General features: G+C 52.4%; 1 protein-coding gene, 1 non-coding gene and 1 pseudogene across 13 annotated transcripts; 2 read left to right on the forward strand and 1 right to left on the reverse strand.

Annotated features, from left to right (window-relative positions):
* The first annotated feature begins 20513 nt into the window (after window positions 1-20513).
* LOC132244262 (U2 spliceosomal RNA) lies at window positions 20514-20716 on the forward strand (annotated as a pseudogene).
* Window positions 20717-23300: 2584 nt separating this feature from the next.
* On the forward strand, window positions 23301-23494 carry LOC132244260 (U2 spliceosomal RNA). Its single transcript, XR_009455850.1, has one exon. It is a non-coding gene; the product is annotated as a U2 spliceosomal RNA (small nuclear RNA).
* Window positions 23495-25065: 1571 nt separating this feature from the next.
* On the reverse strand, window positions 25066-47334 carry LOC132243825 (uncharacterized). Of its 12 annotated transcripts, none has more exons than XM_059714286.1 (4): window positions 47095-47334; window positions 45454-45601; window positions 35022-44011; window positions 27786-33633 (listed from the first exon to the last, which is right to left on the reverse strand). In XM_059714286.1, exon 4 carries the CDS (start codon window positions 31716-31718, stop codon window positions 30774-30776), a length of 945 nt encoding a protein of 314 aa, XP_059570269.1. In that variant the 5' UTR covers window positions 31719-33633; window positions 35022-44011; window positions 45454-45601; window positions 47095-47334; the 3' UTR covers window positions 27786-30773. The 12 variants fall into 12 exon arrangements, 11 of the variants coding, with proteins under 11 accessions (XP_059570269.1, XP_059570267.1, XP_059570273.1 ...); XM_059714284.1 differs by lacking the exon at window positions 47095-47334 and adding an exon at window positions 46812-47088; XM_059714290.1 differs by lacking the exon at window positions 47095-47334 and having other exon boundaries at window positions 35022-35171; window positions 45454-46803.
* Between the last annotated feature and the right edge of the window lie 13614 nt (window positions 47335-60948).

A 60948-nucleotide genomic window follows, 5' to 3' on the forward strand; every position in this document is an offset into this window, starting at 1 on the left:
TTGGTTTTCTTCATTTCCTACTGCCATGCTCTGAGCAGCAGGCTGGGGTCCTGACGCCAGAGCCATCCAAGAGCCAACTGTCTGCTTTCACTCCAATGACTTTCACTTCCCCAAGGGATGTCTGAACACCTGGCGGCTGCCTGAACATCCCAGGGCCAGCCACGCACAAAACACCAGCTAACTCCTAATGTTATCATAATTTCAGTACAATATTAATGAATGCTGAATCAAAGGGAGGAGGAAGAAAGAGGAGCAGTAGAGTTGCAAATACATCTTGTTAAGAAGCACTCTGACCTTTTAGACATCTTGTTCATGAGAGTGCAACTGCTGAAAAAGATGACCTTTAACCAGACTGTTTAACTGATAAATATTTTATTGCATTAAATAATAGAAACAGAAATGTTTTAACTATATACAGTTGGCCATCTCAGGAATGGAGGTTGCACAGCCATTCTGCAGACCCTGTCTGGATGCACGTCCGTGCTTTTGCCACATGTAGATGAAAACCGGAACTGACACAGGCTGGGGGCTAAAAACCTGATCCTGCCAAACCTTCCCAGAGCCCAGAAATCCCCTGCAGATCCTGCATACCCATAATCCCTCCCGTGGATTGTGCTTACCCTCCACCCTCCAAGATTGTGCCTACCCATTCCCCACCCAACCCCCCATGCATTGCACCCCCCCACCCCCTTCCCCTGCAGACATCCCCTGCCCCCTGCCCCTCTGCCAATGCCCCCCTATCTAGGGTTACCAGGGGGAGCAGGGAAACGTGGGTTGGGAATGAGGAGCACCAGCAGGGCTGGGGGAGGTCAGGAGTGAGGGATGCCGGTAGGGCTGGGAGGGAGCGGGGTGCTGCACACCTGAGACACCTGAGCTGGAGCAGGCATTTCTCAGTTAAAAAGGCTCTGTGCACCCAGCCAGGGGCGTACACACACGACTTCACCAAACCATTTCTATTGCATACGGATGCCTCCAACGCGGCAGTAGGTGCGGTGCTGTCCCAGACACGGGAGGTGGGGAACATCCAGTGGCCTCCATTAGTCAATATTGCTATTGGGTCTGCTCCCCAGGGGGACACATGGGTTCATGCCTGTTGTGTCCCTGGGAGCCGAAGACCCGGGCGCCCCAGCGAAGAGCCAGGAGGTAGGAGCTCGGCCGTGAGAGGGGGCGAGTGAGCCCAGGGGTGCTTGTAAAGCGTGAGGAAGTGCGAGTGTGTGCGTCAGTGAGTGTGTGCATGTGTGTGTTTGGGGCCATGCTGGGCAGGACATGTCAGCTGAGTGGAGCCCGGGAGGGAACCCCCCCCGCAAGTCCCTACTTAGCTGAGCCCCCCCGGGAGCCCCGGGAACAGAGCGCACGAACAGGTGCAGCCCAACTGGGGAGCAGCGGTTTGCACAGGAGCTCGTGCAGAGGGGCGTGCAAAGGGCACCCAGAGGGCTGGTCCAAGCAAGCGGCCTGAGCCCACGGGCCTGAAGAGCAGCTGCTGAGACCAGGTAAGTACGAGACGTAGTTCGCAGCTGTGGCAGTGGCTCACCGTGCCTGTCAGCTTCAGCTGCCCTGCGCCCAGACCCCAGGCAGACAGAGCGTGCAGCCCTGGCCCTGGACGGCGGGGCTGCCTGGGGTGGCAGCGGTGCTGGCCCCGAGCACAGGCGCTCCCCCACTTGTGGGATGTGCTCCTTGCTGGAGTCCCTGGAGGGCCGAGTGCGGGAGCCTGAGCAGGAGGGACGCCAGCTGTGCACATCGGGGCCTATGAAGACCACATCGACAACTACCGCCGGGCCCTACTCCAGGGAAACGGCACAGAGAAGAAGGATGGGGAGGAGAAGGGGGAGGAGGTGGCCACGAAGAAGACTGGCCACAAAAACCCCCTGGAGCTACCTGGAAAACAGTCGTCTCCAGGTCCAGCACACACAGAGCTGGGCCACTCCTCCCTGGCACTGCACTACAGGTAGCTCCCCGCCCCACGCAGGAGACTCAAATCCACCAAACTCTGCAAGCCCCTGCACTAGACTCCTTGCTTCCTTCACCACTACACCCCCATGGCTCCTCCCTGTGTGACCTCCTACCACACCACCACACCCCCACCACTGCCCTCCCTGCACTCCCACTCTCGAGCCCATGTCAGTAAGGGAGAGGGTTTGGGGGAGTGGGGGAATGGGAGCGGAGCAGCACTGGCAGCATCCTCCGTTCCTCTGCCCTGTGGGGGGAGGCGGAAAGGGGGAGCAAACCACCGATTGCTGCAGCCTCGTGGAGATTTCCAAGTGCTCCAGCCAGGGGCCACTGCAGAGGCCGTGCAATGTCCTGCAGTGGTTCCTTTTTTGAAACAGCCCCAAGCCAGCTATGCCTGGAGACATTTCAAATGTCATGTCTGCCTGCACCTTAAGACTGAGGTGCATTGAGTTATGCGTGACTTGATCTGAGTGCTCTCCACTTTGTGCATGTGCTTATATTTTAGCTGTGGAATATCAAACCGATCCAGAAGATATTCCATAGTGCAGGAGCTATTCTCTTTGATAACAGGAAGGAGCATTTTAACAGCACACAAGTTTTACGCTATGTCCACTAAATTGCCCACAGCTTACCCTGTGAGAGCACGTGTCAAAGTGCACACGTTCTAGATCAAGGATTGGTAGTCGGGGTGCCCCAGGGGACCTTTCAAGGGTGCCACAGAGGATGTCTCCAGATCACAGCTGGTAGTCATCTCTAGCAGCAGTCCTCTGGGCAGCAGGCACCAAAGAAGTGTTACTTTTAATCTATGGTGTTGGTGTGCAACAAATGGCAATGAGTTGTGATGCAGAGAAGCACCCCATTTTTGTAGCTATGGAAATGAATGACAAAAGTCTCTGTGAATAAAGACAGCATCCTTTGCAACTGCCTCCTCAGCAATCATCAAACTCAGCACTTTGCATTCAAAATGGGGCCTCAACCCTCCGCCTCAGGATGTCTCCAAATACAATTGGTTTCTGATCAAACAGGACTGTCGTGGGGGACGGTCAAATTCTGACGGCTTCTCAAAGTCTGGAACAACTTCCGATCTGGATGGGTAAAGACAGCCCCGCCGGTACTAGCTCAATTTGCCATTTGGTTGCGATGTTGAAAGAGTAATTGGCTTTCTTACCAGTTAGGCTACAAATGGACATGGTTAGTTTGGAAAGGGTTCTTCAAAAGGGAGGATAACATCTAGGATTTTTAAGTGGAGGCGGTCCCGGAGTGGGCAGACAGGGGTACAACTACTCATTTTTGCCCCCGGGGCATAGAAGGGAGGGTGGGTTGTGCGTGGGGGAGACCGAGCGGTGGATGGTCTTACCCGCTCCTGGCCTGCCCGCTGCAGCCGCGGCTGCTGCCGCCACACAGCGTCCCAGGCCCTTGACTCTGCTGTGGCAAACATCTGCTGCCCTGTCTGGCTGCCTGCTTCGGGCCTCGGCTCCCGCGTGCGGCAGTGCTTGAGGCAGGATGGCAGAGGGATGCATCTCCATCCTTGTCCCTCCTCCTGAGATGCCCTGTTGAGGAGTTCAAAACCTAGTTAATTGGAAATTATTACTTCTACTGGCGTAAGGAGCCAAGGTGCTTAGGTACTAAGCACATCTACACCTTTCAAAATAAAACCAAAATAAATCAGAGAGAAAAAAAAAGAAAAGAATTCAAAATGCAATGGTGCCATTTCTTTGTACGCATAAAGCGTGGCCCGATGAGTGTCCCGATGAGCGTGCACAAACTGCGGAAAGAGGGAGCATTGCTCCCCCTTTCATGCAGTTTGTGGCACTTCAAACCCATGTCAGGCCCCGCAGACCGCACGTGGTGCACATGCACTCATTTGCCATACTGCACATTTACAGCGTGGTGCCGAAGTTTGACGTTGGGAGATCCTGGTGTCAAAAAAGAAAAGAAACAAAAGCGGCACGGTCCACGTGGCAACAGTGTGTGCTGCCAGAAACACAGGCTGGCTGGGCAGAGCTCTGCTGAATGCATGTACTACTAAAAGCAAAATGCAAAAACATTGCTATTATTTCAGTGAGTCACTATGAGGTCCTATACGCGTGCAGGGAGCCCGCTCTGACACGCTGGACATGCAGCACGCTGGAGCAGACTCAATTAATTGAGTCTGCCAGATCCTTGTGTAAAGAACAATAGGGAAGATCCTAAAGTTACAATTAAATAAATGTATATCCTTACTTTAAGTTCAAAAGCATGCCATCATGGATGTAAATCCCGCAGAGTCAATGGACAGTAACCAATGAAACTGGAAGCAGAATTTTGGGGTCGGTTCAATTACCAAAAAAGCCAACAGAAAAACTGGTATTGCTGGGTTGAGCCCTCGCCCTTTTCCTCAGTGCTCAACCAGGGCAAAGTTAGCAGCAATAGCATCTTCTCCTTCCCTAGAGTAAAGAGGGGAATGGAAGTGAAGTAAGGCGTCGTTGCGTGTCTGCGGGCCTCGGTCTTTCTGCACGGGCTCTCTCCGAATCCTGCGTGGAGTATATTGCCTTTTCTGGCCCTGCTCCAGCGCTCACTGCACCGCTATGCGCAGCGACCTGGCTGGGCCGTCTCCTTTCCAGCGCAGCTCCCTGCCCTTCCCCTCGCCATGAACACAGAATCGTTACACGGAGATGGCATTAATCACCCTGAACTTCACGTGCTGCAGTCGACAGCGACAGGGGTGTTTGGTCACACGCACTACTCATTTCCTTACCACGCATTGTGAAGATCTGCTGAGCACTGCTTTCCTCAATTCACACCTGACTCTCTCAAATTAGGCAAGGCAAAAAGAGTATGTGACAGTGAGAATTGGCATCTCTATTTGATTTACCTTCCTCTCTTTCCAAAGGATCCCATATTTTTCTCCTGGGATAAAAGACTGTCCAGTCTTCTGTAGCTGTATGAAAGAAATATTGAAGAGCAAGTTGAAACCACAACCAGTCATTCCCAGTTACTTGATGTCTGGAGCGAGGGACAGCATCATGGCCGGGGGGCAGGGTACTGCAGTTTGGGGTGAGGGGCACTGGCAGGGCTGGGGTCAGTGGGTTGGGAGTGAGGGGCAGCAGCAGGGCTGGCGCGGGCTATGGCTTGGCACTGAGAGGCAACAGCATGGGCAGGGACAGGGCACTGGCATGTCTCTGCCCCCCACTGTCATATCCCCTGTCCCCCCTCCGCCATGTGACAGGTGTACTGCATTTTGGACATGGAAATATGGAAACCCTAAAGCAACCATCCGCATCCTCACTGCCTGCTCCGCTGCACCCCTCACCTTGCCTGCCCAGCCAAATAGCATCGCTCCAAGCACTCCCCCCGCCTCCCCCATGTCAGGCCAGCACACCTCGTCTTCAACCCTTGGCTTGTACTGAAGCGGACTGAAGTCATGTTTAGGAAAGAAACGAAAGCATAAAAGTGACAATACCCCCAGCCACAAGTCACCCACCCCTACGACCCCCCAAGTGTGGGTGCAAACACCCCCTCATTTGCCCACACTTACCCTTGCGGTCAGGGTGACACCAAGGACACAGGTGTGACCTGACTCCAAGCAGTGTTGGCTCGGGAGCAGTCCAACTGCTGTGCGCGTCTCCAGGAGCCGCACGGCGACGAGCCGGTTCTAGAAGGGGCCATTGTGATGCGCGTCACCTTCTCCGGGTCTCCCCGTGTTCACGTCTCGGCCATGTCCGGCCGCACTGCTGCATCAGCCTCCAGGTGTGAGACAGGGCTGGGCTTGCACGCGGCCTGATGGTGCTCACAACGAGGGACTTCGCACAGGACTGGCCCCTGCCAGGGTTTCCCTCCGGGGCACTGTGACAGCGGATGAGGAAAGGGACTCCAACACCAGGTCCTAACGAACACCATTTCTTGTCTGTGCACAAGAACAGACGGCTCAGGTCTGTCTCACACGTGCTCCCTGCAGTGACTCTAACTTCTATTTCTGGAGGCCGGGGGCTCCCGCTGCTCCCAGCTCTGCGCTGGGGAATACACTGTATTACTTGCCGCCTACTGTCGGCGCTTTGACGGTGTGGGTCCTCCCAGTGTCTCAGCATTGCACCGCTTTCATGGGCAACTTCCCCCAGTTTCCCTTCAAGCCCTTTCGCTTCCTGGAGGGCGAACTGTTTAACCAGATCCGTGTCCTGGATCTCCCTCTTCTGCCTTTGGTCAAACAGCCCTTGCACCAGAGCTGCGGCTGAAGAGGATCTTTCATGGATATCATGTGCTTACTGCGCCTCGAGGTAGTGCTCCTTCTCTGCCATCCTCATTTTACCTTTCCTGCCTGGTTCCTTTACCATAACCACGCTCTCACTTTCGTTTTCGATGAACGGACTGGAAGACGGACAGATCTTGGGTGAACGACTGTGTCCTGAGAGTAGTCCTCAAGCTTGATGTCTTCAAATCTGGCGTTATCACCGACCGACCGCGCTGGGCATGGCTTACGGTGCTAGCAGTGCCGCGGTGCTTGCAGCGGGCATGCTGACAGCCTCTTATCCCACGGAGGGCTCCTGACAGTCGGTCCGTTCCCGCTGGGGATTTAACGAGCCCTTTGTTGGCAGCGCCTTCCAAGACGGGCAGTTTTCCTGTGCGGGGGCAGCCTCCCGCATCCGTCCCGCGCCTCCCTGGACAGAGCAGGGCCGGGCAGAAGCCACGCGCTGCGGGTCGGAGGAGAGCAGTGCCGGGGCAGGGTTCAAGTCAGGATGTCGTCATCACGCTGGGGCGTTTCTCCGCCTTCCTGCCGAGAGCGTCTCGTCTCCGCTTCCTGTGCTCCAACAGCCAGCGCGGAGGCGAGAGAGGCAGGGAGGCGGTGAGGGGACGGGAACATGAGCAAGGCAGATGCCAGTGCTGTGGGCCCCACGGGCGGGCGGGGGGCGGTGTTGCTGGAGGGGGCCGGAGGCTGCTTGTGACAGCCGAGGGAGCGGGGCGCTCGTCTGACGGTCGGGTGTGAGCACGCTGGAACGATTCAAACGAGGCAAAGCACAGGCTCCGCGCCCCAAACTGGAAAGGTGTCGCTGCATTCCAGTTGTTCTCGGTTTGTTCCTGCGCAGCGTTGAAGCGTGTTCATGCTCGGTGACAAAGCTCGTTCACCCTGCGTGATGAAGTACGTTCACACACAACAGCGAAGCACGTGGACACACAACGAAATGTGTGCACACAAACAGCGAAGCCTGTTCACGCGCAGTAGCGAGCGGTCTAAATGTTGTTAGGCGTGAGCTCCCTGAGAGCAACCGAGATGAAGCAGAGGAGAGGCCCCACACACCAAACTGGAAAGGTTTTGCTCTGGTTCAATCCTCAGCTCCTTCACAGGCAGCAGTTAAAGTGTGTTCACGTTCAATGATGAGGCGTGTTCAAATGCAATTAGGTGCGTTCACACTCAGCGATTTAAGAGCGTTGAAACTCGTTTACACGCAGCGTTTAAGCACATTCGCATAGACGAGTGACGCGCCTTCCCTTCCTCCTCAGGGATTAGAGCTTAATAGCAGCTGTCCCTTTGAACCCTGCCCCTGGGGAAGGACTCCCAGCGTGCCTGTGTGCCGCTAAGAGAGCTGTCGCTGGGAGCAGGGCCCCGCTGGACTGGAGAGGGTTGATGTGAGACGCTGCCATCGTGGGGCTGAGGCTTCCTTGCAAATCTGGCGCCTCTGTCTCCGGTTGGCAGCCAGCGAGAGACGGGGGCAATGAATCTGGGCATGCCTCTGGACTGCCTGGGTGAGCAGGGGCACCGTGGTGCCTTGCACTCGCTGGGCAGGAGACGTTGCGGGAGGGGTGTCGTGCAGGCTCACGGGGCCAGAGGATGCTGGGGATGGCTGCGGTACATGGCGTGCGCCTGGAAGGGGCCTGCGGTGGCACGCTCCAGTCCTTCCCCCGATGCCCGGTGGGTGCGGTGTGCGGGTGGTGGTTGTTGTTGTTCTCCCCCCCCCGTAAGCTGTGAGCGTGTGTTGCTGAATCCTGTTGCTGATAAAGATGAAGCTGTTTGCCGTCCCACCAGTCGCTCTGCTGAACGCTGACTCGAGGACAGAAGCCCAGGGGCGTGGAGGTCTGAGTGAGTACCCCGTCCCAGGGACCCCGAGGCCAAGGCCAACACTGTATGGTGTCAGAAGTGACCTGTCGGAGTAGGCAGACCAAAGGCTCTCTACAGAAGCAAGCTTGCAAACAGTTGAGCGGAAGGAAAGCTGCCATAGCACTTTGCAAAAGCAAAGCAAACCACCGGTGCAGTTTGCTCCACAGGAGGGCCATCAAGCTGCAAAGGGCAAAGTTTGCAAACGATGCGGAAGCACACGCAAGCCTAGATCCTGCCCAGCTTTTGGAGAAACCTGTTACAAATGCTCTGGAGCGAACCACTTTGCAGAAATGTGCAAATCAAAGGGAGAGGCTCCAAAATCTGCAAAAGGAGTCAGTACCCTCTATATGGGCTCAGTGTCTGCCAAGCAGCACTCACCGACCGTTGATAAGCAGAGTGCCTGGTATAGCGCAGGTATAGCACAGGAGTTTTGATACGTTACAGTCTGCCTGGCCACTGACTCCCCAGCCCAGCCCAGCCCAGCCCCTGGCTTCTTGACTTTTCATCCCATCCAGGAAGAGCACACACCAAGTGCTGAAACCTCCTTAGCCTGACGAAGGGTTTTTGAACCCGAAAGCTTGCTTAATAACTATTCTCCAACTATTTGGGTTGGTCTAATACAAGATATCAAATTCACCCAAGGAATGTCTGCCTGTGTCCTTAGACCAACACGGCTACAACCTACACCCCTGGTATAGCACAGTGATGACCGCTGGCTTGCCAGCTAATTTGAAGTTAGATACTGGAGCGGAGGCAAACGCTATTCCAGTAGCTGTAGCAAAGGCTTTGCAGGGAAAACTGCAAGGCTCAAACTCATGTTACATTAGTCGCATTTGGCGGTGCACCCATGAAACCAAAAGGTGCAGGCATTGCAGGCTGCAAATCTAGTGCTAATGAATCCGATGTACCTTTCTACCTAACCGACAATAGTGACCCACCAAGACCTGGTAGGGTGGCATGCACCACGTCAGACCTCATCAGACGAGTCCACGGAATGGCCCCGACAATACCCGCAACCAAGGCGGACCTTCTCAAACTATGTCCGGACGTTTTCGAAGGGGTGGGCCAATTTCCCGGTACCTACCACATCTGTGTTGACCCGGCAGTACCACCAGCGGTGCACAGGTGTAGAACAATTCCCTGTGCAACCCTAGGCACGTAGAAGACTGCCCTCGAAACGCTGGAAGCTGTGAGAGTCCTTACGAAGGTGACTAAACCCACACACCCTGGGTCAATAGCCTCGTGATTGCACAAAAGAAGGATGGTTCGCTACCGCTTGGTTTATACCCGCGAGACCTCAACGAGGCAGTATCGAGGCAGCACTTTTCTATTCCCGCTGTAGAGGATGTGCAAAAGAGCTTGTCAGGTAAAAAGCTGTTCACCGTTCTTGATGAAGAGGACGGCTACGGGCAAGTCAAACCGGACAAGGAATCAGCCGAGCTGCGTGCCACTTCAGTCGCCTTCCCTTTGGTGTCGAGTCGGCTAGCGAAGTATTCCCACAGAAGAACCGCGAGTGCTTTTGGGGACGTTCCAGGAATCCACATGGTCGCAGATGAACCCCGTTCCTACGTGGCAAAAACTCCCAGCAGTAATGTCTACAGGAGAAACAGAAGACATTTAAGGAAAGATCAGTCCTCAGTAGCAGCAGAACAAGTTGATGCGCCCCAGGAGACGGCAGCAGAACAAGCATCGGAAGTAAAACCAGATCACCAAGAGCAAGAGTTTCATTACATTTCAGAGGATCCACCAGTACCCACGCAGACACCTGATGGCACCACGGAAACAAAGAGTGAATGGGAGGTGAGGTTGCCTGTGAAGTACAAGGATTACGTAATGGGATCCAGACCCCTTTGGTGAGCCAAGTGCTAGCAACCTCTAGCTCCACGGTCCTGAAATGTTCCCAGTTAAAGTAGCCGCTGAGGGACTTTCAACTACGGAAGAGGGAGCTCCCCGAGTGAAGAAGGGGGATGCGGTCCACGGCGTGCGCCTGGAAGGGGCCTGCGGTGGCACGCTCCAGTCCTCCCCCCGATGCCCGGTGGGTGCGGTGTGCGGGTGGTGGGTTGTTGTTGTTCTCCCCGCAAGCTGTGAGTGCGTGCATTGCTGAATCCTGTTCCTAATAAAGATAAAGCTGTCTCCCATCCCACCCGTCTGTGCTGAATGCTGGCTCGAGGACAGAAGCCCAGGGGCATGGAGGTCTGGGTGAGTACCCCGTCCCAGGAACCTGGTGGCCACGGGCAAAGACTATAACGGCTGTGAGTGAAACAGACTCCTTGCAGACTAAGAAAATCAGAGGCACGTGAGCTTTTGTAAGCTAGCTCACTTCATCAGCAGGGATCCAGGTTTTCTCCAATTTAAAAAAATCCCCAATTTTTATATTTATATTTTTATATATATATATATATATATATATATATATATATATATATATAGTGGGGTTTCATTTTAATCATAATGGGAAATGTGGGGGTTCGAGGTTAGCGTTTTTTTAACTGAAAATTGGGGAATTGTTTTTCATCAGAGGCCCTGTTCATCGGCTGGTCAGACGGGAGTGCCGGAAGCAGCACTTCTGTCTCGAGCAGTGATGAGAATGGGAGGGGAGGAAAAAGCAGGTGCCGGCAGGGCCTGCGGTACCCTGCAGGTGTCAGTCAGCGGGGCTCGCGGCCCCCCTTTCTTTGTCCTTCCCCTTCCCTACCCTTTGGTATTCCAGTCCCTGCTTTCGGTTTAGCATCGTTGCTTCCTCCAGCTGCATCTCAGCATCCGACGAAGCAAGCTGCTGCTTACGAAAGCTGATGCATCCCTGGTTTAGTGAATCTAGGAAGGGCAGATCCGCACTGCAAATCTCCCCTGAATCCAGGCTAGCGCGGCCAGTTCCTCTCCCCACTCGGATCCTTAAAGGAGCAGGCTGAAGGCAGGCCCTTAGGTCTGCAGCCCAGAGTGAAACCTGATGCCACGGCATATCAGAGTACGGTGGATGCTCATACTCTGGTTACTTGACGAAGCTGCGCCTTAGAAATGGGTGCTGTTGATTACTTAATATGTGCTTTGTGTTTTTAAAAGACTTTCAGAAACGTATCGCGTTTTCCAGCAGGGCTGTCCAGTTGTTCAGAAGCACCTCTTACACCTCATCTCCGTAGACCTCATACTTTTATTTATACCATAGACTTTTTGTAGCTTTTTTGGTTTTTTCCCTATTTCTGAATTGGGCCTTGACTTTTGGGGAGACCAGATTTTTCTGTCACGATTTGTGCTCAGCAGATAAGAGGGTGGTCAGCGCTTCTCTATAGGATACAGGAAGGTGCGACTTTTTTGAACGTATAACAAGGTGTTCGCTTTGACGTCACGCAGTATTAATACCAGTCCCGCAATACTATACTGGCAACTATAGGCCAGTCAGTCTCACCTCCATCCTCGGCAAAGTCTTTGAAAAAATTATCAAGGCTCACATTTGCGAGAGCCCGGCAGGACAAATTCTGCTGAGGGGAAACCAGCACGGGTTCGTGGCAGGCAGATCGTGCCTGACTAATCTAGTCTCTTTTTATGACCAGGTTACAAAACACCTGGACGCAGGAGTAGGGGTTGTCGTCGTTTACTTAGACTTCAGGAAGGCCTTCGATACGGTATCCCACCCCATACTGGTGAACAAGTTAAGAGGCTGTGACTTGGATGACTGCACGGTCCGGTGGGTGGCGAGTTGGCTAGAGGGTCGCACCCAGAGAGTCGTGGTGGATGGGTCGGTTTCGACCTGGAAGGTTGTGGGCAGTGGGGTCCCGCAGGGCTCGGTCCTAGGACCGATACTCTTTAACCTCTTCACCAGCGACTTGGACGAGGGAGTGAAGTGTACTCTGTCCAAGTTTGTGGACGACGCAAAGCTGTGGGGAGAAGTGGACACGCCGGAGGGCAGGGAACAGCTACAAGCAGACCTGGACAGGTTGGACAAGCGGGCAGAAAACAACAGAATGCAATTCAACAAGGAGAAATGCAAAGTGCTGCACCTAGGGAGGAAAAATGTCCAGCACACCTACAGCCTAGGAAATGACCTGCTGGGTGGCACGGAAGCAGAAAGGGATCTCGGAGTCCTAGTGGACTCCAAGATGATCGTGAGCCGGCAGTGTGACGAAGCCATCAGAAAAGCTAACGGCACTTTATCGTGCATCAGCAGATGCATGACGAACAGATCCAAGGAGGTGATACTTCCCCTCTATCGGGCGCTGGTCAGACCGCAGTTGGAGTACCGCGTGCAGTTTTGGGCGCCGCACTTCAAGAGGGATGCGGATAACTTGGAGAGGGTCCAGAGAAGGGCCACTCGTATGGTTAAGGGCTTGCAGGCCAAGCCCTACGAGGAAAGACTAGAGAACCTGGACCTTTTCAGCCTCCGCAAGAGAAGGTTGAGAGGCGACCTTGCGGCTGCCTATAAGGTCATCACTGGGGCACAGAAGGGAATTGGTGAGGCTTTACTCACCAAGGCGCCCCCGGGGGTTACAAGAAATAATGGCCACCAGCTAGCAGAGAGCAGATTTAGACTGGACATTAGGAAGAACTTCTTCACAGTTCGAGTGGCCAAGGTCTGGAACGGGCTCCCAAGGGAGGTGGTGCTCTCCCCTACCCTGGGGGTCTTCAAGAAGAGGTTGGATAGGCATCTAGCTGGGGTCATCTAGACCCAGCACTCTTTCCTGCCTAGGCAGGGGGTCGGACTTGATGATCTATTGAGGTCCCTTGCGACCCTAACATCTATGAATCTGTGAATTGTTGTTATTTTTGTTGCTGTGGTTGTGACGTTTGCTGGCAGGTCCTGAACTGACGAGTTCCGCGAACCTTCGAGGCCCCCAAAAGTCAGTTTCTGAACTGGTGTTATCGCTGACAGCGCTGGGCATTTCACGGGCCCCGCTTACTGTGCTGGCAGTGCCGCGGTATTTGCAGCGTACAGGGAGACTGACAGCCTCCCGTCCCGTTGAAGACTTCTGACTGTCAGTTCCAGCTGTGTATTTAACGCGCACTGTGTTGACACCGCCTTCCAGTAAGCGCAGGGTCCCTGTGTGGGGTCGGTCCCCTGCTCGTGTCGCGCGTGCTCCTGGAGGAAGTAGGGCCGGGCAGAGGAGAGGGCGGGCGGCCAGACGCACGTCCCCTTGCCAGGGGAGGGTTCAAGTCAGGATGTCGTCATCACGTTGGGGCGTTTCACTGCCTTCATGCAGATCCTGCGTGTCTCGGTCTCTGTCTCGTCTCCTCTCCTCACGCAGCCAGCCAGGAGGCGAGAGGCAGGGAAGCGTTGAGGGGGCAGGAATCTTTGGGATACACGAGCGAGGGAGACGCCAGTGCCGAGGGCGGTGTTGCGAGAGGGATTTCTCCCCAGGTTGCTGGGCCCAGAGGCTGCTCGTGACAGCCGAGAGGAAAGGGGCCTTTTCCAAAGGGGAGCAACAGCTCCGTTGGGATGGCGGGGTGCGAGCACGCTGAGAACGCCTCAAACGAGGCAAAGCAGAGGCTCCTCGCCCCAAGCTGGAAAGGAGCTGCTACCTTCAAGTCGTTCTCGGCTCGTGCCTGCACAGCCGTTAAGCGTGTTCGCTCAGCGTTCGCTCTGTGCGATTAAGTGCATTTTCATGCAACAGGGATGTCCACTGACACACAATTAAGTGTGTGCACAGAAACAGTGAAGTGCAATCACGTGCAAGCCTGTTCTAGTTGTTAGCTGTGAGCTAGCTGAGAACAACTAAGACGAAGCAAAGGAGAGGTGCCGCAGCCGAAACCGGAAAGGAAGGTTTTGCTTTGTTTCAGTCGTCCGCAGCTCCTTCACAGGCAACAATTAAGGGTGTTCCTGTTCAAATACCGGTGGGTGGGCTCACACTCAGTGATTAACGGGTGTTCAAGCACAACTGAAGCACAATCTCACTCTCACAGGCAACAATTAAGGGTGTTTCTGTTCAAATACAACCGGGTGGGCTCACACTCAGTGATTAACGGGTGTTCAAGCACAACTGAAGCACAATCACAGTCTCACAGGCAACAATTAAGGGTGTTCCTGTTCAAATACCGGTGGGTGGGCTCACACTCAGTGATCAACGGGTGTTCAAACACAACTGAAACACAATCACAGTCTCACAGGCAACAATTAAGGGTGTTCCCATTATACCGGTGGGTGGGCTCACACTCAGTGATCAACGGGTGTTCAAGCACAACTGCAAACATTCACACTCTCACAGGCAACAATTAAGGGTGTTCCCATTATACCGGTGGGTGGGCTCACACTCAGTGATTAACGGGTGTTCAAACACAACTGAAGCACAATCACAGTCTCACAGGCAACAATTAAGGGTGTTCCTGTTCAAATACCAGTGCGTGGGCTCACACTCAGTGATCAACGGGTGTTCAAGCACAACTGAAACACAATCACACTCTCACAGGCAACAATTAAGGGTGTTCCCGTACAAATACAACCGGGTGGGCTCACACTCAGTGATTAACAGTGTTCAAGCACAACTGAAGTACATTCCCGCTCTGCCACTAAGCACGGTGGCACCAACCAGTGAAGCGCATTGCCCCTCGGGGATTAGAGCCCGTTCCCCCTCAGGGATCAGCAGCTGCCCTTTTGATCCCCGCCCCTTTGACAAGGGCTCCCAGTGTACCCGTCTCTGCTCAGGGGCTTGCTGCTGCTGCTGCTGTTGCTGTTGCTGTTGCTGTGCTGCTGCTGGCGGGGAGAGCAGGGCTGGAGGAACGCCCCGCGAGATGCTGTCGTCATCGCGCTCGCTCTGGCTTTGAGCAAATCATCTCTCCTCTCATGGCCAGCGAGGATGAGGCGAGAGGCAGGGCAGTGTTGAGAGGGCATGAATGGGGGCGCCATTGGGCTACGTGGGAGGGGTGGGGGGGGTGCTTTGGACCTGTTGGGCACGAGAGATTGCGGAAGGACTTTTCCGTGTGGGTTTCTGGTGCCAGAAGCTTCAGGTGACGACTGTGAGCGGAGGGGCCTCCGTGGCAGCTTGCGGTGTGCTTGGGGGGGCTGCCCGTGGGGGCCCCGAGGTTTCCGAGGGGCTCACGGTATCGCTTCTCGGCCTCTTGAAGGCTCAGATCAAGTGTAGTCTCGGCTGTTTTCAGTGGAAAAACTGACGTGCTAGGCATGCGGGGTCTTTAGACACCCATGAGCAGCGCAGCGCACGAGACGGAGGAGACAGTGACACAGAGTGGAATGGCTGCTTCGAAGGCGAGGTCGGATATGCAGATGAATATGCAGATGAGTATGCAGATTACGGCGGAGGCAGGAACCGAGGCGGAGAGAGTCCGGGAGCAGAGACGTCGGTTGGCGAACCATATCGGTGACTGGGCGGAGACCAGAGATGGTGAGCAAATGGCGATGGAGGAGGAGAAGGAGGAGGAGGGGTGGACCCGCGTTCAACGGAAAGGGAAGGCCCACGTGGGAGCGGGGGGGCAGAAGACCCCTGAAGATGGAGGAGGAGCCTCGCCGGCGGCAGGAAGTCGTCGGGAGACACCAGGGCCAGAGGCAGAAGCAGAGCCTGAAGAAGCAGGAAATGGTGGCCAGGGCACAAAATGGAGGGTGAAAATAACCCTCAGCCCTGAGGGCTACAAAGGAAGTAAGACACTGAGGCGTGGGGAGTTCATGGCAGAGGTGCTCCTGAAGCTTCTCAAAGTGAACCCGAGAGACTTGTACTGTGTAATTGCTTTCGATAACAGAAAAGTTTGGAATGTCACGTTCGAAAATGGGAGCAGTTATGCAGCATTTTGGAAGGCACATGAGGAGGCCCAGAACAGAGGGGATTTGGAGGGCCTGGTTTTTGACATGGGGCGGAGAGCACGAGAGAGAATTCTCTACATCAAGATGTTTACTGAGGTGGACCAAAAAGAAGAAGTTAAAAGATGGCTGGAGCAGAGGGTGGAACGGGTGGCTGTTGTCGAGAGAGAGTGTGATCGCTGGGGGGTGTGGACCGGGGCATGGAAAGCAAAGGTGACGCTCTGCGAGGTGGTGGGAAAGCCCGGGGCAGTCAAGCACTTAGCTTCGGCGGTGCAAATTGGGCCATGCAGAGGTTACGTGGTATATCACGATCAGCCCAAGTTGTGTAACCGGTGCGGGCAAGAGGGGCATTTGGCGGCGTTCTGTCGCCTTACTGTGTGTTACCGCTGTCGGGGCCTGGGGCACACAGCCCAATTCTGTAAGGGGAGCATTGTGTGTCCAGGGTGCGGGCAGGAGGGACACACGCAGCAGGCGTGCCCCTCGTCCTACGCTAACCGCGTACGGATGGCGGGGAGTCGTGAGGAGGCCCGGGAGGAAACGAGAATACTGGAGGAGGAGGAGGAGGAGGCACAGAGGTTGGTGCCAGAGCAAGGGGACGAGATGTGCGTGGAGGAAACGCAGGTTGAGGAAAGATTCGAGAACGAGGAGAAGGTTTACGAGGGGATCGAAGAGGCAGCCAAAGAGCTGGTGGAGGAGGAAAATGTGGAGAAGTGGACACAGAAAACAGAGGAGGAAGGAAGGGAGGCTGAGGGATTGCAACACTTGAGGGGTATGGTAGCAGATTTGGAAAGGCAACATGGAAAGGGACAAAAGCCGAGTCGTATAAAAGAGAAAGCGTGGGTAGAACAACTGGAGGAGATGGAGGCCATTGAGCAAGGGCGAGACGGGAGTCTCAAGAAAAGGAAGAACTCCGGCGGGGAGGAAAAGGAGACGAAGAAGCCGGGGGTACAAACCGACGGTGGAAAGGAAAGAGGGAAAGGGAAGAAGAAAGAAAAGGGAGAGGGGGAAAGGGAAACGGCAGACATTTTGGGATTTTTGAACCCAAAAGCAGTGGGGGAGCGTTTGAAAACTTCAGGGAAATGGCGGAAAGGGGTGGAATCCGTGCTGGAGACATCGGAGAGTGAGAGTGGGGAAGAAGTGTGAAAAAGGGGAAGTTTTTGTTGTTGCTACTCGCCATGGCAGGGGCATTGTGTGTTGTCTCCTTAAATGTGAGGAGTCTAGCGTCTAAGAAACGGTGGGAAAGGATGGGAGGGTTTTTGAGGGCGGTGAGGGCTGATATTATTTGTTTACAAGAGTGTGGGATCGGGTGGGAAGAAGATTACGGGGTGCTACGGAGAAGATGGGACAAGGGAAGATCGTGGTGGGCGGGGGCGGGTGGAAATAAAGCGGCGGGGGTGGGAATCTTAGTGGATGAAACACGGGTAACAGTAACCGGGGTAGAGGTCTTAGTTGAGGGGCGCCTGCAACACATGAAGGTGGAGGTGGGGGGGGAGGAGGTGGGGGTTTTCAATGTCTACGCCCCGGCGGTGAAGGAGGAACGGAGGGAATTCTTTCGGAGATTGGCGATATGTGGGGGAGGGGGAGGGAAGAAAGTTTTTGTCGGAGATTTCAACTGCATTCTCGAGGGAGGAGATAGGGAAGGGGGGGTTGGCGGGGGAAGTTTGGATAGTACAGGGAGGTGTTTGGGGAATTGGATTCGGGAAGAGGGGCTGGTGGATGTCTGGAAGGGAGAGCGGGTGGGAACGAGGATTGACCCCAGGGGACAGAAGGTTTCGAGAATTGATTTTGTGTTGGTTTCGGAAGGAGTGGGGGTGGAAAGGAAGGAGGTGGTGGAAGTGGGTTTTAGTGATCACAAGATGTTGAGGGTACAGTTACGGGTCGGGGGAGGGAGAGGGAAGGGGGTGTGGAAGCTGAACACGAGGGTGCTGGACGACGAACGGGTGTGTAAAGCCTTTGGGAGGGAATATGAGAGGTGGAGAACAACAAGAGTGCTGTTTAAATCACATTGGGATTGGTGGAGGGTTATGAAGGAGAAGATCAAGGGGTGGTTTAGTAGAGTTGGAAAACGGCAAGCGTGGGAGAAGAGGAAGGAGCTGGGGAGATTGCAGGGGAAGGTTCAGGGGCTGATTCGAGAAGCGATGGGGGGAAAGGAAGTGAAGCGGGAGCTGGGGGAGGCGAAACGGGAGGTAGAGGAATGGTTTCGGGGGAAGGAACAGGAAAGGATGTTTTTAGCACGGGCTCCGTGGATGGGGGAGGGGGAGGAATGGGGGAAGTATTTTGCAGGCAGAGTTAGAAAAGGGAGCAAGGAAGTGGGGGCGGTGGTGACAGGGAAGGGAGTGCGGGTCGAGTCGCAAAGGGAGGTGTTAAAGGAGGTGACAGGTTTCTACGCGGAGCTGTATAAAAAGCGAGAGGTGGATGGGATGGCGGGGGAGAGGTTTTTGGGGGAGCTGGAAAAGAGGGTAGAAGAAAGGGAGAGGGTGGATTTGGAGAGGGACGTCACGGAGGAAGAAGTGAAGGAGGTGTTGGGGCAGATGAAGAAGGGGAAGACGCCGGGTTTGGATGGGTTGCCGGCTGAATTTTACGAGCGTTTCTGGGGGGTGGTGGGGGAGGATGTGGTGGAGATGTTTCGGGAGGTAATGGAATCAGGGGTGGTCGGGGAGGGCTTTGCGGTGGGGGTGGTGGTGTTGTTGCATAAGAAAGGGGACAAGGAAGTGTTGAAGAACTGGAGACCGATTACTTTATTGAATGTGGATTACAAGTTGTTCTCAAAGGTGCTGGCAACAAGGATGGGGAAGGTGATGGGAAAGGTGGTGGGGGAAGACCAGACGTGTGCAGTGAAGGGTAGGAGGCTGGGGGATACGCAGTGGGTATGGAGAGATACTTTGGAGTACGTGGGAGAAAGGGGGTGGAAAGTGGTGCTGGGTAGTGTAGATCTAGAGAAGGCATATGACAGTTTGGAGCACGGTTTCCTGTTTAAGGTGTTGGACCGGATGGGCTTCCCTGGGAAATTTGTGGGGTGGGTGAGAGCCCTGTATAGAGGGGCGAGGAGCAGGATCTCGGTGAAGGGCTGTTTGGGAGAGGAATTCAGGGTGGAGAGAGGGGTGCACCAGGGGTGCCCCCTATCTCCGGAGCTGTTTGTGTGCGGCATAGAGCCGTTGGCACAGAGAGTGAGGAGAGATGGGAGAGTGAGAGGAATACCGGTACCGGGGGGAGGAGAAGTGAGAGTGACTCTGTATATGGATGACGTGATGTTTATGGTGCGGGATAGGGGGTCCTTGGAGAGGGTGGTGGAAAGCATTAAGGAATATGGAGAAGCAGCGGGGCCACGAGTGAACACAGGGAAAAGCAGTTTGTTAGCGGTGGGGGAATGGGCCGGGCTGGAGGAGGTGGGGTGGCAGGTAGAGAAGGAGGGTTTGAAGGTGTTGGGAGTCTATATGGATGTGAAGGGGAAGGGGGAACGGGCGTGGGAGGCGCTTCGAGGGCAGGTGAGGAAGGTGGTAGGGCTATGGCGAACGAGGAAGTTGACGTTTCGGGGAAAGGTGGGGATTATGAAACAGTTTCTGCTGCCAACAATTTTGTTTGTGGCAACGGTATACCCGCCTACCTGGTTGCAGGTGAGGCGGGTGCAAAGGGAGATATGTCTCTTTTTCTGGGGTGGGCAGACGGAGAAGGTGGCGAGGAGGGAGATATATAAGGGGGAGAACTTGGGAGGCTGGGGCGTGCCGGAACTAGAGGTGTTCCTGTACGTGCACTTTTGGAAAGGGGTGGTGCGAATTGCGGGTTTGGAGGGAAGGAAAGCGGCGGCGTTGTGCAGATATTGGGCGGGAAGGTTTTTAAGGAGGTTGGGATTATACGGAGAGAGGTGGACGGGCTTGTGGGCCGAGAGACCGCCCAAGTGGTATGCACGGGCCTGGGCCTTTTTGAGAGCGAAGGGGCTGGAGGAGTTAGGGTGCGAGGGACTGAGAGAAGCAAAGAAGGTGCTGAGAGGAATCAGAGCGAAGGATGAGATGGCTGATATAGGAGAGTTGTCAGAAGGGCAGGTGGGAAGGGCCTGGAAGGGGATAGTGGGGAAAAGATGGAAGGGGGAGCACGAGGATTTTGCGTGGCGAGCGGTCAGGAAAGTGCTACCGGTGAGGGCAGAGCAGCGGAAATGGGGTCTGCTAAGGTCAGGGGAGTGTCCGAGGGAACTGTGCAGCAGGGAGGAAACGGTGTTCCACGTGCTATGGGAATGCTCATATGCACAGAAGGTTTGGCAGAAGGTGGCGAAGTTTTGTAAAGAGATAGGGTGGGGGGACTGCGTGAGCTACGAGGGAGCGATGTACGGACTGGCGAGGCATAAAGCGTGGGAATGGGAGATTCGGGTTTTACTGTTGTGTACAAGGATGGCACTGTGGAAAACGCGATGTTTATTGGTACAGAAGGGGCTTTATTTCGCGCCACGGGAATGTGTGTATTTAGCGTACGCAGAGTTGGGGTACTATCGACGGAAAGGAGAAGGAGAGTGGGAAGATATTGAGTGGCAGAAACTGTTTGAGTGAGAGGGCAGGAAAGGGGTGGGAAAGGTAGAGTAAACAACTGTTTGGATAGATGTTATGTTATGTGATGTTATTTTATGTTCAGCGTTGTTACTTACGGGAGAGCTAAAATGGTTTTTGTAGTCTGAACCTGTAACAAAGAGACAAGCGCTTTCCAGTTTTGTACGGGAAGGTTTGTTGTGCTGTGATGTGAAGGAGAGAGGTTTTTCCTGGTGGTGGTGAACGAAGGATGCTTTTAATAAAAAAAAAAAAAAAAAAAAAAAAAAAAAAAAAAAAAAATCTGTTCTTATCAGTTTAATATCTGATATGTCCTCGATGTGAGGACTTTATATTAAATGGATTTTTGGAACTGGGAGATGGACTCGGAGCTTGCTCCATCCACTCCACGCATCGGCCTGGTATTGCAGTGCCTCCAGGAGCGGTGCACCTCCCCTCGGGGAGAACTTGCTGCTGTCAAAAAGTAGATCTCGTCGCTTCTTCAGAGACATCTGGGGGGGCTGGTGCCAGGCAGGAGCCTCCAGCAGTCTGGCAGGCAGGCTACTACTTGGCTGAAGCCTTCAAGAGGACAGGGTGGCTGGCTGTCTGGAGGAAAGCGGTCCCTCTGCCTGCACCTGGATGGAGAGCGTGGTCAGCAGCGTGCAGCTGAGGGGGGTGTCAGGGGCAGCCTGCTTGGTGACCCCCTGCGAACAGCTCTGTCACAGCGGAAATCCTCTGTCACAGCAGAAATCGTGGGCTTTAGGATGCCGGAAAGCCGTGGCTGTTGTCGTCACACTGTTATGAAGAAAACGAACCAAACTGAACACAGGCCGTACGGTACGGTACGGTACGGGACATCTCAGAGGTCAGATGCGAGCCAGAACTGAAAGCTGGAAGGCCTGAGAAGAGCCAGAGGCCGCCACAACACCAAGGCGAGGCTTCTGGAGCACGACGCGCTACACACCACCTACGTGGTGAGTGCATGCATCGTTTTGCCGTCGCGTGGCGTTGGAGCAGGGGGAGATGGACGGTGCGGTGGGAGGAGCGCCCCCCGTGAGCAGGGGAGACGCACAAGCCCCGTCTCCCGGCCCAAGGCTCCTGTTCAAGACTGCCACCTACAACAGCTTGCCTGGCGCCTCGTGGCTGGTGGCCATATGCAAAAGCATTGTTCTCGTGGTTGGGTGTGAACTAGCTGTGAACAACTGAGAGGCTCCACACCCAGAACTGAAAAGGCTTGGCTCCATTTAAATTGTCCTCGACTCCTTCACAGGCAACAATTCAGGGTGTTTGAAAGACTGCCTGCCAGCGCAGGCTTTTTGTTGCTCCCCTGGCGCAGGCGCAGGCAGTCTTCCACCGGGTGTCTGGCCCTTTTTTAAAGGAGCAGCGTGTCTGAAGCGCGCCTGCACGCTGCACTGCCGAGGGCCCTGCACAGCACGCGGCGGCGAGTTCTGTCTTTTGGAAGGCGTGTTAAAATGGGCCACGTCTGGCCGTACTGGAACCGGTCTCGGCTCGTTCACGCAGCAGGCCAGGCCAGGCCAGGCCAGGCCAGCAGCTTCAGGGCAAGCAGGGCAAGCGGCTTCTGAAGGAGCAGCGTGTCTGTGTTGTGGTGCTCCTGTTCAGGTACAATTAGCGGGGTTCCCACTCGGTGATTAAGGGTGTTCAACCACAACTGAAGCTCCTGGTATTGCAGTGCCTCCAGGAGCGGCGCACCCCTGTGTCAAAAAGCAGAACTCACCGTTTCCCAGGGAGCTGCTTGGGGGGTGGGGCTTGTGCTGCGCAGGGCCCTCGGCAGTCCAGCGTGCAGGTGGACTTCAGACACGCCGCTCCTTCCAACACGCCGCTCCTGTAAAAAAGGGCAAGACACCCTGTTTAATCGCTGAAAACACGGAGAACCGCTTCTTTTTTCCCCCGCGCTTGGCCTGCTGTTGCACTTTCTCCAGGACCAGCGCCAACCCAGGCCGGCAGACTGCCGGAATAAGAGCAGCAAAAAGTGAGCTGACTAGCAGCTTGCTTTTCCTTCCTCCGCTGCAGCGAGGGGTCTCGTCAGTCATGACGGGCTAGGGAAGGCGGTGCCGCCAGTACGTCCGAACGAGCGCCGGTTGCGCAAGCAACCGTGCCGCTCAGGTGAGTAGCCAAAGGGTCTCACGGTTCACCAGACCCAATAAGGAGGACGGAACGTGGGTCAACACCCCCAGGTCCCAAGGACGCCCCGATCCACTGGCAAGAACGTTCGAGGCACGTCAGGAGACCCCAGCTAGGTGGACCGCCGACTACGGATCTCGGAGGACCCTCCCAGGAGGGTGGAACCAGCGAACCCGAGACGGCGACGAACCCTGACGCACCCCCCACGATGTCGGGACCCAGGTCAGGAAGGCGCTACCGGTGAGGGCAGAGCAGCGGAAATGGGGGTTGGTAAGGTCAGGGGAGTGTCCGAGGGAACTATGCAGCAGGGAGGAAACGGTGTTCCACGTGTTATGGGAACGCTCATATGCACGGAAGGTTTGGCAGAGAGTGGCGAGGTTTTGTAAAGAGATAGGGTGGGGGGATTGTGTGAGGTACGAGGGAGCGGTGTACGGTCTGGCGAGGCGTAAAGTGTGGGAATGGGAGATTCGGGTTTTGCTGTTGTGTACACGGATGGCAGTGTGGGAAAACGAGATGTTCATTGGTCCAGAAGGGGCTTTATTTTACGTCACGGGAATGTGTTTCTTTGGCGTACGCAGAGTTGGGGTACTATCGACGGAAAGGAGAAGGGGAGTGGGAAGGTACTGATTGGAAGAAATTGTTTGAGTAAGAGGGAAGGAAGGGGGAGGGAACGGTGAAGAGAAACAACTGTTTTGATGTATGTTATGTTATGTTATTTTATGTTAAGTGTTGATATTTAAGAGAGAGCTGAAACGCTTTGTAGTTTGAATCTGTAACAAAGGGGGAAGCGGTTTTCTGTTTTGTACAGGAAAGTTTTGTTATACTATGACGTGAATGGTGTTATTTAGAGCTCCGAACCGGGAAAAGAGAACATTTTGGTGGTGGTGGTGAACGAGGTATGATTTTAATGTATATAATAAAAAAAAAATCAAAAAAAAATCTGTTCTTATCAGTTTAATATCTGATATGTCCTCGATGTGAGGACTTTATATTAAATGGATTTTTGGAACTGGGAGATGGACTCGGAGCTTGCTCCATCCACTCCACGCATCGGCCTGGTATTGCAGTGCCTCCAGGAGCGGAGCACCTCCCCTCGGGGAGAACTTGCTGCTGTCAAAAAGTAGATCTCGTCGCTTCTTCAGAGACATCTGGGGGGGCTGGTGCCGGGCAGGGGCCCCCAGCAGTCTGGCAGGCAGGCTACTACTTGTCCGAGAAGGACAGGGTGGCTGGCTGCCCGGAGGAAAGCGGTCCCTCTGCCTGCGCTTGGATGGAGAGTGCGGTCAGCAGCGTGCAGCTGAGGGGGGTGTCAGGGGCAGCCTGCTTGGTGACCCCCTGCGAACAGCTCTGTCACAACGGAAATCCTCTGTCACAGCAGAAATCGTGGGCTTTAGGATGCCAGAAAGCCGTGGATGTTGTCGTCACACTGTTATGAAGCAAAACGAACCAAACTGAACACAGGCGGTACGGTACGGTACGGTACCTCTCAGAGGTCAGATGCGAGCCAGAACTGAAAGCTGGAAGGCCTGGGAAGAGCCAGAGGCCGCCACAACACCAAGGCGAGGCTTCTGGAGCACTACGCGCTACACACCGCCTACGTGGTGAGCGCATGCATCGTTTTGTCGTCGCGTGGCCTTGGAGCAGGGGGAGATGGACGGTGCGGTGGGAGGAGCACCCCCCGTGGGCAGGGGAGACGCACAAGCCCCGTCTGCTGGTCAAAGGCTCTTATTCAAGACTGCCCCCTACAACAGCTTGCCTGGCGCCTCGTGGCTGGTGGCCATACGCAAAAGCATTGTTCTCGTGGTTGGGTGTGAACTAGCTGTGAACAACTGAGAGGCTCCACACCTTTGCAAGGAAGCCTCAGCCCCACGATGGCAGCGTCTCGCATCAACCCTCTCCAGTCCAGCGGGGCCCTGCTCCCAGCGACAGCTCTCTTAGCGGCACACAGGCACGCTGGGAGTCCTTCCCCAGGGGCAGGGTTCAAAGGGGCAGCTGCTAGTAAGCTCTAATCCCTGAGGAGGAAGGGAAGGCGCGTCACTCGTCTATGCGAATGTGCTTAAACGCTGCGTGTAAACGCGTTCCAACGCTCTTAAATCGCTGAGTGTGAACGCACCTAATTGCATTTGAACACGTCTCATCATTGAGTGTGAACACGCTTTAACTGCTGCCTGTGAACGAGCCGAGGATTTAACCAGGGCAAAACCTTCCCAGTTTGGCGTGTGGGGCCTCTCCTCTGCTTCATCTCGGTTGCTCTCAGCGAGCTCACGCCTAACAACACTTAGACCGCTCGCTACTGCGCGTGACCAGGCTTCGCTGTTTGTGTGCACACATTTCGTTGTGTGTCCACGTGCTTCATTGTTGGGTGTGAACGTACTTCATCATGCAGGATGAACGAGCTTCGTCACCGAGCGTGAACACGCTTCAACGCTGCGCAGGAACAACTCGAATGCAGCGACACCTTTCCAGCTTGGGGCGCGGAGCCTGTGCTTTGCCTCGTTTGAATCGTTCCAGTGTGCTCGCGCCCGACCGTCAGACGAGAGCCCCGCTCCCTCGGCTGTCACAAGCAGCCTCCGGCCCCAGGGAAAAATCCCTCCGGCAACGCCGCCCACCCCCCCCCCCCCGTGGGGCCCACAGCACTGGCATCTGCCTTGCTCGTGTTCCCACCCCTCACCGCCTCCCTGCCTCTCTCGCCTCCGCGCTGGCTGTTGGAGCACAGGAAGCGGAGACGAGACGCTCTCGGCAGGAAGGCGGAGAAACGCCCCAGCGTGACGACGACATCCTGACTTGAACCCTGCCCCGGCACTGCTCTCCTCAGGACCGCAGCGCGTGGCTTCTGCCCGGCCCTGCTCCATCCAGGGAGACGCAGGATGGACGCGGGAGGCTGTCCCCGCACAGGAAAACTGCCCGTCTCGGAAGGCGCTGCCAACAAAGGGCTCGTTAAATCCCCAGCGGGAACGGACCGACCGTCAGGAGCTCTCCGTGGGATAAGAGGCTGTCAGCAAGCCCGCTGCAAGCACCGCGGCACTGCTAGCGCCATAAGCCATGCCCAGCGCGGTCGGTGATAACGCCAGTCCGGAAACTGCCTCCTGGGAGCCTTGAAGACGTGTGGAGCTTGTCAGTTCAGGGGCTGCTGCTAACCAATGCAACAGCCGCAGCAGCAATGCAATGACACAACTAGCAATGGTTGTGGGGCTGGCAATACTAAATACCGTGTAATGTCAACGGGAACGCTTTGTCACACGCTCCGAGAAGTCGCACGTTACGGCGTCCTAAGTAGCAGTGCTGACCCGCCCTGTGGTTTTCCGACAGAAAAACATGCGATCTCCCAAAAGTCTAGACCCACTTCACACGTATCGGGGGAGGGAAAAGCCATGAGAAGCTTATCAGATAATAGAAAAAATCAGCTCTAAGGACATGTGCTGTAAGAGGTACTTTTCAAATGTAAATCGTGGAACTCACCAGGCTGCGTAGATGAAAACAGGATACTTTCCCCGCAGTCATCTTAACGGGTACGCTTGTTTTACCGTCAGGATCAACCTGGGAGATGTTTCGAAAAAGGAGTAAGAAAAGGAAAACTCAACGAGAACTGAAATGAATATAGGGACAGCACATAAGGAGCGTACACCACAGAAAGCCAACTAGTTACGGCCATCCAACTGGCGGCCTGTGGGCTGCGTGCAGCTCCCAAACTCCCAGTCCCGAGTCTGCTTGCCCCATCGCTTCGCTGCTGCCACCAAAATCCCCTTCCCTAGCCCAGCATCTGCTTCCTGCGTGCCCACTTCCCCCCGCCACCCCTTGTGCACTAGGGCCAAGGCAGGGCGGCACAGTCCTGGTGCAAGGGAGTCTGTGGCTGGGGAGGTCCTGCAGACCCCTTTCAGCTCGTGCAGGAGGCGGCTCTGGTGGGCATGCAGCCCCTACAGCATGCGGATAGGGGGGCTGCAGCCCCAGCCACTCAGAAATTGGACGGCTCTGTTGTCAAACCAGACGTTTCAGGAAGCAGCGGTTCTAAACAGAGAGCAGTTACTGGAAAACAAAGGGTAGGGAAGGGAGGAAAAAGAAAGGGGTATGAAGCGAGTTCGCTTACAAAAGCTTACGCACCTCTGACTGACTTAGTCTACGAGGTGAAAGCCTACCCTGCCGTGTAGCACGAGTCTTTCGATGTAGAAACAAGGTAACAGGAGCATCTACAAAGCCCCAGCTGAAAAGGAGCTATAAGAGGGGGTGGCAATCTCCAGCCCACAGGCTTAATCTGGCCCACAAAGAGGTCTGATCTGGTACGTGGGATCCGTCTCACAGGGTTGAGCGGCACTGCCCCTCTGCTCCGCAGCAGCGCGCTCCGCGACCGACCCTGCTGCTCTACCGCAGCGGTTCTCAGTTCGCGGGTTGTGTCCCAAAAGGGGGTCACAAGTACCTATGAAAGGGTCACGAACAAACTTTAAAAATGGATCAAGAAACTTTTAAAGTGGATTGTCTTTTAATGGAGGAAAACGTGGGCAAAGGTGGCTTTTCCCTTGCAGGCTGGCAGAGGTCCAGGGATGTGTCACTGCCGTGCACTGCAGTGAAGGGTATGAGACCTTTGAAGGCCGTCAGGCGGGTATTTATGACGCTTGGAGTGGAATTAGGCATAGACGCTTATCGGTTGTAAAGGAAGATTATTTACTCACGCCGTTAAGGTGGTGAAAGACGGAGGTCAGAGATATTTGGTTAGTTACAGCTTAAGGTTCGAAGGTCAGTCTGCATGAAAGTCTTCCGTCGGGCAGATAAACGGAAAAAAAATCGGGCCGGCAGGTCGGTGATTTACGTCTTAAGATTGGGTCGAGACGCGAGGGGGGCACTGGCAAGTGATCAAGTTGTCAGTTTACTCTGATACGTGTGATCAGAGGTCTCTAAGGTTCGTACGGAGGTCCCCCCTTCTTCACGGAAGTGAAGATGGGTTTTATTTGTATATTAGCCAATTGTTTTTTGTCACGTCATAAATTTAATTAGAATCGCCAATTGTATAGTGGTCTTCGCTAGGGTGTTATCATAGGAACACTCCCAGACACTCACTCCCCTGTCATTCCGACCACTTACAATGATTTATATAAAGCAAAGAAGGCAAAAGTTTTTATCTCTGTTAGTGGCGCAGTAATAAATTTTTTTTTGACATGCGCAGAAAAAAAACCTGTTATTTTCATCTTGTTAGTTAACCCTTAGTTACCTTGTATAGACTAAAACCGTTTTGATTAATATATTTCTTGCTTGTGGCATGGGCAGTACTTAATTTGGTTGTGACATGCCCCCTTGCCCATGGCACAGCAAGTTACATCATATTTATGTATAGACCATTTTGTTCACCATTGTTAGTGTTTGGCAAGCGGGTGTATATAAAAGCAGAAAGCGTGGCTAGCTTTGTTTTGAGATATTGTAAAATCCAATAACCAAAACATATAAACACAGCAATCGGTAACAACAGCGTAATGAGGGGCATTAACAAGTTGAGAAACCATGATGATGTGTCCCATCTAAACCAACGGAAGAGGTCTGATAGCCAACCTTGACCTATACCCGAAAGTCGGTTGACGTTTTTTGTAATTTTTTTTTATTTTGTCAACTTGTAGAGATAGAGGGAGAGATACACTGGGAATGGCAATATAACAATGGTTATGAGAAAGGTTAAGGTATTGACAAAGTCCACCTTGTTGAAGAAGAATGGCGTCTAATGTTAAGCGGTTTTGTAGAGTCATCTGGGAGGTGGCTAGCCCTTGGTCCTGGGTGTCCCCAGTGTTCATGTAGCCACGTAAGGAACGGATCGAACTGTGGTTTGGGGTCGTTTGCTTTAGCAACTAAGACAACATCACTCCAGAGAGGGTCTTTTAGAAGCTTGTCGATGATTTTATGTACTGGATCAGTTTTAAGTTTATGCGACTTGGTGTGTTTTACGAGCGGTAGAACAATAAATTGGGATAACAGGTCCCAGATTTTTTTTCAATCCTCTAGGTTTTCCGCCGCAGTCGCTGTGCCAGTAACAATTTTGTAGACATATTGGGAATCAATAGCTATGATGGGAGTCGGAAGTGTTCCGTCGTGATGTTGAAGACAGTGGCGGATGACAACTTTAAAACCTAAGAGTTCATTTTTTGGGGCTGTAGCCCCTTCCGGGGCTCTGTGTAATCCCACATCATGGCACGGTTTGTAGTAGAACCCGTAGCCCCGTCCATTTCGAGTGGTGTCATCGGAGGCCACCTAGGCTGGGGCTATGGTCTCATAGAGAGTGAGCGTTGCGTCATCTTGTGTATCGGGACCGGGTGGCAAGTCTTCGCACTTTTAACAACACCAATGATAGTGGTAATGTAATACCATTTTGTTCCAAGTATCCGGTTCTCCTTGGAACTGTGAGTCAACCTTTGTGGCGTTTAGCAAAGGTAAGAGAGTAGCAGCTGGTGTTCGAAGCGTTTCATGTCCCTGGGATAGTAATGTGACGAGTCTTTCTGTCAACAGAATTTTTGTAAAGGCTCCGTAGCGATGTTGTGTTGTCTGGAGAGCTTTGTGTGAGGCATACACCAGTTCGTTTTGGGGGTTATGGGCAGTGGCCCATACATGACTGGCAGTATATCCCAAAGTAATTATTAATGTCTCGGTGAGGTTAAGTGCTTGAAGTGGCGTGTGTTTCACAGCGTGGAGAAGATTATGAAGATCCTTTCTGTCTTTGTCCGTCCAAGGTGTGGCTTTCCGCAATTTGTCGCGGGTCTGACGCTGGAGTCTCGCCAATAGCGGAAGGTAACGCGGAGTGATGTAATGTTGATATCAATTGAGATGTCCCAAGAGCCGTTGAAATTGCTTTTTGTGCATTGGTAATGGATCTTTAAGTGTACCGAGCTCCGGGGTTTTGTCGTGTGTGACACCGGATCTAGTTGCGCCGGTAAATCTGGTACCTAGGAATGTAATATTTATCGTGGGTTGTAAGTTTGATTTTTTTTAAATTAACCGTCCAGCCCTTAGCATGGAGATGGTCGACTAGACGGCGGGTGACCTCAGCAACAACTTGCTGGTCACGACCCATAATGGCAAGGTCGTCAACATAACTCTAAATTTTGAGTTGTTTTTTCGCTGGCAAAGGATAGGAAGCGCGAAAGTCTTTAAGTGTGTCATTCATTGCGCCTGTGGCCGATGCAGGAGAGTTGCGATATCCTTGCGGGCATACCGTCCATCGGTATATCATATCTTCGACGCACATGTTTAAGATTCCGCTGTTGTCAATAATTGGGATGGAGAAAAACATGTCCTTGAGGTCAAGGGTCGTCCCGTCTTACTTGCCCCCTTGAAACCTCGCCATTTTATATAAACACTGGGGTAGCGTAAAAGCATTGGGTTGCGTAAGTGGGAGACACCGTTTATTCGCCTCGCGGAAATCCACTATAAGTCGGACTTCGTTGGGTTTTTCGGGCTTTGCGATTCCCCACCCTGGTGATAGGTGGGTACTGGCCGCTATCGGTGTTATATATCCCTGTTGTTCGAGCCTCTGTAACAGGGTGACAAGGGCTTCCCGAAGACGTTGTTTGGTCAGGATTGGTTTATAACGCCATGTAGATGTGTTATGAAGCGTAGGTTGGTGTCGGTCGGGCTCAGCAATAAAGAATGGAAGAGCTTGAAATATTAAGTTTTTTAACTGGAGTGTCTTAATGCCTGGTACGCCCAAGATGTTCATGCCCCCTAGAACTTCTTTAAGGGGTTTTTTGTGATTGTGTATCCAAAATTTGACTTTTTTAGCAGTTGATATAGCATTTAGCCCTTGTACCATGATGGTTTTCAAAGTCTTTTTATGAGGTGTCGCAGGTGCTACGACGTTAATTTGTGTTCCCGTGTCGAGGAGACAAGAAATCTTTCGTTGTATCGAGGGATTATCGGGGTGAACGATAATAAGGCTGGTATATGGGCGAGGATCCGAAGGGTCAGGCTTTTTTGTAGGGCCGCCGGCTCGCCCGGCGGCCACTACCCGTTTTTTGGCTTTTGGGTGTAATTGAATCCCAACTTTTCTGCTAGGGCCTTTTGCCCATCGTCCCTCAGGGCGCGTAATTGTTGTTTGGTAAGCCCGGACTCTTTTATCAGGAACCAAAACATGGCCTTTTCTTTAGGGGTCCGTCCTGGGACTGGTGGTGAGCCTTTGTAGGGTGGTCTGTTCACTTCAGGTTGTTTTATGGGGTACACTGACAATGGGTCCGGTTTTGTAGCACAATTGACACCTTGAGTTATCGCTGTTGGCTTTATGAGGGTTTGGATACGGCCCAATTGACTGAGGATGTTTCCGGCCCGTCCGTCTATTTGCGGGGTAAGGAGGAGGCAAAGAGTGATGGCATGAGATCCCCCATAGATGTCTATGCAAGCTTCCAAGGCTTTAGGGGTGATTGGAACCATTCCGGGTTGCGTTAGGAATCGATGTGGCCACGGCCCAGCGGCCTGTTGCTCTGTCAAGCCGAACCTGTTGTGTTGAATACCCGTCGGCTGTGGGCCCCCCATCCCATGTGTAGTACGAGGTTCCTATTGTTGCTAATAAAAGTTGTTTTGCCGATGTTATTTCTGGGCGGTCGTTGTGCCACAGGTGGGACTTGTTCACGATTTGGCGGGCTAGAAGCACAGGGAGTGGTATGGCCCAGTGTTGGTTTTTCATGATTGGGCCGCGGTCGGTGGCGTGTCCTCCACTCCATGCAGCTTGACGGATGAGGAAGCTGGCCTCTTCCATGTCCAGTAATTCTGAGCCAAATTCAACTACCAGTCGGCCAAGCCAAATCGCCAGGGTTTCTCCTGGTTTAAATTCGGATAGCTGAAAAATATCTTGTATCTCTGTTCGGTTATGGGTGCGGTAGGTGGAAGTAGCGTGAGTTACGCCTTGTGGATCCGTTGTGTATTTTGTAACAACGATAGGGAAGGCCGTTTTCATGGAAGTCGGCGAAGACTTCATCGGTGGGGGCGGATTCTCCGTTGGTAGGGAGGGGGGATATATTAACTTGGAGGGTTTTTTTTCTTCGTCATAGGGAGGCGGTAGCTGATGTTCCGGGGTCGGAGCCGTTGGGTCTGCCCCGTTGTACTCCCGTAGAGAATGAGGTAGTTGTGGACCTCCCACAACTCTGTCCTCCGCGTCCTTTTCTGAAGCTCCGCCCTTCTTCTCCGATTCTTTGAAGAAGCTGAGTTTTTCGCTGGCGCCATATTGGGGCGATGGTGTAGGCGATTCCTGCGCAGCAGCATTTTTAGCTGTGACTTTTCCCAGGGTCAGAAGTTGGCTATTCAAATTTTTAATATAGCGCGTTGCGTTAGCAAATGCGCGGAACAGAACATTAATCATTTTTTCTTTTTTCCACTTGGGGCCTGCCCATTTGGTCGCGGTGCAACCCTCTGTCTCCAAGTTTTCACGGAGCTGGGTGAAGAGTTTGTGACTGGGGACTGGGGCACCATGGTCGGACAGTTAAACTTGTCGGGGGGTGTTCCTTCCCCGCCCTCTCGTACGTGGCAGATGCAACGGGCAATCTCTTGGGCAGGGGTTGGGTCCACCCCTGCCGGCACTTTTGCCGCTGTCACCACCTTCACCCGATGTAGGGATATGATTCCCGCTTCGTCCCTGGGTCTGTACATAACCCCTTTAGCGCTCATAACACACCCTAGGGCCCTCACATCGAGCTGAGCGCTCCACTCTTTCCCTTCTCCTGCTTCACCCCTTAGGGAGAAGTGTCCAGTAACCGCTTTCAGTCCTATTCCCCTTGCCTGATGGTAGGCAATGTGTGCCCATAATTCATCCGAATCGGATGTCAGGCGGTCCCCACTGCGCCATGGGCAGTTCTTTACTAGTTCCAACTCCATTGCGTCTACCCCATATCCTGTTCGTGACGCCATGTCACTGCCGTGCACTGCAGTGAAGGGTACGAGACCTTTGAAGGCCGTCAGGCGGGTACTTATGATGCTTGGAGTGGAATTAGGCACAGACGCTTATCGGTTGCAAGGCAAGATTATTTACTCACGCTGTTAAGGTGGTGACAGACGGAGGTCAGAGATATTTGGTTAGTTACAGCTTAAGGTTCGAAGGTCGGTCTGCATGAAAGTCTTCCGTCGGGCAGATAAACGGAAAAAAAATCGGGCCGGCAGGTCGGTGATTTACGTCTTAAGATTGGGTCGAGACGCGAGGGGGGCACTGGCAAGTGATCAAGTTGTCAGTTACTCTGATACGTGTGATCAGAGGTCTCTAAGGTTCGTACGGAGGTCCCCCCTTCTTCACGGAAGTGAAGATGGGTTTTATTTGTATATTAGCCAATTGTTTTTTGTCACGTCATAAATTTAATTAGAATCGCCAATTGTATAGTGGTCTTCGCTAGGGTGTTATCATAGGAACACTCCCAGACACTCACTCCCCTGTCATTCCGACCACTTACAATGATTTATATAAAGCAAAGAAGGCAAAAGTTTTTATCTCTGTTAGTGGCGCAGTAATAAATTTTTTTTTGACATGCGCAGAAAAAAACCCTGTTATTTTCATCTTGTTAGTTAACCCTTAGTTACCTTGTATAGACTAAAACTGTTTTGATTAATATATTTCTTGCTTGTGGCATAGACAGTACTTAATTTGGTTGTGACAGGATGCTGGGGGACTATGTGTTAATATGAATCTGGAGAGGGTCTGGGTCAGAAGTACAATAAAGCAATTGAATCTAAATCAGTTCAGTCTCATACTACATCCATCCAGGCTTATCTTAAACCTGTTTCGGCAATCTTGAAAGTGGCTTATGTGCACCATCCTTCTGTTGTGTTCCAGATCTGAACCTGTTTCCAATCTCTTTGACCAGCTTGTGTGTAATTTCTGTCCCAAGCCTAACAGAGGAGTCAAGAATTTAACAGCTAACGACACTACTTGCTTGAAGAACATACCAAATGCATCCAGCAAATGTACTTGTGCAAAGCATTTGCACGTAACAATATACGTTTATCTTTCATGCCTTTGAATGGATACGTTCCTTAGGGAACACGTGCACATTTGATTTTTCAGCAATGAAGTTCTTCAAAACTAAGATGGGAGCCAGGTTGTTCCGTCCAGTCTGTGCAAAGTGGAGGATGAACGCCCCGATCTCTCTGCCAGGGGCCACAGAAGGGTAAATCTAGTATTAAGTAACATCAGCATCAACCGCTCTTCAGCCAACTGACTACCAAACAAGGAAGCTGCTCAGACGTAACCCACTTGTTTCTCCAAATCAGTTCAATTTGTTGCAGTTTACCTGTGGGGAACAGGCTACAGAGTCATCCTTCCTCCATGCATGAACTGCCCGGGAGCTCATCCACTGGGAAAAGACAGGGAGACACACACTACTCCTGCCATGCCTCAAGGGTAATTCCCTTTGGCTAAAAACAGACCCAGGACTCTTCCTCCCCCTCTTGGCTCCCTCAAGAGTCTTTCATTTGGGGACCCTAGAGGTAAAGTACCCCACTCCCTACCATAAGTACCTGTGAACTGAGATAACAGGACTCCTGGGACAACTGTGACTAATCCATGCTAGTTTTCATTCAAGCCTCATGTTTAAATGACTTCTCCCTCACTCCCCTTTTGATAGGAGTTAAAGATCAGTGATAAAGCCCTTGTTTGCTTTCTGCCTTAGGTACTTCCTAGTGCTCCTCTCTCACTGCACCTTTGAGGAGCCTGGAGCATTAGCTAACAGAAGAGGTTCTGCAGACTAAACAAAGTGTAGGATTTTCCATGCAGCATGTGTGGACACACACACGCACACACACGCACACGCAAGCTTGCAAGGTTTTCCAGCATAGCTCCAGCAGAATGACACTGTCAAAAAGTGGGATGCAAAGAAGGGGGAGGAAATGCAGAGAATTACACGGTCTGTGGATTCCACAAGCTCAAAATGCATGATATTACTTCACTATAATTGAGCCGGTATTGTTCCAAGGACTAATTTAGGAAAAACAGGTGCAAAGGAACGGGACCGATTCCTAAAGTGAGCTGAAATTATTTCCTCCTCCGTAAGTTAACAAAAATAAAAGGAAAGAAGAAATGCCTTTCAACTGCAGTTTTGACTGTAGCATAACAAACTTCACAGGTGGCCGTGATGTTTTAGCCTAGAGAGAGTGAGGACCATTTTTACAAAGAATGATGTTATGTCTGAAATATAACTGCCTCATCACGGCTGCAGATATAGATTGCTCCTTGTGATGCCCCTCTATAGCACTGCTATATGTCAAAATGGTGAAATATGCCCCCCAAATTTAATGAGAATATTTACATACTGTATTAGGCAGGGGTGCAATACCTCAGCTTTGCATAATGTTTCAGAAAGTTTTAACCTCTACAAACTAAAAGAAACAGACATAAGGACAGTTCTTAAAAAGCCACTCCTGTGCCCCTGGCTCTGGCACAAACTCTTCTAGTTTCTATGCAATGCTCTGTGCAAGCACGTGGACTGTAACGTTTACAGCATTACATACTCTACCCAGGGTCGCAGATGTCTGTGTATGACACAGTACAGTCCTCAATCTGCATATCCCGCACAGACAGAACGAAGTAAACAGCCCATTTTTCAAAAGTACATAAAATATGGTATTGAGAGTTCTTTGCTTTAATGTCAAAAGCTACTGAAAGAGGAAAAGTGCTCTTTACCAGACAAGCTTTCTTTTCGCAGAGATCACATCCACTACTCCTTCCTTGGAATAAATCTGGGCAGGGTGGCACGCTGGAGACTACCTGGTTGAACGACGCAGCAGCTTTTGTCTTGGGATGCAACGAAGGCACTTACAGAAAGCAAGGGCTCTAAATAAAAGAGAATTTAAAGATAAACGTTAGACTGAGGTACATTGAAAGGCTCAGTAGAGAGAAACAAGGTGAACGGGCAGCAAACAGGGCAAAGGAGACAAGGGAAGAGGAGCCAGGCACCTGACCCGAACCCCTGGAAGGAAAGTGAGCTGGGGCTGCCTGTTCGTCTGGGCACGTGCTCTAAGGAGCTGGGAGTGCTGCAAGCTGGGGGACTGCTACCTCTGTCTGACAAAAGTCTTAACAAGGCCCAGGAGGGGAGAAAAGGAGGCTCTGCGTGACCAGGGGCAGCAAACGGGGCAGTTTGCAAACAGTTCATAAGTCAGTTTGCAGGTTTCAATGTGACGGTGACGGGTGTGCACACTGCACAGTACAGTCTTTGTAACAAGACTAAGAGCGGTGTAACTGTACAAGTGTGGTTTGGACTGTCAAGCGAACCATGGCAGTCACAAGGCAGGCTGTCAGAGCAGTGCCTCCCAAACTTTTCCTCAGCATGACCCCATTTATGGCCCCATTCCTCAGCATGACCCTTCGCTCCCCACCCATAGCCCCCCACCCCTGCCACCCCATCCCGCTGATTTTTCAATCCCATTTGGGGTTGTGACCTACAGTTCGGGAACCACTGTGTTAGAGGTACAGTTATATAGATATGTATCTATTTATATATAGAAATATTATGTTTTTTTAAAGTTAGTTCACAGGTCAGTTTGCCCCCCGTTCTTTAAAGGGGAGCCTTTAATGTAAGACCTTGCTTTAATTGAGAGTACCTAATCTACATCTATTTAGTGTAAGTCGCTAATACACAGCAATTAGACCAGTTCTTGTGCTCCTTGCTTAACTGGAGTCCAGAGTGAGAGGGAAGTTGGAGGCGGCGTTTGCTAGGTAATTTATCTGGAAACTCTCCCTCACCTTCCTTCACCGTAAACTTAGAGAGAGGAAGCGGGTTAGCAGGGGAAAGGGAAGCTTTTGGGACCAAGGGGCAGCACAGAGGCCAGTTTACAAGGAAGTTTGCTAGGAAAGGTCTGGTTGGAAAGAGGGGCGAGCAGAGAGAGGGAGCGGATTAAGAAACCCAGCGACACGGTGCGCCCCTAATATAAAATCATAACTTTTAAAAAATATTTTAAAGGTATTATTTGGTTATTGTCCCAAATTTCATTAAGCTTTTAATAAACATAAGAGTATCTTACTACTCAGAAAGAGCTTAACTAATTTCCTTTTTCTCTAAAAGCTGTAAAATGATCAGCAATTAATAAAAAAGCAGAGGTTTCTGGGCAAAGTCTTCAAAAGCCAGAACAACACTGCATGTTGTGTTAGAGTTTGATTGAGTATGTCAGGAACTCAGCTAAAATGTCTTTATTAAATCCAACAGCCAATAGCAGATATATAGAGACTTTAAGCCAGTAGTTTTCAACCTTTCTTTTAGTAAGTGTACCCCCGGCAGCCCCCTTTTTAAAAAGTGTACCCCCGGGGGGTGGGAGCAGCCGGATGTGGAGCAGGTGGGGGTGGCGAGCGGTCAGACGTGGCGGGGGGTGGCAAGGGCCAGACAGAGCAGGGGCACGGTGAGTGGCAGAGCAGCGGCAGCGCAGCTTCTGTGGGCCCTGTTCTCCCTCCGCCCTGGCCCTGCTCCTGTGAGGCAGCAGGTGTCCTACATCTGCGCCTGCCCCTGTACATTCCTTGGGACCTTTCAAATTACCTCCAGGGGTAGGCATACCCCAGGTTGACAACACCTGCTTTAAGCAACTGCTCTAAAACACTGACAAAGAACGTTTTGCGTTTGAAAGCTTGCCTAACTTAATTCCAACCATTCAGTTGGTCCAATAAAAGTGATCACACTCAAAAAATCTTGCCTCTTGCATACTTCCTGGATCATCACAGGTAGAACATAACTCTACACAAACGGGTGCTCAAACCACGGGGTGCTCAAACATCGCTCTAAACAAAGGCATGCCAGGGCCCCGTCCATCTGTGCAGAGGGAGGCAGGGTGCACGCCAGCCCCAAGACAGCGCAGAAAGGGGGCTTTGTCAGCCTCAACCTGAGCCCAAGGGGCTTGACAAGGCCCCACTACAGCGGCAGGTTCGGGGTGTGCCCATCCCCACGGCAATCCCATGGAAGGAAGAATGGCCAGGCACCAAACCAGCCATGCAGGGGAAGAAGGCAAAGCTCTAGAAGAATAAGTGCAAAGTCCTGAACTTAAGACAGAACAGTCTCATGCACCGCTACAGGCTTGGGACCAACTGGCTGGCAGCAGCTCCACAGAAAAGGACCTGGGGGTTACGGTGGACAATAAGCTGAATAGGTGCCAACAGTGTGTGCTAGTTGCCAAGAAGGCTAACAGCACACCGGGCTGCATTAGTAGGAGTGTTGTCAGCACTGAGGGAAGTCATTATTCCCCACTATTCTGCACTGGTGCGGTTACATGTGGAGTACTGTGTTCAGTTTTGTGCCCCCTACTACAGAAAGGATGTGAACAAGTGGGAGATTAGGAAAAACTTTCTGACTAAGAGACTGGTGAAGTGCTGGGACGGCTTATCTAGAGAGGTGGTGGACTCTTGGAGGATTTTAAGGCCCGGCTCGACAAATCTCTGGCAAGATCAAATTAAGGATGGTCCTGCTTTTAGCAAGGGGTTGGACTAGATGAGTTACTGGAACCCCTTTCAACCCTAGTTTTCTATGATTTATTAGAAACATTTGGAAAAACAGCAGTATAAGAAACAAAATTGGTGATGTAGCATCCATGGGCATCCACACGCAAACAGCACCTACGTCCCCATTGCAACACGCTCCCCTGGTATAGCGCGCCACTACGGTGAAGTAGCGGCTAAAAATAATCATGTGCCACACATACAGCACAGTAAAGTTGCCATAGTGACACATGTAGATGCGCCCTGCATGTTGTGTTAGAATTTGATTGAGCGTGTCAGTAATTCAGTTCAAATGTCTTTATTAAATCCAAAAGCCAATAGCAGAGATACAATTACTTTAAACCAATGCTCTAAAATAGTGACAAAGAACCTTTTAGCTCAGCTCTCGTGGTGCAGTGGGTTAGCATGTGAAACTTCTAAAACAGCCCTGGGGAAGTGATGCCAAGGTTGTGAGTTCAAGCCTCACCTAGAACATTTGACTTTTAGTTGGATGCTGAAGCAAGCATGTGTGCGCCCTTCGTGCCTGTGCCGTGGTAAGGAACCAGCAGCAGCAATAAGGTGAGCTGGGCCAGCTGTAGGGAAGTGGGAAGGGGTTTTCTCCCATCCCTATTTAGTTGAGGGGAGAGCAGGAGGAGTCTGAACTGCACATCAGCATCACTGGCTTCAGACAGTGTTCAGGTGAGTGCACAGAAGGGAGTCTTAAGAGAAAGTTAAAGCATTGTGGGTTAGGACACATGGAGGTCAAGGGGAAAGGGACCTGGTGATGGGGGTCTGCTACAGACCACCACATCAAGGAGCAGAGCTAGACTGGGAATGCTTGCAGCAGCTCTCAGAGGCCGTACAGTCTAGGGACATGGTTGTCACGGGGGACCTAAACTACCCTGACATCTGCTGGGAAGAGCAGTCAGCCAAATCCAACCGCTCACCTAACGCAGGAAGTATATGGTCCCACTGGACTTGGTGTTGGCTATGGGGGATGACCTGGTAGGGGAACTACAGATTCGTGGTCACCTTGGGGACAGTGACCACCACTCACTCAATCAAATTCATCATAGGGCGTCGAGTGGGTAAGATAATAATAGGATGGAGGTGCTTGACTTTAGGAAGGCTAACTTCAGTGTGCTCAGTTTAATCAGCAATGCACTGCAGGAGAGGAGTATTGGCGAGATGGAAGTCCAGGAAGGGTGGTCGTTCCTAAAGGAAGCGATCCTTCAGGCACAGAGGGAGATGATCCCAGTGCGAGGGAAAGGGGAGAAAGGGGCCAAAAAACCTCCTTGGCTAAACACAGACATCCAGAAAAGCCTAAGGGCAAAAAAAAAAAAAAAAAAAGGCATATAGGTGGTGAAAGCAGGAGGAAGCTACCAAGGAGGAGTGTATCTACTTGACCCGCACTTGCAGGGTGCCAGTTAGAAAGGCCAAAGCAACTACAGAGCTGAGGCTGGCAACACAAATTAAAGACAACAAAAAGTCTATTGTCAGGTATGTAGGGAGTAAAAGGAAGGCGCAGGGCAGCACAGGACCCCTACTGAAGAAACAGGAGCACTTAGTGACAGACAGGGGGGACAAGGCTGAGCTATTCAATGAGTTTTTTGCCTCAGTGTCCTTGAAGAAGGGTCAAGATCAGTCTCCTAACAGGTTCTTAGATGGGATCAGAGGGATACCAGCCTACCAACTGTCAACGCTGACGTGGTGCAGAGTCACTTGGATGGACTGGATGTGTTTAAGTTAGCAGGCCCAGATGCGCTGCATCCGCGAGCACTGAAGGCATTTGCCGGTGTCATTGCAGAACCACTGGCACGGCTGTTTGAGCACTCGTGGCACTCGGGTCAGGTCCCAGACGACTGGAAAAGGGCCAATGTGGTCCCCATTTTCAAAAAGGGGAGGAAAGAGGGTACAAGTCATTATACGGCAGTCAGCCTCACCTCCACCCTTGGAAAAGTCTTTGAAAAGATTATTAAGGATCATATTTGTGGGTGTCCAGTGGGAAAAATAATGCAGCAGGGCAACCAGCATTGATCAGTAGCAGGTGGATCATGCCTGACTCATCTGGTTTCATTTTATAACCAGGTCACAAAATGCTGATGCAGAAGTAGAGGTGGATGTTGTTTTTTTGGATTTTAGGAAGACCTTCGATTCCATATCTCATCCCATTCTCTTAAATAAATTAAGAGGCTGTGACTTAGATCTTTACACGGTCTGGTGGGTGGCAAATTGGCTTGCGGGTCGCACCCAGAGAGTGGTAGTAGACGGGTCGGTATCGACCTGGAAGCATCTGGGTAGTGGGGTCCCACCGGGCTCAGTCCTCAGACCTGTACTCTTCAGTGTCTTCATCAGTGACTTGGATGTGGGCGTGAAGTGTCCTCTGTGCAAGTCTGCAGATGATACTAAATTGTGGGGTGAAGTAAGCACTCTGGAGGGTAGGGAATGACTGCAGGCAGACCTGGACAGGTTGGAAAAGTGGGCTGAACACAACAGGACACAGTACAACAAGGGCAAATGCAGAGTACTGCACCTAGAACATAAAAATATCCAGCGCACCTACTGGCTAGGAAATGACCCTCTCAGCAGCGCAGAATCGGAAAGGGATCTCGGAGTCCTAGTGGACTCCAAGATGAACATGAGTCGGCAGTGTGACGAAATCATCAGCAAAGCTAACTGCACTTTATCGTGCATCAGCAGATGCATGACAACTAGAACCAAGGAGGTGACACTTCCCCTCTATGCGGCACTGGTCAGACCGCAGTTGGAGTACTGCATCCAGTTTTGGGCGCCATACTTTAAGAAGGATGTGGACAGCTTCAAGAGGGTCCAGAGGAGAGCCACTTATACGGTTAAGGGTTTACAGGCTAAGCCCTATGAGGAGAGACTAAGGGATCTGGACCTCTTCAGCCTCCACAAGAGAAGGCTGAGAGGTGATCTTGTGGCCAACTACAAATTCATTAGGGGGGCGCAGCAAGGAACCGGAGATGCTCTGTTCACCAGGACGCCTCTTGGGGTAGCAAGGAACAATGGTCACAAACTGACAGAGAGCAGATTTAGGCTAGACATCAGGAAAAATTTCTTCACGGTAAGGGTGGCCACAATTTGGAATGGGCTTCCAGGGGAGGTGGTGCTCTCCCCTACCTTGGGAGTCTTTAGGAGAAGGCTGGATAGGCATCTGGCTGGGGTCATCTGACCCCAGCGCTCTTTCCTGCCTAGGCAGGGGGTCAGACTCAATGGTCTGTTGAGGTCCGTTCCAACCCTAGCATCTATGAATCTATTAATTTATGAATCTTGTGTTTGAAAGCTTATCTAACTTAATTCCAACCATGCAGTTGGTCCAATAAAAGTCACCACACCCAAAAAATCCCTGCCTTTTGCATGCTTCCTGGATCATCACAGCTAAAACACCACTCTTAACAAAGAGTGCTCAACCTTTCTGTCTGGTGAGACGGATGGGCAGTGCCCAATCCATATGCAAGCAGTACGCAGTGTGGTTCCAGTCTGGGGCCCAAGGAGTTCATGACAGGGTCCCATCCAGCTGTCCAGAGCGGGCTAGGGGACAGCCCAGTCCTGATCCAGCATGAACAGGGATTTTTGGCCAGCCCCAATCGAAGCCCATGGAGGGAGGAAAGGTAGGGGCATGACAAGAAACCAATCCAAAGGCAATGGAGGGGGAGGGGGGTGTCTCACCAGAAGAAAGAGTTGACAGGTGAGAAACCCCCAAATTTCCCAACTGTGGGGAGCCCAATGGGGCAGATATCATAGCTCCACAGGCTGCAATTGGCCCATGGACCAGAGGTTGAGCACCTGTGCTCTAACACTATCAGCAAAACACTATAACAATATTTATTATGCTTGCCAGCATTGAATCCGAACACCTACAGCTGGGCTCGCAGGAAGATTCTAGCTATCCCACGCTGGCTGATTCCCAGGGAAGCTCACTAGCAAAGAATCCACCTCTCCCACCTCTTCCCCTCCACCCCCAATCTCTCCCAATGTCATCTTCCGAGCTAGCCCACACACATCTAGCTTGTCATTCCCCAGACACACAACCTTCATTCCAGCCTGCCTGCAAGTCACTGCTTTGGGTGACTGGAGGCAGCAGGCACACGTGCGTCTCTGCACACACATCCCCATGGCCTGCATGCACCCAGGCAGGGTCCTGGGAGTAGCACCAATAGCTGGATGCAGGTAAGTGTATGATCAGTGGGGGTTGGAGGTCCGGGACTTGGGGACTGTGTGTGCGTGTGTGTGTGTGTGGGCAGGGGGGATGGGTACCTGCCAGATATGGGGGAAGATAGCCGGGCGCCAAGGCTGCATCAGGGCAGGGGGGACAGGACGGGTAGGAGCCTGCCCCTTCAGCAAGAGAAGGAGGCATCGGGGGGAGCTGCATAGCTGGGCTGGTGGCACTACAGCTGGTGCTCATACTTGTATGGGCAGAGCAACTGGGAGACGCTGCTGAGGGATGGGCTGGAGGGACCGTGACCAGGCTCCTGGTGAGGCATGGCAGCCCCAGACCAGGGCAGGGGGGGCCGCCACAGGCCTCCCCTTCTCCCTCCAGCCTGTGCTGGGGCTGGACTCTCTCCGCTGAAATCCGCACAAACTGCGGGACTTCGGCCCGAATGGCACAGGGGCAGCTGGGGGCTCCCTTTAGCAGGGCTGGGGGAAAGCAGGTCAGCACTGGCCACTGATCTTCATAAATAGGTCCTGGTACAAAAAAAGTTGAGAACCACTGTCCTAGACCTCCCATCCCTTTAACGGGTATTTATTTCCTTGCCATTGTACACCCACCTTTTCTCTTACATTAGCATATCACTTCATCCTGCCAACTGAAGCATTTGGATTGTCTGTCTGGCTGCCTCTCTCAAGTCATACTTTCCTGAAACTGTCCTGCTTGAACCTGAGATGATAAAATAACACACTACCTATTACTTTACAGTTCTTAATTCCTAGATGTTTCATTTTTTTTAAAGTTACAGTAATCAAATATTCAAGTAAGTTAAGAGCTATGATGCTATGCGATTGCCAGGTCAAGGTTAAGTGCAGTTTTCGTAAAAACAAAACCCTTCTTTCTCTACATCAGATTTGCTTAGTATATAAGGGAACAGGTGGAAGAAATGGGGTGGTTTTTTTCATCCCAGACCTACACACTGCTCCTGAATTTAAAAGCCAAACTGACCTCTTGCCTATTTCTACATCATGACAGGTGGTAAAAGAAGATATTCTTGCAGAATCGTTTTTCAGATTTTGTTCTGTTCAATCACTTCCCCAAAGTCCCCCCTCCCTGTGTTTCTCCTTTTTGGTCCAAATCCTCCAACCAAGACAGAAAGAGAACGGTCCCAAGGCTTAAAATTGTAATTTATCAGCATGAAGCTCATGTGTGTTTGCACAGCAACCAGTGCAATCAGTGGGCTAATGTGGCCTACAAACAGTACCAAAATAAAACTAACCTGTAAAAACTCCAGTATCCCATGCTGTATCTATTAAGTCTCATTTCCTTTGTTTGGTTTACTCTAGCTAAGTAAATGAAGTCATAACACTAGATTGATTAGCGGCTTTAAAGGTAAGACCTGCCTTAGCTTTGCTGTGTATTTGTAAAACTAGTTTCACACCCCACTTCTGCAAAAGATTATGCAAACATTTAGCCTCATGCGCCAAGAGTCTTACTGAGTTTAACAGCTCATTTGTCGAAAACTATGCACACGCAGACTTGGCCTTCGAATACAAATGGAGCTTTTTGAGACTATATCTTTTCAGGATAAGAACTAACAAACAGGCCATAGTGACAAATGCAGTTGCGTCGACATAAACGGGAATTTTCATTTCATCTACACGCACCCTAAGTCTTTATTTGCATTTTTACAGCATCTGCTACAACAGAACTTTAGTCGGGATTGTCACCTCTCCTCATCGAAGGACGTACAAATAACTAACACAGTAATCAACTACCATGGTTATCTAGTATACAGAATATGTAGCAGGGCACTGGGATGTGCCTGACCCTTTAGGAGAGCAAGCAGCCCGAGAGGCTGCTTTTAGGGGGCAGGGGGGAGCTAATGAGGGACTCACCTGGCTGGAAGACGGCTCAGGCTAGAGCTACATGAGCCCAGAGTCTGCACCAGTCTGTTCGTTTCTCCCCAGCTACTGCACAGTGCAGAACTCCTGGCTCCGGGTCCCTGAAGGGAACTGGATTTTGGCTGAACAACTCTACAGGTCTGGAAACAGAGGCAAGTTTCTTGGACTGAGGAAGACTGGGTTTACAGGCAAGTGGTCTTTATGTTACACCTCTAAAGACTGAGGTGTCTGCCAGACGGCCGTGATGTTTCTTATTGATTTATGTTTAGCCTTGAACCCTGGGGGTGCAGACTCAAGGCTTGCTTAGACAGCCAGTATCCCAGGAGCCCTCACACTGAGGGTGGGACCCAGGGAGGGGTCCCAGAACTGAAAAAAGGCTGAGACCCAGATCACGAGGTCCAAGAGGCCCAGAGCCACCTGTGTCCAGGGCTGGGCGGGGGAGGGGTCTGAGAGCTCAAGGGGGCAGAGTGTATAAGAAGGAAAATCAAAGGGAGAACACCTCTGAGGCTTAGGGCGTGGTGTAGGGGAGGAAAAGGAACCGCACCGTTTGCCCTTAAGGCTAGGTCCCTGTAGGGCACCTGTAGTCAGGCCGAGAGGAACCTACCAAGGTTGGGTGTCTGGATAGCGGCCAATGGGGCCTCAGACCCAGGGGAAACTTACTGGATTCGGGCTCACTCTAAGGCCTGCTAGCAGCCTCCTTGAATCAACCTGTAATATTAAGAGCAAGGCACGGCTGGTGAACAATGAAGAGAGAGTGACATTAGAGCTGGAGCCAGGCAGGAGCAGCAAGGCCGCTAGGGGTGTCATGGCAGCCCCTGTGGCTGTGAGCCTGTCACAGAGTACTTCTATTTTTTCCTTTGAAAGGAAAATCTAAAGTAGTGATAAAATTATGATCGCATAATCTGTGATTCCATGACTCGTTTCTTTAAAATTGGTTTAATGGACCACCGATAGTACAGTGCAGCCCCAACAGTTTTACACGGCAGGCCAGACTGTCAGTGGCCAATACATTCATGGGCTGGATCCAGGTGTTCCTGCTCTGGCACGTGGGTGGGCACCATCTGGCCAGGTGGGGGACAAACTGGCTTCAACACAGCCCTGATGGGGAAAGGAGCTTGACCCATCCTTGTCAAGAGGGAAAGAAGGCTAGCCAGGTGACCGTGTCGGGAGGGAAAGAGCGCGTGGCCCGGCCCAACCCGGCCCTGCAGGAAAGGAAGGGGACACGGTCCAACCCTGATCCCGAAGTGGGGGAACATGGCCCAGGCCCACGGGGGAAAGAGGCATAGCTTGGCTCAGACCAGCCATGCAGGTACTGGGGCTTGGGGATTTGGCAGGGGAAAGTGGGGGGGAGGCTGTGTTCATGGCCACCACTCGCTTGCTGCCAATTCCCCAGACCCCTGGGGAGCCCCACAAGCCAGATGTGATGGCTCCATGGGGCTGCATTTGGCCCAGGGGATGGAAATTGAGCAACCCTTGTCTAGTAGATGCATAATACGTCAATTTGTATTTGCTTACAGAGATAATTAATAAAACATAAATATCAATGATATGTTAGTTAAAATCTCAAAAGATTAAAAAATACCTGTCAGCATTTTCATTTTTACACTCTCTGCCTTGTATGGATAGCCATTTTAATAACATAACATTAGGTATCGTTTTCAAAAGATCCTGCCTGTTTGAAAATATGCATAAGTGGAGCAGCTGTGAATGCTTCACAACAAGTTGTAGCGCTGAAAGAAGAAGAAGAAAAAAAAGTTAATTTCTCAATTAGTGAATTAGTTCACATTTTGGACTCTAAAAATACCCACGGTTAGTTAGTTCTGTAGACAATACATTTAGAAATCCTTTCCAAGAGTTACAAAAGTTCCGTGTCCAATACAAATCACCATTTCCAAAGATACTAACGGAGCCAACAAACAGTCTTCAAAGCAACCTTGAAAACAGCACAAGAAAAGCTGGAAAGTAGGGTTTGATGCTTTTCCACCACAAATCATACTAGCCTATCTTCAAAAAGGCCAAAAGGTTCCCAAACAGTTACGACTTTTATTCCCTACCAGCCGTTACTACACCTGAACTAGCAGCTTAAAAGTCAAAACTTTTCATTCTATTTTTAATCCGTCTGTTTTATTTTTAATCTATTTTTAATCTTTCTTGTTTCCCCAAGAAAAGCCATTTTAAGGATCCAATCCAATTGACACTGAGATGAATGGGAGTCTTTTCACTGACTTTACAGAGTACCGAATCAAGCCCAAAGCATTCATAGTGGACGATTTCCTCTTTGGAACCCCACCCCCCCACTCCGCAAGGGAAATCACCTATCAGTTATGATACCACATACCAATGTAAGAGCAGAGACTCGCCAAAACAAAAGCAAAACACCCAACCTCCATCAATCAGTGTTAAAATAGAAACATGTTCCTAAGTATGTAAATCAGGGAGAAGAAGGGCTTTTTTCAGCATTGAGGAAATCAGGACTGTTACTCTTAACTTTACACAGAAGAGCAATTTTAAAACTACCCCATACTAAATCCCCCTACCCCTTGCCACAGCAGATACCAACGGCTTCTGATGCTATGGGTTGAAACCTCGAGGTGTTTACATGCCTCATAGAGCTGACTGACTCCCACCCCTACTCACGCACTCGGTGTGTGAGCCCATGCAGCCATGTACATGCATGTATGTGTGTGTGTGTGTGTGTATGCATGCACACGCATCTGCATGTGCAGGTGTATACACACAGTGCACCTGTAGCACATAGGGTACAGCGTGCCTGCAGGTGCATACTGCGTGTGTGCGCATGCAGGTGCGTGCAAACAGGCAGACATGTATGTGCACTGCCACACGCACTCTTTCCATGTGTGTATACTGACATGCACATGTATATGTATACGTGTACAAGTGTATATGTGGATATCCACACCCCCGCCCCCGTACACACACCCGTGGGCAACCCCTCGCAGCCGAGGACGACCCGCTCTCACGAGGCCAGTCCCGGTCCCGGACTCCAGCGCAGCCGGGCTGCTCCTGCCCCCCCCCACTCCTGCGGCTGTGCAGAGACCCGGCCTCCATCGGGGCCGGGCCGGGGCCGGCGCTGCCCCAGCGCTGGTGTCGGGGCGGCGGGGTGTCGAAGCGGGCCTGAGGCAGCCTCGACACGCTTCCTCCGCCGCCGCCGCCCGCCGCTCCTGCCGCGTTTCCGGGGCGCCGGACGCAGTCCCGGCCCTACCGGCAGCGGCGCGGGGCGGGGCGGGGGAGCCGGGGCCTCGGCGCGGGCACCTGACTGCCGCCTCCCGCCGCTCTGGCCCGTTCCCACCGCCCAGCCGGCGCTGCGCTGCGCACGCGCGAACCCCCTTGCTCCTCCCGCTGTAGTGACGCGCAAGCTCCCCATTGGCCGCGGCGCAGGTGCGCGGGCTGAGGGCGGGCGGGGCGGAGAGGCTGTTGAACCCCCCTCGTGTGCTGTGGGCGATGGACGCGCGGGGGGCGGGTCAGCGCGGAGGGGCGGGGCCAGGGGTAGTGGGCGGTCGGAGCAGGGCTGCGGGAGGGTGTCCATCCCGCGCGGGGTAGAAGCGGACGGGGCAGGGGGGTGCGTGTCATTGCAGCCTGGCCCCTAGAGAGCCCGAGGGCTCGAGCAGTCTCCCCTCGCGGCTGCTGCGACGTGCAGCGCTGTTGTAGCGCAATGACACCGAGAAACGGGCAACACGTCACAGAGACCGCTCTGACGTTGCAAAGACATCCCTGCCCGAACAGGTCAGCGGGGGCCACTTCCCTCGGTTTGTGTTGTCAGTACGGCTGTGTCACACGTGCTAAGACCTTCACCCCTTTCTTCTTGCTGGTTCAGGGGAGGAAGACACACCGCTGCACCGAGTGCAGGAAGGACTTCATCAGCTGGCAAGGCGTGTCGCACCACCGGTGTGTGCGGAGGGGGCAGCAGCCACACCGCTGCACCGAGTGTGGGAAGAGCTTCAGGCAGCCGTCCAGCCTGGCCCGGCACCTCCGCATCCACACAGGGGAGAAGCCATATCCGTGCTCTGAGCGTGGGAAGAGCTTCACCTACTCCTGCAGCCTGTGCCGAACACCGGTGCATCTCGCAGGGGAGAAGTGACGTGGGTGCTCTGAGTATTGGAAAGGCTTCACCCACCTCTCCCACCCATCCTGGAATCAGCACGTCCACACCCAGAAGCATCCCTAGTTGTGCCGGCAGTGCAGGAAGGGCTTGGAGATGTGTGCCTGCTCAGCACCCAGCAGGGGCTGCGTTCAGACAAGCACCCTCATGCTGGTGGCCTGCAGAAGGAGTTCCCCCAGGCTTTGTCCCTCGTAGGGCACAGCGGGAGTCCAGAGCCCAGAGGCTGGCCCCCAAGGTGTCATTGTCGGGGAAGGGGGTTAAGAGGAAACGCCTCAGGCAGAGGTCAGCCCCGACGTAGGGGAAGGAGAGGAGGTGATCTTTGCATCAGCCTTGGAGCCTGTGCATTCCCCATCAGTCTCTAACAGTACTCCCAGGGGAAGAAGTGCGTTCACGCTAGGGTGCCCTCCCCCACACAGCTGACTTCAAGTGACACCCGGGCACTTTTCTTCGCTGCCTCCCAGCTTTCTCCTTCCTCCTGGTCCAGGGGTTCTGGTGTATGAGCCCCTGAGTTGCAGGGAGGAGTGCATTTAAGGCTGGGGAAGCATTCCCTACCCTCCTCCCTGACCTCGCCTTTCCTCACCACCACATCACCCCTCTCCCAGACCTGCCCATGCCCAGTGGGGTCTGCAAGGAGCTGCTTCTGCCACCCCCGGAGCCTTTTTGGCCTATTTTGCCCAGCCACGAGGCCTTTTGGAAGAGCGGGAGGGAAGGCTGCAGCCTCTGCGGGAGGAGCGCGGCGAGCGCTGCCCATTTGTGTGCAAGGGAAGAGGAATCCAGCCCGGTGATTTTCTCTGGGGGGCCGAGCGCAGATCAATCTCGCCGTGTGCTGTGAAGCCTAAAGGACACCTTGAAAAGTTCTTTTCTTCTGTCAGGAACCGGCGGACGGCTCCCTCCCCGCGGCTCCTCGGGGACTTCCTGACGGGTTCCCGACAGCAAAGGGAACGTGGTCCCCAGCGGCCGCCGGGCGCCGGCCTCCTTCCCCCCAGCCAGCCCCAGGTCGCAGGGCAGCGCCTGGGGACCGGACACCGGCGAGCACCGGGCTGCCCTGGGATGCGGCTTTGCCAACGCTCCTCAATCCCCTGGGCCTGGGTCCCCCACAGCTCGTCCCTCCCCTGCAACGCCCCGCCAGCTCACCCACGGCTCTTGTGTGCCCCTTGCACCCCCTTCATCTCCGTGGTGCTAGTCAGTGCTGCTCCTCCTCCTGGTGATGTAATCTTTTTATGTAATCTTTTTTATGGTATATCTAGCTTTTGCAAACTATATCTAACTGAATACTTAAGGCAACTTACTGGTGCTGGGAGGGGTGTGGTATGTGTGTGTTAAGAGATGCTTGCAGAGCACAGCGTGTGGGATGCGGAGGATTCCTGGAATGCCTCCCTAACACCAGCAGGATAATGTCTCCCTGACACTTGTAAGATAGCAAGAAGTTGAGAAAAAGGTCTCATTATAATGCTAAAAATCACACCCCTGGGCAGAGCAAAAGTATGTTAATGAAACATATATGTATGTAAATGAAATACATGGCTAAACCATAGGTATAGAGACATGCTCAGTAGAGAACGTCTTATGTCAGTGGCTTGTAACCAATCACTGAGCGATACACTTGCAAACATATGTATAAAAGGTACCCAAAGGTAGAAACCGGTGGTGCTTGCTTTGCAAAAGATTGCCAAGCACCCCTCTCTGCGCAGACTTGAAACAATAAAGATTAAGTTGGATCCTCCACCCCTGTGTGTTTATTGGCAAAAGCGAACCGGGCACGAGCTCACACTGTCCTTTGGAGACAACACTGGCAGCGCCCAAGATCCCCCCAAACACCCCGAGATCGCTGCCACCCTGCTCTTACCGTCCCCACCAGCACCTCCCCGCCCCCGGGCACACGGGCTCTGCCCAGGGCAGGACCTGACCTGCGACTAAAGCAAGGGAGAGGAAGAAAAGCAAAGCCCCGCACGAGAGGAGCCGGACCCCTGTCGCGGGACCCCCAGCCCGAGGCTGCCCCATCGGCCCCTGCCCGGCGCGGGGGGCGGGATGCAGACTTGGGTGTGCGCGGGGAGCAGGGGGCGTTTGCACCGGTGGCGGGGGGGGGTGTCGTTGCAGCACCCCTTCCCGCCGGAGTGCCCGGGCCCGGGGAGGGCCGGGGCTGCAGCCCTGCTACCCCCACCCCCACCCCTATGGGGCCGAGCTGGGCCGGCTCCCCTCTGCTCTTCCTGGGACCCCTGGGGGCTCCGGACCTTCCCCCTGCCGCCAGCCCAGCCTGCCCCATGGCCGGGCAGGATCGTGTGCGTATGTGCTTGTTTGTTTTTGCACGCACAAGTGTGAGCTTGCATGTGCCTGTGCGTGCATGCATTTGTGCTTGCATGTCCTTGTCTGTCCATGCATGTGTTTGTGCATGCACACATAAGTATGTGCTTACATGTGTCTGTCTGCATTCGTGTGTATGCATCTGTCTGCGTACACGCGTGTACATGTCTCCATGCATGCATGTGTGCAGGCACATGTCTACATGCATGCACGTGTGTGTGCAGGTGTGTCTCTGTGCATGCATGTATGTGCATGCATGTGTGCAGGTGCACATGTGCATGTTTGCATGCACACACGTGCATGTGTTTGTGCATGCGTCTGCATGCATGAGTTTGTGCTTACGTGTGTCTGCTTGCATACATCTGTGTGAATGCATACGCGAGCATGTGTGCGTGTGTTTGTGCACGCACATGTGTGCCTGCATGTGCCTGTGTGCCTACATTTATGTGCGTGCATGCCTGCATGCACATGTGCATGTCTGCATGCACACGCATGCATGTGTTTGTGTGCATTCATGTGTACACACGTGTGCATGTGTGTGTGCATGTGCACCTGTGCATGCTTATGTGTGCATGCACAAGTCTGCATGCATGAGTGTGCTTGTAGGTTTCTGTATGCATGCGTGTGCATGTGTATTATCTATGTGTGTGCATGTGTCTGCGCACATCTGTGTGCATGTCTGTGCATGCGTGTGTTCTTGCATGCCTGTGTGTATATGCATGTCTGTGTGCATGTATCTGTGTGCATGTGTGTGTTCCTGCATGTGCCTGTGCGTGCATGTGTGTATGTGCATGTCTGTGTGAATTCATATGTACCTCTGTGTGTCTGTTCATGAGTCTGCATGTGTACGTATCTGTGTTCACGTGTGTGCCTGCATGCATGTGTGCATGCATATGTGCGTGTGTGTGTGCATGTGTGTATGTGTGTGCATGCATGTTTGTGCGTGTGCTCCTCTCTGCATGTGTACATGCCTGTCTGTGCATGTGTGTCTGTGTTCATAGCAGGGAGAGTGTATTTGTGTCTGCGTGTCCATGTGCAGAGAGTGAGTGTGTAGAGTGCATGCCTGCCTGCATGTGTGCATGTGTCTGTTCACGTGTGTGCGTGTGCATGCATCTGTGTTCATGGCATGGAGAGCATGTTAATGTGTCCACGTGCACAGCGAGTGAATAGAGTGCACACCCATCTCTGTCTCTGTGTGCATGTGTCTGTGCGTGCGTGTGCCTGCATGTATGTGTGTGTGTTCATGGCAGGGAGAATATGCTTGTGCCAGCGTGCCCATGTGCAGAGAGATGGTGCGTCATGAAGGACACGTGCCTACGGCGGCGACGGGAGCGGGGCAGTGGTGGCGGGAGAGTGGCAGGGCTAAGCGGGAGCTCCCGCAGATGGCACTGGCGCTGGCATCGGTCGGGGGGTGGGGGGAGGTGGCGAGCGCTGGCCAGGGGGCAGCGACCACCCACAGACCTTGCCAGCAATGTGGGCTGTGCCTTTTAGTAGGGGGTGCACCGCCACGCTCAGGGGGTGCACGTGCACCTGTGTGCACCCCCACACATCGCCCCTGTGGTAAGTAGAGTGTGTGCCTGTCTGTGTGCACGCCTGTGTGTAAGTGTGTGTGTATTAGCCATAATGGGGGATGGGGGGTTGGTAGCAGGGAGAAGAGGGGGGCATGTGCCTCCCACCCCCAGCCCAGCAGGGTCCCCCCAGCCTCCCCCGCCAGCACCAGGAGGGGAAGGGCCCCTCCCCACCCCCTTGTACCCCAGGCCCAGTACCCATTAACCCACGGGGGACGGATCTGGACCCTGAGCCTGTCAGTCTTGATGGGCACTTTGCTAGTACTAGCTCTAAATGTGCAAGTTAAACACTTCCTAACAAAATCGGTGTCATGCCAGCTAGGGAAAGCACACGCGTCTTCATGTTTGCTTGGAAGTTTCAATAGAAATATCCTGTGCGCCTCTTGGAGCTGCAAGTCTTCGCTGCACGGGACATCGACATCTACCCGCCAGAGGCAGTTTCCCAGACATTGCACTGGACCTGGCACTTTAAAAAATGCCAAAACAACCTGGCAGATCTACACAAAGGCAAAGCTAAAAAGAGCTATACAGTATGATTAGGATATTGGGTCCACTTTTAGGAGTATTGGGTCCAGTTTTGGGCACTGTACTTCAAGAAGGACGTTGCTAGAGTCAGGAGGGTGCAGAGGAAGCCACTCGTGTGGTTAGGGGCCTGCAGGCAAGGCCCTAGGAGGAGAGCCCGAGGGACCTGGACCTCTTCAGCCTCTGCAAGAGAAGGCTGAGAGGGGATCCTGTGGCCGCCAACAAGTTCATTAGGGGATGCAGCAAGGGACCAGAGATGCTCTCTTCACCAGGGCACCTCTTGGGGTAACAAGGAGCAATGGTCACATACTGAGAGAGAGCAGCTTTGGGCTAGATATCAGGAAAAACTCCTTCACAGTAAGGGTGGCCACATTTTGGACTGGGCTCCCAAGGGAGGTGTTGGTCTCTTCCACCTCGGGGGTCTTTAAGAGAGGGCTGGATCGGCACCTGGCTGGGGGCGTCTGGCCCAGCGCTCTTTGCTGCCCAGGCAGGGGGTCGGACTCGGTGAGCCGTTGAGGTCCCTTCCCACCCTAGCATCTATGAATCTGAATTAGTGCTTCAAGTGTACCATTTTATCAGCCTTCAGACCCATGAAACTTCACATTGTCTCAGGAGAGCACGCTGCCAATCTCCAAGGTGTTTAGCACGTGGGCACTGCTTTATAGTTACTTTTTTAAATGTCTGTATGAACTGATCACCCCAAGCTCCCCAAATGACTCTTTATTCTGCTACTTCACCCCCCTTTTCCAAACGAGGCCATGGAGCCTCTCTAACAAATGGAGCATGTCTTTCACTCTTCTGTGACAAAAGGGGTTTGATCTGATCTTCTTATGCCGCTGCTCCTGTCCCTTTAGTAGCACACTGAGAGGGCATTGAATCGTCAAACCCGGGACTGGAAGAGACGTCGGGGCCGTCCAGTCACCCCCTGCTCGAGGCGAGATCTCACCTACAAACCCGGCCAGCCAAGTATCGACCCTGCTCTCACGCCTTGGCAAGCATGGAGATTGCACAACCCTCTGGGTAGCCCCTTTCCGTGCTCAAAAAAAACCTAAAAAAATCGCCCTCATACAGTGCGAAAGGTCTTGTATCGAACCTAAATGTCCCCTGCTGCAGTTCTTGATTTCCTCTGCGTCTGTTTCTGTGGCTGAAGAAAACAGGACATGTCTCTGTCCTCTCCATGGCCACCGCTCAGGGATTTGAAGACATCAAGCTTGAGGACTAATCTCAGGACACAGTCGTTCAACCAAGATCTGTCCGTCTTCCAGTCCGTTCATCGAAAACGAAAGTGAGAGCGTGGTTATGGTAAAGGAACCAGGCAGGAAAGGTAAAATGAGGATGGCAGAGAAGGAGCACTACCTCGAGGCGCAGTAAGCACATGATATCCATGAAAGATCCTCTTCAGCCACAGCTCTGGTGCAAGGGCTGTTTGACCAAAGGCAGAAGAGGGAGATCCAGGACACGGATCTGGTTAAACAGTTCGCCCTCCAGAAAGTGAAAGGGCTTGAAGGGAAACTGGGGGAAGTTGCCCATGAAAGCGGTGCAATGCTGAGACACTGGGAGGACCCACGCAGTCAAAGCGCCGACAGTAGGCGGCAAGTAATACAGTGTATTCCCCAGCGCAGAGCTGGGAGCAGCGGGAGCCCCCGGCCTCCAGAAATAGAGGTTAGAGTCACTGCAGGGAGCACATGTGAGACAGACCTGGGCCGTCTGTCCTTGTGCACAGACAAGAAATGGTGTTCGTTAGGACCTGGTGTTGGAGTCCCTTTCCTCATCCGCTGTCACAGTGCCCTGGAGGGAAACCCTGGCAGGGGCCAGTCCTGTGCGAAGTCCCTCGTTGTGAGCACCATCAGGCCGCGTGCAAGCCCAGCCCTGTCTCACACCTGGAGGCTGATGCAGCAGTGCGGCCGGACATGGCCGAGACGTGAACACGGGGAGACCCGGAGAAGGTGACGCGCATCACAATGGCCCCTTCTAGAACCGGCTCGTCGCCGTGCGGCTCCTGGAGACGTGCACAGCAGTTGGACTGCTCCCGAGCCAACACTGCTTGGAGTCAGGTCACACCTGTGTCCTTGGTGTCACCCTGACCGCAAGGGTAAGTGTGGGCAAATGAGGGGGTGTTTGCACCCACACTTGGGGGGTCGTAGGGGTGGGTGACTTGTGGCTGGGGGTATTGTCACTTTTATGCTTTCATTTCTTTCCTAAACATGACTTCAGTCCGCTTCAGTACAAGCCAAGGGTTGAAGACGAGGTGTGCTGGCCTGACATGGGGGAGGCGGGGGGAGTGCTTGGAGCGATGCTATTTGGCTGGGCAGGCAAGGTGAGGGGTGCAGCGGAGCAGGCAGTGAGGATGCGGATGGTTGCTTTAGGGTTTCCATATTTCCAGGTCCAAAATGCAGTACACCTGTCACATGGCGGAGGGGGGACAGGGGATATGACAGTGGGGGACAGAGACATGCCAGTGCCCTGTCCCTGCCCATGCTGTTGCCTCTCAGTGCCAAGCCATAGCCCGCGCCAGCCCTGCTGCTGCCCCTCACTCCCAACCCACTGACCCCAGCCCTGCCAGTGCCCCTCACCCCAAACTGCAGTACCCTGCCCCCCGGCCATGATGCTGTCCCTCGCTCCAGACATCAAGTAACTGGGAATGACTGGTTGTGGTTTCAACTTGCTCTTCAATATTTCTTTCATACAGCTACAGAAGACTGGACAGTCTTTTATCCCGGGAGAAAAATATGGGATCCTTTGGAAAGAGAGGAAGGTAAATCAAATAGAGATGCCAATTCTCACTGTCACATACTCTTTTTGCCTTGCCTAATTTGAGAGATTCAGGTGTGAATTGAGGAAAGCAGTGGTCAGCAGATCTTCACAATGCGTGGTAAGGAAATGAGTAGTGCGTGTGACCAAACACCCCTTAAAGGAGAATAATGTGGGAAAATGTGGCTTTTCCTTTTCAGGCTGGCAGAGTTCCAGCTTGCAAGGGGCTGCTTGGGGCCCCCCATGCCCCACACACCCTCCACTGCCCTACACACCCACCTGCTGCTGTACACACTGGGCAGCGGGGGGCTGGGAGTAGTGGGTTGGGAGCGAGGGTCATTGGGGTGGGACAGGCCATGAGTGTTTAGCAAATGGGTCCTAGTAGAAAAGAAGGTTGAGAACCACTGGCTTAGGCTGTGCAGGAAGGTTGCTGATGAGAGCAGGAACCTCTTTTCCCTGTGCCTGAAGGAGGGTGTTTGTACCTGAAACCATGTTTTTCCAACTCTTTAGCTGCTCTAGTAAAAGATGTCACATTTAGAAAGAAGTTTCTTGCTCGGAGGATAGTAAAACAATGGAAGAGGTTACCCAGAGCAGTTGTGCAATTTCCATCCTTGAAGGTTTTCAAGACCCATCTAGACAAAACTTTGCCTGGGATTATCTAGTTGGGGATAGTCCTGCTTTGGGCAGGGGGCTAGACTAGAAGCACTAGAACAGTGGTTCTCAACCTTTTTTGTACCAGGACCCGTCTGTAAACATCCATGGCCAATCCTGGCCCAGTGCCCCTCACTCCTGACCTGCTGCCCCCCACCCCACAGACCAGCACCCCCAGTGCACGGGGCAGGTAGTGGGGGTGCAGGGAAGCAGCGGGGGAGGGGGCAAGCAGCCCCTTGCAGGCTGGGACTGCCAATCTGCAAGGGAAAACCCACAGTTTCCCGTGTTTTTCTCCTTTAAAGGAGAAACCATTTTTATAGTGTATTGATCCATTTTTTAAGTTTGTTCACAGCCCGTTCATATGTTCTTGTGACCCACTGGTTGGGACATGCTGCACTAGATGACCTCCTGAGGTCCCTTCTAACCCTAATTTTCTATGATACCCAATTATTTCTATGATATTCTGTGTTTTTTTGCTGGAACATTTAAGTAGCTTAAAGAAGAAAATGCCTCCCTTCACACATTTCCCTCCCTTCACCGGCTCTTCCTATCTCTACCCATTGTCTTTTAAACAGCCATTCGTCTGCATTGTCAGATTTCTTGTTATACTTCAGCTTCTTTTCTACCTTGGGGACCACACAACAGCAGAGTCTTCCAATGCCCGAAGAAGCCTGCAAAACCTCAAAGCTTGGAAAAAAGTTTTCCCCCCAACCATTTGGCAGGTCTAATAAAAGATATCACATCTACCCAAGCTTTGTATGATCTGCCTGCTACGAACCCGTGCTGGTTTCCCCTCAGCATAATTTTTCCTGCCGGGCTCTCGCAAATGTGAGCCTTGATAATTTTTTCAAAGACTTTGCCAAGGATGGAGGTGAGACTGACTGGCCTATAGTTGCCCGGGTCCTCCTTCCTCCCCTTCTTGAAAATGGGGACCACGTTGGCCCTTTTCCAGTCCTCCGGGACCTGGCCTGTGCGCCATGAATGTTCAAATATTCCTACCAGTGGCTGTGCAATGACATCAGCCAGTGCCTTCAGCACCCTCGGATGGAGCTCATCCGGGCCTGCCGACTTAAAGGCATCCAGTTCCTCCAAGTGCCTCTGCAGCATCTCAGGGTCTACGCTTGGGAGCCTGGCGCCTTGCTGCTGCCTCTCTACAACCCCAGTGAGAGACTTGTCGTGTCCCTTGTTTAGGAACACTGAGGCAAAGAACTCGTTGAGGAGTTCAGCCTTGTCCCCCTGTCCGTCACCAATTGCTTCTGCCCATTCAGTAGAAGGCCTAGTCCACCCTGGGCCTTCCTGATGTACGAATGTATGAATGATGTACGAATGTATTTACTTTTACCCCATACTGGAGTGCCTGAGCATCCACTCCTGCATCTTCTTCTGTAACAACTGGTCTCTCCCCCTGAGGACTGGTTTACACAAAATGCTGGGAGGGGGATTTGGGGGAGAAATATCAGGAAATGATAGTAACTGGCTCACCCTAGCCCCCCAGTACTCTATTGAAAGGTGAGAAATATAGGAAACTTATAGTAATTAGCTAATATTTCTCTTTCCGCCCCCACCCCCCCCCAGCTCCCCCCGAATATCCTGTGCGGAAGAACATAAATAGATTCGTAATAACTTATTCCTATTTCTCCATTTCCCCCCTAAAAAAAAACTTCTATTGGAGGGTGAGAAATATGAGAAACATAATAATTAGCCAATGTCCATGCCCTCCACCCCCACAAAAAGGATCCTACAAGGGGAAGGATATAAATAGATTAGTACTAACTTCATCCAGTTTCTCCATTTCCCCCCTACACAACTCTGTTGGAAGGTGAGAAAGATGAGAAACTTATAATAATTAGCCAATATTCCTGTTTCCCCTCCCCACTCCCCCCCAAAATGTCATATGAGGGGAATATAAATAGATTAGTAATAATTTAGCCAATGCCTCAGGGTTTTTTTCAGGGAAAAATGGAGACATTAATTCTATATCCCCCTCAATGAGAGAGTTTTTTTAGGGGGTAAAATGATCTCATGGAGGGGATAAATACATTTTGGCTTTTGGAAGTCAATTTTATGGGTTCTTGGGTAACAAACCCATGATTCTGCTTTTTTTTTCTATAAATCTTGAACAACATGTTTTTGGAAGTTTGACTTGATAGACCATTTTTTTTAGGTCAAACCCTGCTATTCTGGGTATTTTCCCCTTCCATTAACATTTCTAGAAGTTGATTTCATTTTTTTTTTTCATGATCAAAAGCCTGCAATTTTTTTTTAAACCCCTCTTTCCGCCCTGCCGCCCCCGCTTGTCAATTTTGGGGTAATAAATTGGCATTTCAGGGCATGAGGCTTTGCATCATGGTTTTTGGACATTGATCTCAATATTTGGGTCAAAACCGTGCAATTTGTCTGTTTTTTTATTTGCATTTTTGTAAGTGGCTCAAACTTTTGGGTCAAAATCTGGACTCGCTGTTTCTCAGGCACGCAGTGAGGGGGGTGGGAAATAAAATCGCACTTCAGCGCCTAAGTCTGCTGAGAGGTCTCATGGATGGAGTAGTCTCCCAGCTATTTAGTAAAATAGACCGATATTGAGTCCAGGGCTCCTGTGTAAGGCTGCTGCCAGGACTCTATCGAGCTACTTGAATAGCTGTGACCTCAGTGGAGATGTACCTGACTGTGGAGGAATGGCATGGGCCAAAGCCTCAGCTACTCGGTTTCTAAATGAGAATGGGGATGCATGTGTGATTCGGTTACTGTATTTCATGGCCCGGTCTAAAACAGTGCAGCCCCAGCACTGCTTTAGCAGATCTCTGCTTTTCAGGGGTGTCTTCAGGATTTGCAAAACAAACTAGGTCGAGTACAGTTCACTCAACCCACCCCTCCACTGCAACCCTATATCACAAACCGAGACCCAGACTCTGTTCCCCTCCTAAGTGGGTTGGTGGATTTAGGTGCTTCAGTGCAGTTCTCTTCCACCCTGCTGGGTCCCTGGAAAACAGTTGATGCAAAAGGAGGGTCGATTGTTTGCCACCACCGCTGCCTCCTCACTTTTTTTTTTTAATGCCTCAGCCTTAAGGAGATGGCAATCGTTACAAAAACAGATTAATGCATGGATTTTTCAGGAACTTGAGCAAGGTGGACTAGAATTACACTTAGGTGCTTAAGTCTATTGGGATGTCTGATAGGCAGTGATGACAAGAGTGAGGCCATTTGTTTACTGAGGAAGCCCTACATAAGACATGGCTGAAAACCCAGCAAGCTACATTCAAACCTAGAATCAGGGGAGCAATGTCCGGTAGCGGGGCAGGGGGTGTTTTGTCTCCCTCTGGGGTGGGTTGTGGCAGTGATGCCATGCTCTCTACTGAGGTGAGGGCTCCCAGGAGAGCAGAGCAGTTGTGCAAAGGGCAGCTACTGATACAGCTACAAGATGTGACGTGACAAGCACAGGCTCAGCGCTATGACAAGGGTACTTTCCTTTCTGGTCAGAGCTGACCACAGCCGTGCCCTCCTCCCTGACGTGCCAGTCAGAGAACTGTTGGATTTTGGGGTGTGTTATGAAATTCTTCCCACCGGGCCCATGAAACATCTCTCGACTTTCCCCATCAGGGGTTCTGGACCTTACTGGACAGACGGGTGCCTTAAGTAACTTTTGCATCATCACAGATCCTCACGGGAGGTGAGAAGCTCCGTACCAGCTATGAACAGACTGCCCAGAGAAGTTTTCCATCTCTTGATTCCTCTGTGAAATCCAATGGAATATGAACTTTTATCTCTACCCAGGACAGCAGCAAGGAGAGGGGAGCAGTGCCACAGCCACTGCCTGTGCCTGAGACTGCATCCGGTCCACATACAGCAGCCATAACCCCCTCCACCCCAACCATGACGACAACCACAACCAGCAGCACCAGACCAGCGGCCTACTCCACCCCTGTGTCCCTTCCCATGCTGAGCCTTCCAGTGCCAGAAGAAGAGCTGGTGCTGGATCTTAGTGCCCTAGCAAAGGAAGTTCTGGGGAAGGAGGGAAAAGAGCTGAGTTTGTGCTTGACACCCACAAGTTTCCCTTCAAGCCAGGTCTACTTCTCCAGAAGGCACTTTGGAGGATGTTGGTGTAGAGGTGGAGGCAAGCAGCTCAGCTGAGTGTGCTCCTCCTCTTGCTGTGCCTCTGCCTGCTGAGGGGGGGGAAAGCGCAGCAGCATCCATAGATGCACCCACACCCCAGAAGCGAGTGGGTAGTGTGGACTGGGATCACTTTGAACTGGCAGATGATCCCACGTATGCTATCTGCCTGCAATGCCAAGCCACAACCAGCTGGGGAAGGGAACAAAACAGATGAGCACTATGGGGATGCTGATGCATCTCTGCAGGGAGAGTCCCCTTGCCCTTGCTCCTTCTCAGCCTGGGAGCAGTGGGAGCATGCCCAAAGAGAAGTCCCCCACTTGTTCCAAATCTCCTGTCTCCCCAAAGCAGAGGCAGGCCACGCTGGAACAGTGGGGGAAAGGTGGAGAGAAAGTGGGGCACGTTGCAAGGCCGAGCGAGCTCACCCAATGCATTGGGGAGATGCTTGCTGTTAATGACCAGGCCTTCTTCGTTGAGCGACCAGGGTTCAGGCATCTCATGGCACTTGCAGTCCCATCACACCAAGTGCCCACATGCACCACCTTCAGTAGGAAGGTGGTGCCATCTCTGTATGAAGCATGCAGGGGGTACTTGAGGGAGGAGCTGTGCAAGACAGGTCTGCAGGTGACTTTACACTTCTCCTTAGATATCTGGAGCAGCCGGGGTGGAGATCATGCCTGCCTCTCCTTCACAGGGCACTGGTGCGACCAGTCAGGCTGTCGGCGGGCTCTCCTTCAAGTCGAGGTGATGGATGAGTCCTATACAGCATGTTAGCATGGTTCCAATCCAAAACTCAGAAACATGTTTTTGAGTCTTAGATCTATCTCAGCAAAACCACCAGAACACTGGCTCTGGATGGTCCTCAGTTTGTAGCTTTTTTACTCCAGATACCATATTTTATATTTGACAAGAAATGCAGAGCCTGTGCTCAGTACTGGCCCATTAAGATTCAGCCCTCAGATCTGGATTTTTTGTTCAGATTTGATTCAGACCTGTATTAGTCACACGGATAATAAACAGGCTTATGAAGTCAGAACCATCAAGCTAAAGGTCCAGTTGT

The sequence above is a fragment of the Alligator mississippiensis genome, chromosome 11 (genome assembly GCF_030867095.1).
Source record: "Alligator mississippiensis isolate rAllMis1 chromosome 11, rAllMis1, whole genome shotgun sequence".
Classification (NCBI taxonomy): Eukaryota; Metazoa; Chordata; order Crocodylia; family Alligatoridae; genus Alligator; species Alligator mississippiensis.

Excerpts from the sequence above, each read along its gene's own strand:
- LOC132243825 (XM_059714286.1), bottom strand. The coding sequence starts at position 31,718 with ATGATTAATGTTCTGTTCCGCGCATTTGCTAACGCAACGCGCTATATT.